Source organism: Lactuca saligna, chromosome 7 (genome assembly GCF_052625555.1).
Source record: "Lactuca saligna cultivar CGN05327 chromosome 7, ASM5262555v1, whole genome shotgun sequence".
NCBI classification, from domain to species: Eukaryota; Viridiplantae; Streptophyta; class Magnoliopsida; order Asterales; family Asteraceae; genus Lactuca; species Lactuca saligna.
Window position 1 is genome coordinate 40,085,394 of NC_136423.1, and position 72,089 is coordinate 40,157,482.

A 72,089-nucleotide genomic window follows, 5' to 3' on the forward strand; every position below is an offset into this window, starting at 1 on the left:
TATATTATTATGTAATAGCGGTAGGGGTGAAATAGTCACTGGTTACTAGTTGAAAGATACCGAAGGGGAGGTTAGCTCCTGATTGCCGGTTGAAAGATACCGAAGGGGTAGATAGTACCCATTCATCCCTAGCAGTATGATCCTGATATATTATTATGTAATAGTGGTAGGGGTGAAATAGTCCCCGATTACCGGTTGAAAGATACTGAAGGGGAGGTTAGCTCCCAGTTACCGGTTGGAAGATACCGAAGGGGAGGTTAGCTCCCGGGTACCGGTTGGAAGATACCGAAGGGGAGGTTAGCTCCCGGTTACCGGTTGAAAGATACCAAATGGGAGGTTAGCTTCTGGTTACCGGTTGAAAGATACCGAATGGGAGGTTAGTTCTCAATTACCGGTTGAAAGATATCGAGGAATAGGCATTATGTGGTATGCGGTATGATGGGAGAACTCACTAAGCTTTGTGCTTACAGTTTTCAGTTTTGGTTTCAAGTACCTCTTCGTCGAAGGGGAAGGAGTCTACACGGTAGCAGCACATCGCACACACATGATTCCGCATTTTGAAATCTATCGGATTGTACTCTGACATTATTTATTATTGATGATATGATTTTTGAGACTTGTGATTATGGTTTTATGCATTTATATGATATCGATAATGTTTTTAAGTAAAATGTTTTATGAGTAACATAATTAAAAAAACAAAATTTTTGGTCTCGAAAATCAGGATATTACAATGTTCATGTATTTTCATCTAAGGATAAAAATGTTAAATTTATAGGATAAAATTAACAATGGTTTCGATGAAAATTTGTACCTCACCACACAACTTAAGCACTTTCCCATAAACACTAGATATATGGTTAAAGGACATATTCGGAGTTGGAAGAAAAATGACATATATGTGTTTGTGTGTTCACTGGATATTCTCGATCTTAATGATGAAATGATGAATGAAAGAAAAGCTTTCTTGAAGACCCTCTTCAATGAATAAGGATGTTTTCTCTTTGTTATTTTTAAGTAAATTTTGTTTTTAATATAAAAAGTTCATGATGTTATAAAAGTATGCTTTAGAATATTTATTATATGCATGTTTCAGTTACAAATAAAAACAAAAAGATGTTAGATGTCTTAGCTTTCACGTGTTTGGAGTGGAAGAGGGAGGAAATGATGTGGGGATATGTACGGTGTTTAAATAGATAAAGTGAAGCTACGAAAAGGAATCACTCTTGTATAAAATAGAATATGGTAAACTCTTATTATTGGTACATACAAAATTATGTTTAATATACACTCTTTATATGGAGCAACCACATAACTCTTAGATATTACAACACCATTTTTATGTAACATATCAATTTGTTTTTAATAAAAACAACATAATTATATGTTTTTTTAACCACAACAACATGATACTTAACTGGAAATTTAATATAAGTTATAAAAATGAAACTAATCGTCGTCACTCCAACATGTGAGCATTTTACTTGTGTGTATGTGTGTGTGTCTATATATATGTGTGTGTGTGTGTGTATATATATATATATATATATATATATATATATATATATATATATATATATATATTAATTACCTTTTTGGTCAAATATTGAATTTTAAGTCGTACAAACATACAATACATTTGTACAATCAATTTATGCATTACAAAAAGAGTAGAGTACATATGGTCAATAGTTGAAAATGTCAAATCGCTTATCCCCTATTCTTAGGCTATTTTGATCCGGTTCATTCCTTATCTCCGTATTTTCCGAAATCTCGCAATTTTTGTTCACAAATCTTTGATATATATCGCTATCGTTTCAATTTCTAGGGTTTAATTCATCTTTCAGCATTAAACCACCATTGTCACACTCGTCGCTTGGCACGGGTAAACGGCTAGTATGTATATATATATATATATATATATATATATATATATATATATATATATATATATATATATAAACATTACAACTCTACCTAAGCTTAGGTACTGAACCTCATGAAAATACATTGTTTTATTATATAAAGATTGTGGTTCGGGGATTCACGATTAACACTTGAAGATGTAGATTCAAGATCGGCGTAATAGTTTTGATAAGGAAGCAAGAATATTGATTATCTTCGAACTTCGTGACAGTGGAAAAATAATAATTTTCAATGGGGTGAAGTAATAAACGATAATAGAATAACGAATACAAAGATTGTAAAACAATAATGGAGAAAAGAAATGTTATTGATGATGGTATATTTACCAAGTGAAAAACCAAACCGTATATATACTAAGTTAAAACGATATATTTTTGAGGTTTAGTATTAAGTTGAAAACAAATGTTAGCCATTTAAAAGTTATTGATAATTTATGTTATCTAATTTGATTAAATGCATAAGTTGAAAACAATATTATATGAACATATGATTAAAAGCATATAAATATCGTAATGATGTTGATAAACAAGTGTGGAGTTCTGGATCAAAAAGTAATTGGGCCAATAAACCAAAATAAGAAGACCCGCAGCCCATTGGAGGTACAAACGTCGGAAAGTCGTCGTCGTCGCCATCGTCACTGCTTACAGAGAACCGTCGTCGAGATTTCAATGGAAAGACCTCCACCACCACCGCAGCCCCCTCCGCCGCAACCACCGAAGGAAACTCTTGCACGAGGTTATAAATTTGTCTGGCGTATTCTTCTCATTTCTAACCTTGCTCTCGGAGGTCAGCCCACCTCTTTCTTTCTTCCTTTCTCTTTTTGATGCACTCACAGCTTGTTTCAGAATACCGTAGCATTTATATATAGCATCTATAGCTCAATTTCATTTATTTCATATGATTTACGCGATCCGTTTAGGTTTAGGTAGAATGCGATTTAGACGTAATCTTAGGGTTTGATGATCAAACGCCGCAAACTTAAAATCTAACTTTTCCCCTTCCATCATATGTTTGGATAATCGTGCACGACTCTAAATCCGACATTATTAGATGCTAAAGGAAAATGCTTATATGCTCGAGTGAGCAGAGACTAGTTATAAATATCGTAGGTTTCAAATTGGGAAGCAATTAGGGTTTCATACAATCCATTTTAGAACCCATTACACAAAGATAAATTTGTTCCCAAGAATTCCCAGTTGGTTTACAAATCAAGTTCAAGATAACTAGTTGAATCTAACTTTGGAATAATCGGATTACTTACATCATTAGTATGTAGTTTTGTTCATAGGATCACAGTTAACATTCATTAGTTCTTCATCTTCTTATGAGAAATACACTGAAATCTGAGAGATAATGGGCACATAACCTGTCTTTATTTCTCAATTTACAGCATACATATTTACGAGGCCAAGAAAGAAAGAGGCAATGAAAAAAGATAAGAAAGCTACTCTAGTTCATGAGATGAAAACCATTCCTGAATCTGAAGAACATGAATATGAACCTGAGAAGATCCCAATTCATGAAAATCAATGGTCTAAACCCTTCAAGTGGTAGTTAGTTAGTAATTACAACTTGTTACAATAATCAATATCAAATTCAAAAGCTCTTTTTGATCATCTTATAGGTGTCTTTTTATAAAGAATGTGACTTGTGGTTGATTAGATTTAGATAAAGGAACAAAGAAAGAGAAGAGAATGACTGTTGGTTTATTATATTTTGGTGGAAATCAATGGTTGTGCTTCCTGTTCCTTTTTTTCTATGTGTTGTTTATTCATTTTTTTTTTTTTTTTGTCTTTAAATCTTTTGAGCAAATAGCAATGATGTTACTTATTCCCAATTTACCCTTTTGATGTAATCATAGTTTTAAGGTGTTGGTTGTCACTTGTCACCAAACAATCATTTCTGGTTTTATTTGTTGTTTGTGGTCATGCACATGGAAGTGTTTTTTTTTTATTTTTTTTTTTTTATTTTTTTTTTTTTATGTGGGTCATTGGCAAATTTTGATTTTGTTCATACTATTTCTATTTCCAAATTCTAGGTGGTGTCCATGTGGGTTAACTTATATTAATTATTGAAATTATTGAATGAGAAAATGACAAAAACAAAAAAATATCAACTTTTTTAAAAATTAAGGTTTTCCCACAAATTCCGCATGTTGAACCCAGAAATTGGTCAAATTACATTGATATGTTTAATGTAAACCGTGAAATTGTTCTTTTTATATGAAAATTATGATTTTATGGAGAACTTTTTTGCTGTTTTTTTCTGGTAAAATTTTAAAAATATTTTTGCAATAAATGAAAGGTTTGTATTTTGCCAAAAACAAGTATTAGGTAGTGATAGATTAATACAATAAAAAATATGATGTAAGACTAAGAAAAAATGAAAAGAAAAAAAATATATTCTTCATATTTAGCTATAATTTGAAAAAATAAAATACTTGACATATTTGCTTAAACTTGTGTTTTTCTTTTGTTAAAACTTGCAACACATTTTTACTTTTATGAAGGCTAGCATCTTTAAAATTGCAAAACTTGCGAAAATGACACAAACTATAAGAATTATACAAAAAAAAATATCATTAATTTTTATTTTGTGTACACATTAGCAAATAACTATAGCTTTTATACATGAATCACCATTAGACTTTACATTTTGTTCAAAAAATATATAATGGGATTATCGTTAATAGTAGGTTAACACCCGCATAGCATGTCATATTGTTGTTGATGTGGATTTTATTATTTATTATTGACACATTATACAACTGAAATTTTCCGGTATATATTTTACCATTAATCTTATATGATTCGTTTAAAAGATACAATTTCAAAAAAAAATATACATTTATTACATACATATAAAATAATTTTACAAATAAACTCAAATATTTAATGTACAAATATATAGTTTTACATACATATGAAAAAAATATTTTAACATAAATATATATATTTTTCGTATAAATAGACATTTCAGTATATAAATACATATTTTTACATTTGAATACTATAATTTGATCATCGAGTATCATTTAAATGTATAAATATATAAATACTAAATTATCCAAGAAAGAGTGGCTTTATACTAATTGATTAGACTAGTAGTTTAATTTCTTCTAAAGTAATGGATAATTGTATATTCAATTTTGTACATTTAAATGTAATAACTTCGTCTAAAATAATAGATAATTGATATTTGTATATTGAAGTAGGATCAGGTATGAACTTAAAAATAGTAGAAACCGCGAAGACAAGTTTTGTTACTATTCTCATTATCTCATAATGTTAATTGAGTTGTATTCTATATGAATGAAAACGAGTGAAAAAAACGATAAATGAGAACAAAAACGAATAAGAATTAATGTGAATGCATGAAAACAATGGTTGAATGTATTCACATTACTAAACAACTTATTCTCTTAGAAATTCTCATAGAATAACAATATCTACACGTCTGCATAATAAAAATATGTAAAAAAAGGTTTAATAGTAAACTACATACAAAAAAATTAATAATATAATATGTAAGTAATAAACAATAAAATCTACATAAACATCCACATTATATGTCATATCATCAACAAACATCCACATGACATATCATATCATCAACAAACTACATGGCTATTGACCTATTAGTACAGGTAACAATATTTTTGAACAATATGTAAAGTCTAATAATGATTATATGAAGCTATAGTTGATTGGTAATACATCGGTACAATTCCTCTACTTTGTTAACCTTCTAAGCCATTTTGCCACAAAACTTTAGTTCCAAAATGAAATAAAACAAGCCTCACTATCAAAACTAAGCAAATCCAAAATCCCATCAATAAAGTGTTAAATTACAAGAATTATGATAGTAAGCTGCAATTTCTACCTTCCTCTTCAAACAAAACTAACTCAACTAATAAAGTAGTTTTTTAAAATACACATTTGTTATAAATGCACATATCTAAAATCTCTCAAAAGTAAAGATCCGTGTATTGTTTGGATTCTAATTATGAATTAATCGGCTTGCCATTTAGTTTAGGAAATGGATCCTGTTTGCTTAAAACTGCCACTTTACTCTTGTGAGCAAAGTACCCTTTCACCAAATTCTTGTATATCAATATCGACATTATGCATTCAACCTGTCACACATCTCAAACTATAAGGACCAAACATGTAACATTCACAAACTCTACTTTAAAAAGTAAAAACTTAACTTTACCTCATCCAAATCCATCTCCATCTCAAGCCATTTCAATGCTTTAACAATTACTTCTAATTTAATCTGGTGCGCCTTACTAGCGTCCTTCTGCTTTTGTATAAAATATCTGCCACGTCAGCATAAATCAGATCAACACCATTATATATATTTATTTTTATTTTTATTTTATATCCTACAAAAATTCTAACAATTATTTATTTTAGAATTAATAAATAACTCACATTTTCTTCACCAATCGTTGATACACCTGAAGCTCTAACTTCTCGAGAACAAGATATACACCCGATCTCAAGAATCTGTATGCATTTAATTTTCCAAAAAACAAATTTGGTTAAAATTATTTTTTATTAAAAAAAATAAATAAATAAATAAAATAAAAAATAAAAATACCGATCTTCATGCTCTTCAAGTGCATGCCTAAGAAGGCGTAAATCACCTCTCCTCATAGCTACCACAATGTCACTATACTGTAACATGATTAGAAAGTAAATACATTTTTTTAAAAAAATACGTTTTTGTAATTATATTTAATATAAAATTTATTAATGCAAAGGATTATAATTTATAAGAATACCTCAATCAGGTTATACTTCTCGAGGAGTGTTCTTTTAGGTAAGATCCCTATCGAAAGCTTCACAGGTATTAAATATTTCAAAATCATCCTGTTTCAAAAAAAAAAAATTAAATTAAATATTATTATCTTAAGATAAATAAATTACTAAATTACATGAAACGGAAAACAAACCTTATGTTTGCTTCACTTTGAGGGTCGCAATGTGATAAGGCGTACGATAATTTATGATCAGCCTAAAGAAAAAAGAAAACGAAATATAATGATTAAACAAATATTTTTCCGATTAAAAAAAAAAAAAAAAGTTATAATTAGGGAATGTGGGATTAAATTACAGCTGGAAAATTTTCGTTGAGCACTTCCAAGCGACCAGTGTAGTACATGTAGGTTACCTGTAACAAAATAACATTAAATAGTTGATAAAAATTATAAAATGTTTTATATTTATTATAATATTTAATTTCTTACCTTATCTCTAACAGGAAATTCCTCAAAATCAAATATTCGTGCAGTTTCAATGCTTCGTATCACACTTCTACAAAGATGAACAGTTCCAAGCTGCAATATGAGGTGTAAGTTGTATAATTTACATAAATATTACAAAATAAAGTAAAAACCCTAAAAAAAAAAGTTAATTAGGAGAAGTTAAAATGATTAATAAAATGTAAAGAAGTGTCACCTTGAAATAAACTTTGAACAATTGGCAAGTGACATAAAGTGCTCCAACACGTTTTGGTCCTTTTCCCTATAACCAAAATTACCACATTCAACAATTGCATGAAATAGCAATGTACTTACATTTTCTTTAAATATATATATTTTATATTAATTTCCATTTTATGTTTTATTTAAATAATTGTTGCTTAGAAATTAGAATATATTTGTAGGATGAAGTGAAAGACATACAGCAAGAACTCCAAACACTTTCATAAGGAAGGATCCAGCTGCTTTTAGTTTCTCTGGAGTCTTTCCATTTGAAGCCAATTCTCTATCAGCCTAAATGCATAATACACAACTTCAAAAAGGTCATTTTTGTCATTTTACATGAACAAGAGTAATGAAACTGTTTCTTAATCTTAATCTTACCCTCTCAGCAAGAATTCTAATTTCATATACAACTACATACAAAGCTTCTAATGCCCATGCTGATTCCCAGTTTCTGAATTCCTGAATGAAAGCACTGGAAAATGTGGCGTATTAGCATGTTATCAGTAAGATAAAAGTGACAAAAGTAAAGAAAAACAAAAGAGAATTCAAACATCAGAGTAGATATGAAAAGTACTTTGCAGATTTTTCAAATGCTTGATATGATTCAGCAAAATGGCTGACTCTATAACTCTGCATAGCTCGAAATAAAGGAGAGACTATTTCCGCATACTGAGAATACTTGTCTGCTTGTCTGATCAATCTGTTAGCATCCTGGATGCATAAAAATCGATAAGGATACTGGATAGATGAATACTAATGAACAATCGAATCTACATGGAAATCACTGGAATTATATAATTGATTCAACCTGGAAGAGATTGAGGGCATCGGCGAGGGCGAGAAAAGATGGAGATTCGGAGGACAGCGAAAGAAGTTGTTTGAGAGATGTGCCGTCTTGGTACGAAACGACGTCGGCGAATCGATTCAAATACTCTGTTATCCTTCTGTGTGCATCTCCCATGCTCATGTATGACGCCATTGCTAGCTATTCTTCAGCCCTTCTACTACAAGTCTTCCGGTTTTCGATCTTTTTGTGTATGTATGTGGTGATGTAAAGTGGTGAAGATCTGGTTAGGGTTTTTTACGAACTGATAAAATTTGGATATTGAAAGGGGAAAGACGATTAATTGCAAACAAATTGTAGAAATCGGTTCGAATTGGTAACGACTGTTGTTCATGAACACCAACCCTCGAGTAGAAACCTGCACACAGGTGAATTTATACGCATGATGATGTACGAGGGTTTTGGAATGGATGTATTCTTTCTTGACTAGTGTTTTTGTTATTTGACTTGCAAAATAATAATAATAACCAGCAACTCGATACCAAAATATTGCGGTTAAAAAAACAAAAACAAAAAACAAAAAAATAAAACAAAATAAAATCATGAGAAAATTGCAATAAAATGATGAGAAAATTGCAAGAATTGTCATGTACACAAATTTTGTGGGTATAATCGATCAAACATCATTGACTCTACCCGACTTACTCACTGATGGTGGTGGTGATAGTATTTTCTTTATATGTTCACATCATCTCAATCGAGCTTTCTTCAATTTTTTGTTAATCTTTACGACTCCTAACAAAATTCTTATCGTCGCATTTGGTTTCCTGTGTAGTAAAATTTTGCTACAAGTCCACCTGAGCATCCTCATTTTTGTTACTTTCATCTTTCTCTAGCGATCTTTTTTTGTGTTCGGCCAAAATTTATCTCCATACATTATGAGAGGTCTAATAGTTACTCTATAAAACTTCTCTTTCAACTTTAACAGATCTTCATGTCACATAAGGTTCCTAAGGGGTTGTTTGTTTGGGCTGTTAGTGATCTCATAAAGAAGTTGGTTCTGGATCGTTCAGATTCAGATTCAGAGCGTTTTGTTGAAATGTTTTTTGCCTCTTAATCGATCAGATATGGAAGAAAATGATCTGGATCGGTCAGATAAACGGAGGAGTCTAGATGAAAACTTTTCCATGTGATATCCTTGCCCTACAAACAAAACAAAACGCCTGTCACTGTTTTTCTTCCTTCTCTTCTCATATCGAGAAGTATTCCCTCTATTCCCTTTCTCAGGCATCGATTCTCAATTGTCCAACGGACCTCCGGTAGCCCCGCTCCACCTACGCCTTCATTGCCTCTGTCCTTGTCGCCTCCCCCTTCGTTGGTAAGATTTCTACCGTATTTCTTTATTGTCGATTTTTTATGCATCTTGTTGATCGATTTTTCAAGCCCTTTCTTAGGCGTCGATTCAGTTTTATCTATGTTATTGCTTGTTGTGTTTTTGTTGTTGGATTTGTATGAAATCAATTTTGTCAAGCCCTAAAATTTGTTATCTGTTTGCTTGCGTTGTGTTCTTCCTGAGTTGTTGTCATTGGACCGATGGTTTTCAAAGAAAAGGAAGAAAACGAGATCAAGATTGATAAGAAAAGTGATTGTGTTATGAGATTCTTTCTGCCTTCATTCTTGGAATCAGATTAGGAGCAAGCATTAGGATACTTTATTGGTATGTTTATGTAGACAATATTTTCAAAAAGACGACCGATTGCCCCTGAAGATTATGTTATGAAACATGTGCTTCTTAATAAATCCTCATCAAATGAGAAGCAATAAGTAAGAAAGAAACATTTCACTAGTTTTTTTAGATGTTATTCCATATTTCTTGTGAATTGTAAATGGATTTTGTTTGTGGTGATCATGTTATCGTGTTACTAAATTTCAGTTATAAATAACTTGTATGAATCTAGTGTTTGTCTTGTTTCTAAATTCTAATTAGGTCATGCACAAGATGATGATGGTTTTTTCGTAGCGTATTGTTTTTTTTTTCATTTAAAAAAATCTAATTGAGATGTTGGCCTCAAATCACACAGTCATTTTCATCATTAAGAGATGGACATTCAGATGTCTGATCAAACATAAATTTATCATTGAGATACAGATTTATACAGGCCTCTGCATCATCCAGGCATCTACATCATTCAGGTATGAATGATCCATATCCTACCAAACAGCCCCTAAGTCCTCCCTCTATTATAACTGATATGTCTTTATATGATGGGTGACATTTATATCAACACCCTTCCTTTATGGATCATGGATCCCAAATATTTGAAGCTATCATTCAAGGGAAGAGTTTGATCCTATATACTTACATCTATCCTTTATCACTCGTAGCCCCACTAAAATTGCACTAAAGATACTCTATTTTAGCGGAGTGGATTTGTAGCCCGTTTTCTTCTGACGTCAACCTCCATGTGTTCAACCTAGCATTTAACTTGGTCCTGGTTGGCACCACCAACACGATGTCATCGAAAAAAAGTATACACCAACGCACTCCCCCTCTGGATCTCATGTGACATCTCATCCAAGATCAAGGTGAAGATATACAGACTAAGAGTCGAGCCCTGATACAACTCAATATCATTTGAAAATGACTTTGTGTTGTTGAGCAATAATACATATCATGTATGGCTATAATATATCTATTGGGAACTTCTCTAGATTATAAGGTCCTCCAAAATGCCTCGAGATACACTATATCATAAGTCTTCTCCAAGTCAATGAACACCATATGTTGGTCCCTATTTCTTTCTTTGCATTTCTCTATAAGGCATGTAAGGAGATAAATCGTCTCCATCATTGACTTTTCAGGCATAAAACCAAATTGGTTTTCTGAAATAAAAGTGATCATATGCAACCTAGCCTTTAAGACTCTCTTCTACAATGGTATAACTAAGGAGCTTAATGCCTTTATTGTTACCATCACTTTGAATTATATGCAGAAAAACATAAAAGAGCATGTGGAAATAAGTTGTCGGAAATCAAGTTAATTTTTTCTTTGCAAAGTAAAAGAGTGAACTTACTTTTTGTGTTTGAAGTGCATCTTACTATCGATGAAAGGAAATGAAGTTTTTTTTTGGTCTAAAAGTTAGATGAACTAAAGTTAAGGGTGAAAAGTCAGTTGTTGAATTTCGTGTCTTTATGTTTGTATAACTATTACAGAAACTGGAGGACTGGAAGTTTACATATGGATAAAAATATAACATAAAATCTAAGATTGGCTTTATAATAATTTATTTTATATTTTCGAGAGATTAAGATGACGATAACAGAGCAACCTATAATGTATTGGATCTTTATGCTCAAGAATCATTATTGAATGATATTCATAATAACATATGATCCTATAGGGTTACACCATTAATCAAGTTGACATATATTGAATATTTATTATTAATATGACTATTAATAAATATAATCAACTCTTGTATTGTAGCGTCCCGTTTTCCATTTTCTAGTTAAATAATCATATAATGGAATAAAGGAAGTATATAATAAATAATAGTAACAATAAAGGGTAAATAAATAATAAGTAAAACAAAATGAAAATAGTTATTAAACTATAAACGAAATTTTTTTAGGTTGGCAGGGGCTAAAATTATCAAATTTGTAATGTGGTAGGAAAAGGAATTTGTATTGAGGGACCATATGCACCGGTTTGGCAAAGGAGGAGGACCAAGTATGAAACATTTGGTTTTAACATGTGAAATCAACAGGATTTGGAACTCCCATCGTTCCTGGCTGCAAGGCATCCTTAGGTCACACATGAAATCATTTAACCCTAGAGCTCTACTTTGGCAACACAATTGATTTCATCGAGCGAGAGCGAGAGCGATAGAAAGAGAGAGAGAGAGAGAGAGAGAGAGAGAGAGAGAGAGGGGAGAGGGGGAGAGAGAGAGAGAGAGAGAAGGGGGAAGAGGGAGAAAGATAGAGAGAGAGGGGGAGAAAGAGAGGAAGAGAGAGAGGGGGAGTTATAAGCACCGTCGGAGGAAAGGAAGGGATTATCGATGAGTGTATGTGTGTGTTGGAAGTTCCATCAGAGAATGAGAACATTAGGGAGTGTGAGCCAGAGGTTAGGACCAAGTCAGTAGAGTTACAAACGCATTTATTTTATTTTTCTCTCTTTCTTCCATTTATCTCCTAGGAGCACCAAAGTTATCATCGTTGGCAACCTCCAGCTACTAGTATCTACCATCTACCACCACCACCGACCAATAATGGTGGTTGTGTTTGTATTGTGATTGTTTAAGATTGTAACTGTTTGGGGGAGGGTTTGTAGCTATGCCTAAGCATTGTATCTCGTTTTTCTTTGTTCCTTTATAACATTATACTTTATGATGGTTTTGATCGTCGTGTCACTACCATGGACCACCCTAGCACCCCCATCTGACCACCATGAGGTGGTGGTTATGTTTGACCTTTGTTCCAACTTAATGGTTTTATGATAAAGCAATGGGCTAAGTTGCAAACTTAACCCTTACGAAGAGGTATTATGATTTTATGTGATGTCATCATTAGTTTAAGCCTTTGTTTAGCCAAGTTCTTAAGACTTTAAGACACGTTAGTATACTCATCTTAATAACTTGTTATAAGTCCCTTTTAATCTATCATGTTTTAAGGTTAAATCTTAACCATTAAAGAACTAATGGAAGATTAAAGCATGACTTAAAGCCTAAAATTTGATGTCTTTATCTTTAAGGCATTATACTTTGATTGGTGGTTTTGAAGCCCCTTTGAGGGACACTACGCCATTAAGAATTGTATTGGACTTCAAGCATCTAGTTTTCCATCTTTAGGATTGTTTCCATTTAGGGATTAATGGGTTAAGAAGCTAACTTAACCCAAAACAATAAGTTATGTGTTGTGAAATACACTAATATGTCCAGATCTTTGAAAGATCATATCACAGTCATGGATAATCGTTTTTGGTCGAAACCAGTCCTCGATGTTTTGTATGTGAGTCTACTTCATTTCATTAGTTTTGTTTGAAAATGGAAATGACTGGTCAGAAAAGTGTCATTTTCACTGGCTGGTCTGAATTTAGTTGCATTAACATGTTGTTTTGTAAAATCCATTGTAAATTGTAGAAAAATCGTATGGACTTGTGCAAGTAATCCCTAAAAAGGTATTGACCTGAACTTCAAGAATATGGATTCGTAATCTAGTTTAGATGGGTTTAAGGAGTGGAAAATAGGTCTTTAACAGGCTATTATTTGGGGCTAAAATCTACAAGTTTAACCTGGTAGTTTAATTACATGTTTAGGGTGAATTGTAGCTATTTTTAATCTTGATGGCTATTCGTAGGACTGTTGAAGGGTGACTTGGTGTGAGTGGGTTTCGAGTTGTAGTTGGAGGCTTACTCTGCTACCGACTCGCGTTGTCCCAATAACTCAGTTGTGTACACAACATTTTCCATGTATCAAACCTTAAGAAATGTCTCTTTGAGGACACTCTAGTTGTACCTCTCGACGAAATCCAGATTGACGCCCAACTCAACTTCGTCGAAGAACCAATCGAGATCATGGATCGTGAAGTCAAGAGTCTTAAACTGTAACACCCACGTTTATTGCTAGGGATATCCTATAAAATATGTATTTACGTCGGTCGACGATTGTAACATTTTAAGAATAAATGAAAGATAATTATTCGACTATATGTTATATGCGTGAATATTTGACAAATATTATGTGTATATAATATTTGTGTACAAAAAAATTATTTTAAAAAAACTTAATAAATATGGCTAAAACAAACGTTAAAAATAAAAAGATTATTTATGATAAACAATCTTAACGAAAGTTGTAACGAACCTAAAATTACAAATTATGTGTTATAAGATGTATTTAGTCTAAATACATTTAAGGGTGAACCCACGTAGTGAAACAATAATTTTTCCGTTACACCCGTTTTTCGATAATAATTGATTGGGTACTTTTTACGACGTTAGCTATTGATTATAAATGATTTAGATAAAATTTTATTATAAAGGGTATAATGATTTTATTAATATATAGTTAATGGACTATAATGTAACTTGAAAGATATATAGTGTTAATACAAGAATAACCGAGGGGCCATAAATGTAACTATAATTGATTTGTGAATTGCAAACCAACATTCACCTAAGAAACCTAAGAAAGGTAGTACATATTTTATTAATTAAAAATAACACGTGTTGTTTAAATATGTGATCGCACAACTTCATTTAATAAAATGGTATATATGTTTTGTTTTTCTATTGACTCTTGTAACTAGAGTTATACGTGTCAATAATTTTAAACGGGTAAGCATTTTAAACCATACGAAAGATAAGAGATAGGCGGTTTGAATTCTAGTATAAATAGCAACATCTTGAATTATTTTCATATATCAACAAAAGTCTTTCAAGAAATTATTTTTGGATATCACTTAGTTTTAGACAATATAATAAGTTGGCAAGCAGTATTGAGCTTGAAACCATAATAGTAGTTAGTTTTTACTAACTAGTCAGGTGAGTGTATAGTTGCTTTCATTTTACACATAGATATGAAGTATTTAATATAGATTATGTGTTATGTGTGCATATTATCTGTGTTCTTGATATTTATGTTGAATGAATAAAATATACATGTTTTATTTGATTTAAACTGTATATGTATTTTATACCTATAATTATGATGAGTAAAGATGAGTAGATGTTATAGATGATGAAAAAATGAAGAGCGATGAATTAAAATGATGAGAGGCCTCGATGTTTAAGCTGGCTTAGTCATCTAACAGAGTATAGATGACGACCACGACCTATTCTAAATAGTCTAGTGGAACGCTGACAGACTCGCAACCTGTAGATGTTTATGAACGATGTGTTCACTGGTGTACTCCATCCCCCCATGATTGCCTTATTTGACATGTATCGCTGAGGAATCCTTTTAGCAATGTTGTCACCCCGATGAAAAATCCTTAGGTTAGGTCCCTTAATTTAGATGCTTTAGAGACAGAAAGTGAGGATAATGGGAACGGGTAACCAGGTTGATTGATTGGTGAAATTAATAAATTTAATTATTGTGGGTTGAAAACCCAATGTGCTCACCAGACTTTACCAAGCCTGACCCACTCAGTTTCTGTCACACCCCCGGACCAAATGGCAGAAACGTCCGGAGGCGGGTAACTTCATTGTGCAGTATCATAACAATTGAATATAAATGAAACAGGGTAAGCCAAACATCATACATTGAAATATCAAACTTACATTGTTTACATATTGTATTTGTTCTTCGAGTTACACAAAAGATACATAAGTAGAAACTTTCAAACTACAAATAAATAGTCGTGCATTTGCGTCCCTTGTTACCTGCTTACTAGTACCCTGAGAATACAAGTCGTTTTGAAATGCGTCAACTAAAAAGTTGGTGAGTTCATAAGCGTCCTTTTTTTTGTATAAAATAATTTTACACTTGTTTAGAATCGTTTTCATAGTAGTTTCAGAAAATCCGATATTTTCTATAAAATCGTTTGAAGTCTTGCTTTGAAAATCATGGGTATATGCGTGCATGTCAATACTTAGGTTCATCCTTATAAGGAGTGATCTTTGAAAAGTAGTATAGTTGTAAAGACGAGTTGCTTTCGAGAATAGTTCTTTTGAATAGTAATAACCAACCGTTTCAGAAAATCCCCTATTTCCAAAAAGAATACAGTTGTAAATCTTGTTTTTCTTATCGGGTATAAGTGAGTGTGCGTTCTAGTTTATCATTATCGAAATCATATAACATCATTTTCCTCCAGAAAATCCTATATTTTCTGCTATAAAATGTTCGTAAGTTTTGTTTCCAATTGTGTATACTTGCCTGTGTGTGTGATACTTTATCGTTTTCAAAATCATTTACAAACGTTTTCTCTAGAAAAATTCTATGTTTTCTTATTGGTAAAATAGCAGTATTAAGACTCTAATACTTGTTAGGTGAAAAAAAATCAATAATGGCGATTGTGGACATTCTACGCAATGAACAAGGACAGTCAACGCAACAAATGCGGACCATCACTACCATGCGTAGGACAGTCAACACAATGTGCCAAAATTTATTTATGAGGTTTTCCTTGCATAAATTTCTAGTTAATATAACATATTCTAGTGAGTCGTTATAACCATACTAATCATGACGGAAACCTGTTTTGGCATTTCTCAGGTGCCCTCAGTTTGATAAAGATATTTGTCACCCTAGACTGGTCGGTCTAGCTGTAGCGAACAACGAAGGTGCGGGGTGTCTACCCAGTATAGATCTATACACAAATTTCCGCTCTCCCTCCAGGAGACTCTGGCTATAACTCCTTACAGGACTTTAGACGTACACTAATATTTTTATATTTAGGTACTTTTGAGATATGTCTGACTAAAATATTGACAACCTTTCGAGCAATTGTTTGGGATTCATTATTTGTTAGATAAATAATGATAGTAGTGCTCATTGAATAGAAATATCTTCTCGTTCCATATCGTTATTTGTACTTGTTAATTGGGTACTTCATGTTCGTTCCATTTCGTTTATTGAAAAATAAGTCATTTTGAACGTTTATCAAATGACTGAACATTTTGGAATTTGGCAAAAATGGTCTTTCCTTTCTATAAATAGTTGGCTCACACCCATATTAGTCAAAAGAAAAGTATCAAGTTAAACTTGTGTAATTTCATGACTGTGGGTTATGACACAGATTTTCTGTTTTATGACATAAAGATCATTACTTATGTTCCTGAAGGTTTTATGATAGTAATTTATGACATGCAAAGACTTTTTTTCATGAAAACTATGTTTCGAATATTCTTCTTGATAAATTTATTTATATTAAATATTTATAAATAATCTCAACTAGTTAGTTAATTTGGTAAAAAGTCACGAGCATGAAATAATATTCCAAGATAACCTTTATATTTGTGTTTGACCAACAGTGATTCCAAAATGCTATTATTTCCATAATTTAATCACTTCCCAAAACATTTTATCTAACAACTTGTTTAAGTGAAGCTTGAATCAATTCCTTATAGTTGTTGTTATAAAAATTTGTGACTTATACTTAGTATATACTAGTTATTGTTTCCAAACATGTTTTGGGAAATATAATCCAAACTCTTGAGACTTAACCAAAATCTCGAGTTTTTGGACTACTTATAAGGGGTTTCCTACTTAAGTCCATGTAAGAAGGCATGCATACACAATGAACAAAAAGATCATGGTTTACACAAGACTTCGACTTGTACTCTACCCCTAAAAACAATAAAAATTTAGAAAAAGTGGGGGTATGAAGCTCACCTTAGTTAACTTGCTGGGTGATTTGAAGAGCTAAGGAGGAGTTTCCAAGTTCCAACACTTGGGAGTTTCTTTGAACTTAGAAATATCCTAAGAATAAATTTTGTGTAAATATAATGAAATCTTAAAATAATGTGAAGAATTATTATTCAAAGAGGATAAAAATACTCACCAAAGAAATCTAGGAATTTCCTTTGAAGAGATGAACTTGAAGCTTGAAGGAGTTGAGAGTATTCTTAGGAGTTTAGTGAATGTGAAGAATGAGAAGTGGAATAAAGGAGGAAAGGTTCACGTATCTAAAAGGGAGGATAAGGGAGTGACTTGACACTTGCATAGAGGGCTGGTGGGTAAAGCTTAGTTTCTTTGAATAATACATGTTTTACTGAGATTTGCATTGGAAATGAGGAATTTGCATCACATCATAAAGTCAAACCCCTTTATCCTGTAAAAATTTCTTTAAAAATCTTGGGTATTATTTTGTATAAATATGTTTAAATTATTAATTTTAGCATAAAATAGGGGTTTAAGGGGTCTAGGATATGAAAAATGAGAGTTTTGGTGTGATTTTCAGCGTCAAAATGTCCTAAAATGATGAAAAGGTTCGAAAATGACCAAAATGCGAAGTGGGGGCTGGTTCCTACGAGGGTCCGAAGCAAATTCCCAAATTTCCGGAGTCATTCTCAAGGTTCCAGAGTCAACAAGCGAGTTCTGGAGTGCTTTTCTCGGATTCCGAAGTCTAAACGAAGTCCGAAGCGAAGTCAGTAGTCTGGACCACGGTGCGAAGTCGGCTAGGAGGTTTCAAAGCAAGACAGGTCTTTCGGTGCAAGGTTCCGAAGCAAAACATGGGCATTCTGAATTCCATAAGAAGCTCCGAAATAGGGAGGGGTTCCAGACCAAGAGGGTTTCGGACCAAGAGGTTCAGGACCAAGAGTGTTACGGACCAAGAGGGTCCTTTTGGGGTTTTCTCTTCCGATTTTGAGTTGTTTTCGACTAAGGAAGGTACTTAGAGAGATTTGAGAGATATTTGAGATACATGGAGAGATTTGGGAGAGATTTCATATACTTGGAGAAATTTGGGAGAGATTTCACATACTTTGAGAGATTTAGGAGGGATACGATACACTTGGAGAGATTTGCATTCTAACACTACATGGCTCCTTAGGAACTCATATTGTACACTTAGGTGTGTTAGCACAAGTCTCACAATAGTCCTTGCTTACTTGAGGATGAAATTTCCTAGCCAAAAAGGCTAGTTGTGATAGTTTCTTTGTATCACAGGTAACAACACAAGAGCACAAATGCGATGAGTTTAAATCTGGAGAAAGATTAAAAGGAAAATAGGCCATTAGAATAATAGTCTATTATAAGACCTGTAATATTACGTTTATGCTTATTTTGTTGTATTGGCCATGACATCCTAATGTTTTTAAATATAAATGAAATACATTTCCTCGTAAATGCTTTGATAAATAATATTGTCATATTTTTGGAAACAAATTCTGCATTATTACTTTTTGAAAAGAATACTCTGATTTAAATAAGTATAAACAAATCGGTCTTTTATTGTCGTGAAATTAGGGATGTCACATAAACAGAGCTACATCTCTATAGTCGAGGTACGATGGAACTCTAAGCGAGGACAAAAGTACACATGGGAACGCGAAGATCAAATGAAAAACAAGTATCCCCACTTGTTTGAAAACACCCCTAACTACCCACTAAATTTCGGGGCAATTTTATTTTAGTTGGGGGTGGGGGGGGAGGGATGTGACAACCTAGAAAATACTTCATCGATCGTCTATAATATTTAACGATAGAACACAAAAATGTAATAAGGATAACCTTGTAACCAACCCATTATATTTTAATATATTCGAATTTTTGTCTTTAATAACATAAACCTTTGGGGTCAAAATAAGTGCACAACAAGTCGCGTCACTTTAGGAGCAAATTAACATTTTTAGACTCTATAAGCTACCTCGATCCCAAAAATATAAATTTCGCAACAATCCGACTCAGTAGGTGAGATATGAATTTTATAGTAAATAAATATCTACCGTAATTAAAATTTACAATGACGAAAAATCTGAGAATATTGGTCGACTTTTAGAAAAAGTTACCACACGACAATTGTAGTACTGCTCAAAGTATGAATTATGAGACGAAGAAAGCCTAAAACGGAAACCGTGTGAGAAAGTTATGATTTTTATAAAATCATAACGGTAATAAAAACTAGTCGAAAAACGAAAGTCAAAACTAGCCAAAACGACCAAAAGGAAAGTTATAACGTACATCGATACCTACACAGATATACAAGAGTCGTTTGAAAATGGAGTTCCTTTGCGAGAGTTACGGAATTTCAAAGTTGAACTCTTACTGTCACGTGCGCCTATGTGCAGTGCGCCACGCACAAAATGACACACAATTCGCCTGGATACGGGGTGACGTGGCACACGGAGAGGATGACACGTGGCAGCCCCTCCTGTGGCTGACGCGCACAAGCATGTTGTGTACCCTAAATGATATAAATACCATACTTCAACGTACCTCTTTCCACACCTCTCAAATTCGCTCTCCTACTATCTCGATCCACGTATCATTCCCCCAAGTGCCTCTCTCGATCCAGAGTTGTTCTCTGCAGCAAACTTCGATGACAAAGTCTAGTTCAAGTGGAGGAGAGTTGTAACACCCTGTTTTTCGGGTATTTTCAAATTCATCCCTTGGTTTAAATTATAAGTCATTTTGATCCCTAAGTCCAAGAATTATGCATTGAAGCCCTAATGGCATTTTAGTAAAATGAGCTGGAGGAGTACACTAAGCATACATGTGTGTACGTTGAGCGTACTAGGGTGCGCCCTAGTACACTAGGCGTACACTCACATAGGTTGGGCGTACTCACATTAGGATGAAACCCTAAATTTTAGGGTTTGAAGGGTATTTAAGAATCATATTGGCTCATTTCCTTTCGACCTTTTAGCCTCCACTCCCTTGGGACATTTTTACAAACCCTAATCTTTGAGTGTGAATTTTAGAGCTCAAGTGTGTGTTTTTTGGTGTGTTAGAGGAAGAATAAGATTCTTGGAGAAGCCTTAGTGAAGGAGAAACTTGTGGATCTGGGATTCTTACCTTCTTTAGAAGCTCCAGAAGGTAAAGCTTCAGTCTTCTCTTGTTTTCTTCTAGATCTTGCCATGAGGAAATTTATGTGTTCTTAGTCCCTTTTCTTGGTGTTAATGAGTATGTGCTACTCTAAGACCAAAGGATCTATCCTTTCTAAGAAATGATGTGCAATAAGTCATAAAAATGCTATCTTGGCTCTTTTGGTGCATGCATGAGGTCTTTAGTGGTTAAGAGAAGCTAGAATCTTGATGTTGGGCCTTATTAAGACATGCATGACCATAAAGTTGGAAACTTTATGGTTTGAAACACCTCTTTAGATCTAGATCTAAAAGCTGGACGTTGGACTGAATGAGATAAGTTCTTAATCAGTTTTTTTCCTGGCCACCGTGTACGTTGGGCGTAGGTGGTCAATGGCGCGATTTCGGTCAATGCAGAGTACGCTGAGCATACAGTTGGGTACACCTCGCGTACTCAGCATGTTGGGTTTTCGAGTTTAGGCTTCAAGCTTTGGGCCACCTTTTGGGCTTGGATGCTTGGGCCCTTATTGGTCCATATAATTATGATTATTTTGGGCCAAGTGAAGCGTTGGACCTTGGATTAAGGCCCAAATAGGAGTTTGGCCTAATTTGGAAAATTAGGCCTATTATGGACATTGAGTGATTATTTATTGTTGGGCCTTTTGGGTTAAGATTTAGGCCTGGGTCTTAGCCCATCTAGGGAAAGGGTGAAGTGGCCATTTACCCTAAGTGTGGACTATTAGCCGAGGACTGTAATCCAATTATTAATTGGATGTTTATTTTGTTGTGTTAGTGCGTGGGTTTTAGTAAGCTAGCAGCCGAAGGCTTTCAGTGTGATTCAGCAGTGTAAGGTGATTTTTCCTCGTTGTACTCACGGGTCGAAGGCACCAATGTCAGCCCTTGGATTGATATCGTGTTATGCATGTTTTTGTATTGTTGAGATCTGTTAGATCGACATCCTGGTAGATAGGATGATGTTATAGTGATATTTTAGACCAGTATCCTGGTAGATAGGATGATGTTATGCTTAGTGATCTGTAAGATCTGTTTATTTGTTTGCTTGCTGGCTGGTTAATAGTATACTTATTTGTATTATGTGCACATGTTTGGTCGGTGGATGAGGCTTCACTTCTTTGTGCGTAAACCAGTAGGCTAGGGCATTCCAACCCGATGGTTGAGGGCCTAGGGTATTCCATCCCGAGGATTATTGAACCCATAGTATGTTGGCATTTCAACCCGATGGTTGAGGGGAATGGGGTATTCCAAGCCAAAGGTTGATTGGACCCAAAGTATGTTGGCATTCCAACCAGATGGTTAAGGGGTCTGGGGTATTGTAACTCGATGGTTGATTGAACCCATAATATGTTGTTATTGTATATGTGTTATTTGTTGTGTTGGTACTTTGGGGGAACTCACAAAGCTTTGTGCTTATAGTTTTGGGTTATGTTTCAGGTACCTTAGATGATGTGCACCTCCTCATGTCATGTATTGTGATTTTGGGAAAAACTCTGATGTTAAACTTGTGTTGAAAACTACAATGTAAACATTTATGATTTTTGGTTGGTTTGAAAAGTTTAAATTTTTATGAAATTTTATGGATGTTACAGATACGTTGATCATCTAGTTAGAGAAGCGGGTTACATCTATTTAGACTGCTGATAGGACCGTGGAGGCATCTCAAGATAAAGGGCATAGTTTAGAGTTATAGCTGGGAAGTAGTAAGCGGGCATAGATCCCGATACTATTAACAACTAGCAAGAAGTTTGATGCTTTTGTACCAAGAACTAGAGGTCAAAAGAACCATGACATCTATGGTAAGTGTGGGAGGACCCACATTTTCATGGGCCTCAAATCCAAATACAGTAGGTGCAAACAAAAGGGTCATGTTCGTCAAGACTGCCCACCGGAGGTGAAGTTATGTCACCATTGTCATCATCATGATCACATTAGGGCCTCGAGACATAACTAGTATGTTTTCTTTGTATTTTATGTTGTTATTATATCCTAGTTACATACGTTTAGGTATGTATAATCGACTCTGTATCATTTATAGTGTGACCATGTTTGGGAAGTTGCACTAGTAAGTTTACATGACCTTAGAATTAGTATTCAACTGTCTATTTAATTATTTATTATGTGTGGGTACTTAAACCAATTTCAACCCGAGGACGAGTTGCTTCTAGGATCTTTTACATGTACTAGGAAGATAATGTTGGGGTGGGAGTTTTGGAGCACCTTCGGAATTTAGAAGTAACCAATCGAATTGGCTTAGATAAAGACAAGTGACTGTGTATGATAGTGGGGATGAATCTCAAGGACACGTTGGATGTGTAGTTTATTGTAACGACCCGTTCCCGGTATGTTAATTTATTAGTAATTGTTTTAAAGATTTGCAAGAGGGACTCGGCGAGTTCATAGCCTGACTCGCCGAGTAGGGCCGCGACTTCGAGCACGTGTTAGCTGGAGACTCGGCGAGTCCATCCGTCTGGGTGAAACCCTAAATCCCCGGGTTGCCCACTATTTAAGTCACCTTATAGCCCCATTCTTGCCTCCTTCACCCTGAGAACACTGTGAGAAAAACCCTAGTTCATCCTTGAGAGTTTATAAGTGATTTTGTGTGATTTGTGAAGGCTTGAAGAAGGAGAAGAAGAAAGGAGCAAGGAGAAGAAGAGTGGTGCAAGATCCAAGGGAAAATCTGAGTTATTTGGAGGTATTTTCGGATTCCCCTCTTGTTTTATGCTTTAAACCTCCATTAGAACTCTTCTAAGAACTAGTTGATGCTTGTTCCAAGCCTTGTGCTTTCATGAACGCCCTAATAAGCCGAGATAACCTTGGATCCATTCATTGAGAAGTCCCATAGTCCAGATCTATTGCCTTTATGAGGATACTTTGCATATTAACCCTAGATCTATCCCTTTTATGCATCTTTTAGCCTTATTTTCCCTTATTCATGTGTTGTACACGTAAAGTTGGAAACTTTACGTGGTAAACCAGCTTATTGGACTCAGATCTATCATTTGTATGTGTTGGATTCAAGCAAAATCGGGTGAAAAACAGTTGCATGGCGGCAACTCGGCGAGTCGGGAAGAACGACTCGGCGAGTTGAGTCGCGAGTCCCCGATTCCTTCATTTTTAGCAGTGTTGAGTGGAACCAGTGAGTTAGAGAGTGGACTCTGCGAGTTGAAGGTAGACTCAGTAATGGAGGGACTCGGCGAGTTGTTCATACAACTCGGCGAGTCCAAGGCAATCTTCTTAAGATCAAGAACAACTCGTCGAGTATGTTCATACGGCTCGGCGAGTCGGATGAAGATTGTCTGAGTTCTTGGATCAATAGGGTACTCGTTGAGTCGATGCTATACTCGACGAGTAGCAGCGAGTAGGATTGAAAAGTGAGAGTAGGACTCGGCGAGTTGGGTGGCCCAACTCGGCGAGTCAGTCCAAATGAGAGTAACTTTGACCAAGGGTGAAAGAGTCATTTTACCCAAGTGCAGTGTTTAGTATTTGATTGAGTGTGTTTATGGACTTGTAGCCGGGGAGATACAGGAGCAGCAGCCGTTAGCTTCCAGAGCCACACACTCAGCAGCCAGTTTACGAGGTGAGTTTCCTTCCAGTAGGGACGGGTCTAAGGCCACAATGCCGGCCCGTTCAGTTAGCAGTAGTTTCCGGACTTTGGTCCGATGCAGTAGCTAGTATGTTTGATGCCTTCGTGGCTCAGACAGGATTTGTATGCTATGTTTTATGTGTTAAGTGTTATGTGTTCCGGGCTACGGCCCGATGTAGTATGCAGTATATGTGTTCATGCTAGATGATGTGTTATGCTATGCCATGTCCAGTCAGTCAGTTCCGGACTTCGGTCCGATGCAGGGGACAAGGTCCCAGTCGGTTCCGGACTTCGGTCCGATGCAGATAGTTCCGGACTTCGGTCCGATGCAGTTAGTTCTAGACTTCGGTCCGATGCAGTTAGTTCCAGACTTCGGTCTGATGCAGGGGACAAGGTCCCAGTCAGTTCCGGACTTCGGTCCGATGCAGTTTCCGGGCTTCGGCCCGATGCAGTGGGTCAGGCCCAATATGTGTTTATATGATACTGTATGGTATGTGGTAGTTTGGGGGAGCTCACTAAGCTTCGTGCTTACAGTTTCAGTTTTGGTTTCAGGTACTTCCGCAAGCAAAGGGAAGAGCTCGGGGTGATAGCATCGCACACACCACAGCTTAGCTTTTATCCTGGGGATGGTTTTAGTTGTCTTGATTTGATATAGTATGATACATTTTTTCCGCACAGTATTTTATTATGATTTGGGATACACCGCGTATGTTTTTATGTTATGATACTCAGATTATGGTTTTGATTACATTGAAAAAACAAAATTTTTGGGTCGTATTTTTGGGTCATTTCATTTATTGTCGTTGCAAACTGATATTAGTGCAAAACCAAGCGGGGGAAAACTCTTAGTACAAGGTGACGCCTTAGACGAAGCCCAAAAATATGTCCAGTCGCGAGGACTCGAAGGTACCAGTAGCTCAATGGTTTCAGATATTTAGCACTTGTGATAGATATATGTGACAATGTAGAAAAGAAGACAGTTGAGGATGTGTTGGTCGTATGGGATTTTGTAGGTGTTCGTCTTGAGAAGCTCCGAGATCTTTTCGTGAAAAGAGAGTTCTATCTAGTTTCTTATTGTGCAAATTCACATAGAATCTGAATCGTATGATCCGTTTAAGATAATTAGGGGTCCGATCAGCCAAGGGCAGCGACCAATGTTCATTAGATTCCAAGTAGGGGAGAGTCGCCTATCTAGGGAAATAGTCTAAGGACTACGTAGACCTCAGTATGATAGGGAAAAATTGGGATAGTTGCTAAAGATTTTGATTTATCATCATCGATTCACGTATTAGGTATTTGGATAGGATCTGGTTTAGGATCGACGTGAAGGTCCCCTTGTTAGTTCTTGTTTGATAAAGGCTTTGAGACCTGAGATGTGATTCGAAAACCGGATAGTATTGTTTAGGTTCCTAAAGTTTAATATTTCATTTTTTCTTAGCTACTATTATTAAGGGACGTGGGATGATGGTTGGGTTACTTCAAGTTAGTGGGATGATGATTTTATACTTATAGGCCCATTGATGTGTTACTTGTGAGTCAGGCAAGCTCGTTTGGGATGATAACAAGATTGAGGAGTTGTCATGAGCTAAAGGAATGTTAATCAAAAACTTACAAAAATGTGGGAGGATAGTCACATGTTTATCGACCTGTATTGGTAGGTTATGAGATTATAATTGGTATGTATTATATGTATGCTTAGACTAGTTAGTATGATTGTCCGGTAATTAATTGACGAGGGTACAGTTTGATGCAAAATATGAGACCTTGGGTGCAAGGTGAAAAAGTGTACAAGTCTGGATTGTACGTGTTGATGGAAGATCACTAGTCAGCGGATAGGATACACCTATTTCATGTAATTGAGAATGTTGATTGGTAAGGAGCAGGAAGTGGCATTCCTAGATGAGAACGCTAAATACAATAGAGTTTTAGGCAAGATTCTGACTATTGATTAAGACACTTAGGGTTATTTGGCATATTATGGTTGGGATTATGTTCCTACACCGGGGCATCAGTATATATGTATGTACAAGATTATTGCTCGAGTGGAGAAGGTAGCATATTATTTGAGGCTACTAGATGAGTTGAGGTTGATCCCTAACACCTCCATGTGTCTCAGATTCAGAAGTGTTGGTGGGTGAGACAATGGTGGTTCCATTGGAGAATATGCAGATCGTTGAGCAGTTTGTTGACTTAACGACGATGTCTGATTTAAGCGGGGGAGAGTTTTAACTAGACCTAACAAACAGGCTGTGTCGTGTCGGGTTGAGACATTAAACGGGTTGAGGGTGGTTGACATGGACACGATACGTTTAATAAACGGGTTGGAAAACCTGACACAGACATGACTCGGTTATAGTCGTATTAACTCAATACGAGCCGTGTAACCCGTTAACCCATGAAACCTGTCAAACCCGCCAAACCCATGATTTTGGCATAAAATGGTAAAAAAAAAAATACAAAGTTTACATTGTCATCAGATATCAAGAGCAATAGAAATGTAAAATGTAAAGTTCTAAGTAATCATCTGAATGCCATGAAATATCAAAAACAAAAGAAATTTAATGTTCAAGTAGTTCAAACCATGATTTTTTTGGATTGGTGGTCCTTTTGAGCTTGTTTTATTGTGTTTTTGGTCCTTCTAATTAGTGAAATGACTGTAATACCCTTAGGTTATTTATTTATCATTTCTTTCATTTTTCTTAAAATCTAAATACTTATTTATTTACTTAACTAATTAAAAAAATAAAAGTCTCTCTCTCTCTCTCTCTCTCTCTCTCTCTCTCTCTCTCTCTTCCATCCCACCATCTTTCCTTCCCAAAGATTCGGTAATATCTTCGGCTAACCACCATTGTTCAATAGTCTTGAAGCTTTCGATCTTCTCCTTCACTTTAGTATCGACCTGGATCTTCAATAGTAAACTCTTTGTTCTTCAGATCTTTTACTTCTTCCCCATCATGAAAGCTAGAATCAATTTGTCACCGACATCGACGTCTTTCAAATTGAGCAAAACAGAAACCAGATCGTATATACACACGATCTTCTTATTAGGGTTACAATTGGTAATGATGAAATTGAACTTTGAGGTGAGTTTATCCGACAAAAGTGAGGTTCAATTGATAGAAATTGAGAAGGGAGGTTGCCTGAGATGCAACACCAGTGAAGTGGTTGCTTGAAATTTCAAGCCTGAGATGCAACACTATCGGAGTTCACATCACCGTCGTCTCTACTTCCTTTTGAATGCCTACATTCTCTAAAATCACAGTTCCCGATGTTATCTCCCAGATTTCCATTCTCCCCAACAAACCAATTGGGTCTCCATCTTATTTTGGTTTACCGATTTTCAAACATGATTTAAATTATCAAATGGGGTTTGGTTTTTTTTGGTTTGGGTGAGAGTTTCAAACGATTTCAATTTTTCAAAAGCTTTTAGAATTGTTTTTTCTTTTCTGGAGGGGTAATCGGAAGCTGGTCATGTCCATAGTTGAAGGGTTTCACCAGAGGACGTCATAGGTGAAAGGCAAACTTCATTTATAATGATGATGACGGCTACGATGTACAGGTAACGGAGGGTGCTGAATATGGTGGGTTGGTGGCTGGTTGGAGGTGATGAACAATGGTGGTTGGCTGAAGATATCACCGAATCTTTGGAAGGAAAGACGGAGAGAGAGAGAGAGAGAGAGAGAGAGAGAGAGAGAGAGAGAGAGAGAGAGAGAGAGAGAGAGAGAGAGAGAGAGAGATTTATTTAGATTTTAAAAAAATGAAATGAAAAATAAATAACCCAAGGGTATTATAGTCATTTCATTATTTATAAAGACCAAAAACACAATGAAACTAGCTTAAAAGGATCACCAATCCATAAAAATCATGTTTTGATTAAAACCCTAAAAAATTATATACCACAGGACCATTTTCGCAAATTTGTCTTATTTTCTTAATTAACCTCATTGTGCAATTGTAATGCCGCCAAGGTTGGAGCATGCTAAGCTACTTGGCGAGTGGGCTTGAGACAGCCACTCGGTGCAGTCTAATAACTCGTGTCCTTCAGGAAGGCCTAACATCGACCTGTCCAGACCCATGGACTTAAAGAAAAGCCGGCCAATAAGTTGACTAAAAATGTCCACTGTCAAGCTGAATCGCAATAGACAAAGTCATGTACAAATCCATAAACGTAACACACAAGCATATCATGCTCTTCAATCCATCCATCCCCAATCGACCAACTACAAACAAGATCCCATAATCGCGTAATTCCATGATTTTTCAGAAGATTTCATCCGAAGTCATCAACAATTAACATAACACAGATCACAAAATCCCACAATTTCAAAACCCCATCAAGAATATCCCTAAATTGTTCTTGTATGTTTGGAATTTTCTCTCTGAAATGGGATTAGATGCTATCAAACCCTCACCGGTGCCGACCGGAGAAGAAAACACATCAAATCAATCCACTTCGCTTCTCTCTTTCGACACAGACATCACCACCACCCCATCAAAACCCTCTACCACCACCGTCCTCCTCTTCTCCCTCCTCTTCACCACCTGCGTCGCTCTCTCCGCCGCCTTCGCTTTCGCCTTCCTCTTCTTCTCCTCCGTTACATCCACCAATCACCACCACAGCACCACCGCTATCCAAATCGCCCGTCCACTCAGTAAACTCACTCACCCAGTCGTCATCCTCATTTCCTCAGATGGGTTCCGATTTGGGTACCAATTTAAAACCCCAACACCCAACATCCAACGACTAATCAAAAACGGAACCGAAGCTGAAACTGGATTGATTCCAGTTTACCCAACGTTAACCTTCCCAAATCACTACTCAATCGCCACCGGATTATACCCTGCTTATCACGGAATCATAAACAACAAATTCATTGATCCTATCGCAGGTGATACTTTCACAATGGCCAGCCATGAACCCAAATGGTGGCTTGGCGAACCCATTTGGGAGACAATCGCGAACCAAGGGCTCAAAGCGGCTACATATTTCTGGCCTGGATCCGAGGTAAAAAAGGGTTCTTGGGATTGTCCTGTAAATTACTGTGCACCCTATAACGAATCAGTCCCATTCGAAGATCGCGTTGATACTATCCTCCATTATTTCGATTTATCAAATGAAGAAATCCCTGTTTTCATGACATTGTATTTCGAGGACCCTGATCATCAAGGTCATCAAGTTGGCCCTGATGATCCTCAAATTACAGAAGCTGTTAGTAACATCGATGGGTTGATTGGTAGATTGATTAACGGATTGGAAAAACGTGGTGTTTTCGAAGATGTTACCATAATCATGGTAGGCGATCATGGAATGGTTGGTACTTGTGATCAAAAGTTGATATTTTTAGACGATTTAGCTTCTTGGATCAAGATTCCGACAGATTGGGTACAATATTATACTCCTGTGTTATCTATTCGTCCACCTTCTGATCAATCCCCTTCTGAAATCGTCGCCAAAATGAACCAAGGATTGAGTTCAGGGAAGGTCAAAAATGGCGACAAATTGAAAGTTTATCTCAAAGAAGACCTTCCTGCGAGGCTGCACTATTGGGAAAGTGATAGGATCCCTCCGATTATTGGGTTAGTCGATGAAGGGTTTAAGGTTGAGCAAAAGGACTCGAAGAGTAAGGAATGTGGAGGTGCACATGGATACGATAATGCATTTTTTTCGATGAGAACGATTTTTATTGGTCATGGTCCTCAATTTGCTAGAGGTAGAAAGGTACCATCTTTTGAGAATGTTCAAATATATAATTTAATTACTTCGATTCTCAACATACATGGAGCTTCCAACAATGGGTCTTTATCTTTTGCAAAGAGTGTGCTTTTGCCTCATCATTGACTGACGTTTGAGTGTTGAAATCTGTGCATGTTTTAAGGCAATGCTGTTTAATTGTTGTAGATGTAAAGTTAATAATGGTGCTTATAGCTTAAGATGCATTGGTTCATTGGTTGAATGTAACTTCTGAGTGTTTGAATCTTGTTTGCATCTAGAAAGGGTGGCAATCTTATAGTGTTAGGTTGGCGAGTTGACACTCAAAAAACTCAACCAGGACACCAACCATATAATTATTCGTGTCATGTTTTTCAACACTAACTCGCATACGACTTGCCTAATCCGTTTAATTATATGAGTTTACATGTTTGTGTATCGTAATTGGGTTCGTATGTCATACTTGATTTACCGATTTATTGATTTACTTTTACCGATTTGATTTATTTGATAAATGTGTTGTTTATTGTGTTTAATCTAAGATAATAAACGGCTTGGTGTGTTAACCTGCAAGTCTTTTCCCCACCCAAACAAGATCCTTATAATAAACGGGTTATATGGGCCAACTCATTATGACCCGGACCTGTTTAAAGTCAACTCAAAAGTGTTGTCTGTGAGAATTGCTACCTTACATATAGACCAGCGGCGGACCTTAGTGGAGCCCGGGCCACTGCTCAATTTCCGACACGTAGTGTAATTTTTTTTTTACTATTAGGTGCACGGCTTGAAGTACGAGTGACACCCTTTTTAAAACATTCTGCGTCCGCTAGTGATATAGAGAAAGATTAAAGTTCCCAAAACCAATACTAAAAATGATACGCAAACTAAATTGCTAGTGATATAGAGAAAGATTAAAGTTCCCAAAACCAATACTAAAAATGATACGCAAACTAAATTTAAAGCAGACAAAACCAATAAAAAAAATGACACACAACCAATGAGACTTGAACTTATAATATCTAATTTGAAAGTAATTTCTTATCGTTATACCAAAGACTTTTAGTACCAATTATAGTTGCATGGGAAAGATGTAAAATATGATAATTAATGAAAATAACATTATTTAAAAACGACTTTTATGACCAATTTATGATCTATCAATTTATTTAAATTGTTGTTAAGATATCAAATCGTCAAAGAACAGTGTAAGACTAGGTTTGGGGGTGGGGTGGGGGGTAACACAAAGACTAAAGAGTTATAACTTTTTTTTATTATATAATTATTTCTATTAAATATTTAATTAACATTTCATTTATAAAATATAAATTTATAACAATAATATAATATTTTCAGTATTTTTATCTTATTTCAATATTTTTTATTATATATAGTTCTTTTTTCATACTCAATTTTTTCCCAAGGGTTCTTGACAAATGAGTTCCAAGGTTTTTTTTTTCGGTTTTTGATGAATAACCTGAATTCAATTCTATATTTCTTGACAAAACAAATGTGTCACGAAATCTGATAGCCTCCGGTCCTTTTGCTTAAAAAATACAATTATAATTAAAAAAAAATCTAAAAAAGTGTTGAAACTCCAAAAATACCTCATTAGTTGTTTAATAACATCATTTTTTAATTCAAAAAGTCCTGCTTTCATGTATTAACCGTTGATAAATGCATGGATTGCGTTATGATGAAAATCACTTTAAACTTTTATCAATCTCTGTCATCAACTTCACACAAGATATTGTTTATAATTTAGGCTATTTTTCGCACCAAACACATGATGAGGGGCTCTCATTGGGAAGATATAAATACCAAGCAGTCAAAATATTGTCAAAATGATGCGATATAAGTAATTTATTATGTTGTTTCCTAAAAGAATTTTTCCTGATGTATGTCCATTCATACATTTGCTATATTTTTAGCATATGCACGATCCCTTTACTAAACCACCGGAAAAGAAGCAATGTTGGATAATATAGATGTAATCTTGCAAGTTGGCAAGTTTCCTCTGTACCACATTGGCAGGGGAAGAAACATTGTGTATATTTATAAGTCTTTTCCCTTGATAGACCTTTAAGGGCTTTAGTGGATCAAAGGAATAAGCCAACCCATACATGCACGCCTAGCCTAGCACTAGCTGATGTCATGAGTGTGAGAAATGACACGATTTAGGCGCACGACGAATCGGTCGCTTGGAGTTGAGGGACTTTTATTTTTGGCGAAGTTCGAGTCAAGTCAGTTTGACCGATCTAGTCAAACGGTTGACTTCGTATACATGGCAACATAATACTCTGAAAGGGTTAGAAAATGACTAGCTTGGAGGGGCCGACTCATGTGGGCCCCTTTTATGCCTTCTAGGGTTTCGATGCCTATAAATACAGCTAGGAGTCGTATTTGAGACTCACGAATTTTGAAGCTCTCTCTCTCTCTCTCAGCGATTTCTTATACTTTCTCAATATTCACTTTGCGTTTATCGTTTTCCATTACTCTGTTCCTTACAACCAATAGAAGTGAAGTAAAAACCTTTAAGGACAAGAGTCTGATTCGTGCAGTTATTCAACGTTCAAGATCAGTTGTTAACAGGTTGGTTTTACATTATTGTCTTGTTTTTAATTTCGTCCAATAACAGGACACTCTCCTTCTACCTTTCTTACAATCAAATCTAATCGAGAAGGATTAATCTGGTTTCTGGATGAAACTTGGTAATCATATTAATAATAATTGGATCTATTATTCGTAACTAATCAACATATAATTCTCAATATTATTTGTCGGTTTCCTTGCGTGTCTATTGGTTATGATTTACAACAATCTTAAAGATTTTTTTAATTTGTGTTCATAAATCAATAGACTAATGAACATCTAAATCCCAACTGCTAGTCTCCACTACATGAACCAAGAGTTTGCCAAGCTTGAACGATTCAATGGTCAGCACTACACCCGTTTGGCTGACAATGTCAAGTTCATGCTTCATGTGCTGAAGCTCGCCTATGTTTTGGACCCAAAATTGGCCCCAATTCCTGATGATCCATTTCCCGAGGCAGGGAAAAATGTGGATCCAACGATCATATCTGATCTGGAAAAGTAAAGGCTCTACGTAGAGAGTCTCAAGAATTGTGTGTGGGTCGCATCAAGAACTCACTATCTGATCGACTCTATGATATTTACATGCTCAAGTACAACTCATATGAGGAAGGTACCAACAAGTACCTAGTGTCAAAGTACCTCGAGTTTCAAATGGATGATGATAAACCTATCATGGAACAAGTACATGAACTCTAGGTCATGGTCAATAAGTTGAACGTGCTCTCCATCTCGATACCAGAACTCTTTCAGGTTGGTGCAATCATCGCAAAACTTCCACCATCGCGGAAAGACTTCTCTAATAGAATGATACACAAATCTGAGGACTACTCCTTGGATGATTTGAAGAAATACCGTCGTATTAAGGAGGAAACTCTCATCAGGGACAAGCGTGTTAAAGTCAGATCGAGTGTGAACCATGTATCAGTTGGGGGTTCTTGTCATAAGACCAAGTTTGGGGGACAAAACAAAAGAAACTTGGTACCCAAGAAACAAAGCTTTAAAAAAACTAAGTCATTAGAATCCTAACTCAAATCTGTAGAGGGTAGAATCCTAACTTAATATTGGTTACTAATGTCAAGGAAATGAACTTTTCTTGTTATTTTGTTTGTTCTATTTCTTTATTGCATAAACGTTCAACACACACTAATATTAAGAATATTGAAAAAAAAAATTCAAACTAAAGGAATGTTAAAATACGACTAAAAAGATTTTGAAAAATGTGAAACTTGTGTGAAATCAAGGTTTACAAAGACACCATTTCCACCAGTTAAGAGAAATACATCATTACTTGAGCTGATTCATTATGATATATTTGTATTAAATGGAATACTTGCTCGAGGAGAAAAAAGGTATTTCATAACATTTTGTGATGACTCCAATTGATATCTACATGTTTATTTTCTGAGATCAAAAGATGAAGCTTTTTATGCATTTAAACTGTATAAGGCTTAAGTCGAAAATCTACTTGAAAGACACATCAAAATTCTTTGCTCGAACAGAGGCGGAGAATACTTCAACCAAGAGTTTTGACACATTCAGTGAAGAGAATGGAATCAAACATGAGAGAACTTGATCATATACTCCCCAACATAATGTTTTGGCTGAAAGAAAGAACCGAACCCTTTATGATATGGTTAGCTATATGTTGAACCAGTGGTAGAGCCAACAATTTTTATATGGGGGTACAAACATTATCAGTAAATATTCTATGTAGTTATCATATTTAGGGCATTAAAAAACATCATATTATCCCTTTAGTTGGGGGTACAACAACATAAAAGATGTTTAAAAATAATTATTTTATATACATAAAACAAATTTTTTGGGGATGCTATAGTACCCCCAACATCCCACGTAGTTCCGCCACTGTGTTGAACCAATCGGGTCAACCAAACAATCTGTGGGGGAAGCACTATTGACTGCTTGTTATGTTCATAATAGGATCACTAGTCGTGTGATTCTTACAAGCCCATATGAGTTTTGGAAAGCTAGAAAGCCTAACATAAACTATTTGAAAGTGTGGGGGTGTGTTGCTTATTATTGAACTCCCGATCCAAAGCGAACCAAATTAGGAGCACAAGCTAATAAGAGTATATTTATTGGATATGTTGACAATAGCAAGGCTTACCGATTATTAGATATTGAATAAGGTGTTGTCGTGGATCCAAAGATGTGGAATTCTTTGAGGACAAGTTTTCTAGGGATGATGAAAACTCTAGTTATACAACACCTACAAGTACTTCTTAAGAAATACTCCCACCTCCTCCTATTGTGGAGGAACCAAGGACAAGATATGTCATCTTTTTCCATTAACTTGGATGATGATCCTAAGACCTTTACTGAATCCATGACATCTAGGGATGATCCTTTGTGGATGGAAGCCATCAATGATGAAATGGACTCAATTATGGGTAATGGAACTTGGGAGTTAGCTGACCTACCCAAGGGGAGGAGACCCATAGGATCCAAATGGATATTCAAGAGAAAATATCATCCAGATGGATCCATATCTGCCTATAAAGCAATATTAGTTGCTAAAGGCTACAAACAACGAGAAGGGATCGATTATTTTGATACCTATTCCCCAGTTGCTAGGATTAGTTCTATTAGAACTCTCATAGCAATATCAACATTGAATGGACTATATATTCATAAAATGGATGTGAAGACAACCTTTCTGAATGGTTATCTCAAGGAAGAGGTTTACTTTGAGCAACCCGAAGATTTTATGATACCCGGATAGGAAAACAAAGCTTGTAGACTTGTTAAATCCTTGTACAGGTTGAAGTAAGCTCCCAAATACTGGCATGAGAGATTTGACACCACTGTGACTACTTTCGGATTTCAGAATAATAGTGATGAAAGATGTATTTATTCCAAATACACATCCAATTACATAGTAGTACTATGTCTTTATGTTGATGATATGTTGATCATTGGAACTCACCTAGAAGGTATTCTTGAGATGAAGAAATACCTATCCTTGAACGTTAAGATGAAAGATCTTGGTGAAGTTGATACAATTCTTGGTATCAAGGTGAAAAGGATAGGCGATCAGATTTCTCTAAGTCAATCTCATTACATAGAGAAAATTCTGACAAAGTTTCAACATTTGAATATTAAGCAATTCAACACTCCTTTTGATTTAAGTGTGAAACTTAATGTGAATTCTGGACGAGTAGTGGCTCAACTAGAATATGCAACTGTAATTGGGAGCATGATGTATGCTACTCATTGCACTCGACCTGACATCGTATTTGCTGTAAGCAAACTGAGTTAATATACTATCAATCCAGGGATGAAGCCCTGGAAGGCAGTGGGTAGAGTACTAGGATACTTGAAAAGGACAAGTACTTTTGAGTTGATGTATTCATCATCAAATGGAATATTATAAGGGTATTTTGATACTAGTTGGATAGATCACACTGGTGACTCGAAATCCACAAGTGGTTGGATTTATACTCTAGCTGGCGGTGCTATTTCTTGGGCGAGCAAGAAATAGACATGCATAACTTATTCAATGATGGACGTAGAGCTAATTGCCTTAGCAACAACAGGAAAAGAGGCAGAAGATCTACTTATGGATATCCGTCTGTAAGATATTCCAATGCCTTCAATACCCATGTACTGTGATGGTGAGGCCACACCATCTAAAGTATATAATATGGTATATAATAGGAAGTCGAGACACATAGGTCACCGATAAAATTTTGTGAGATAACTAATTGAAAGTGGTAGCATCAAAGTTGTCTATGTCAAGACACGTAGGAACTTGGCAGATCCGTTTACCAATCTTCTGTCGAGAGATTTGGTTACATCTACCACGAGAGTCATGAGTCTAAAACCACAATAGAATCGCTTAGTAATGGAAACCCGACTTGGTATTAATGCTCTTAATTCTCAAGTTTAAAGGGTAAGAATGAAGTCACTAACGATAGAAGGTACTATCATCAATGATAGATACATGTGAGGTAGGATAATACGTTGTTGCTGAGAATGAGGTTGAGTTACAACTCTTAACAAGGTTTTGGAGACATCTAAGAAACGAAGATGTTATAAAACTTCGCCTATATGATCTAAAGGTGGTGCCGCCTCAAGTGAAGATTAGTGGTTTATCTTCTAAAGGGTCATGAAAAGGATTTATAGCGCACGACCATATTAGCGCTCAGGGAGAACGCCAAAACGAAATGTGATGTGTGGGGGTAAACTGGAGAGGTTACAAGGTTCATGCTTTAAACCTATAAGGATACCATTGAATTGGTCTCTTCTTGTTTGTTCTCATTAAACTAAGGTTTAATCTTCATGACACCCAAGTGACATCCTGTGTCTGAGTGAAAGGAAACTTTCCAACTTGGTGGGGGATTGTTGGAAATTATGGAGGTAATCTTGCAAGTTGGCAAGTTTTCTCTATCCCACATTGGCGGGGGAAGAAACCTTCTGTAAGTTTATAAGTCTTTTCCCTTGATAGGCCTTCAAGGGCTTTAGTGGATCAAAGAAATGAGACGAACCCACACACGCACACCTAGCCTAGCCTAGCACTAGCCAATGTCGCGAGTGCGCGAAATGGTGTGATTCAGACGCACTTGGCATGACACATCGGTCGCTGGGATCTGAAGAACTTTTATTTTTGGCGAAGTTCGAGTGAAGTTGGTTTTACCGATCTGGTCAAATGGTTGACTTCGTACATATGGCAACATAATATTCTGGAAGGGTTAGAAAACGGCTAGCTTGGAGAGCAAGTCGTCTCCTTAGGGTTTCCAGGGGCCAGCCCATGTGGGCCCTTTTCTGCCTTCTAGGATTTCGATGCCTATAAATATAGCTCCCTAGGAGCCGTATTTGAGATTCACGAATTTCAAATCTCTCTCTCTCTCTCTCTCTCTGCGATTTCTTTCGGTTTCTCAGTATTTACTTTGCGTTTATCATTTTCCATTGTTGTTCGAAACTTGGTACATCTGCATTAAATCCTGAGGTTTTACTCTATTGGTTACAACCAATAGAAGCGAAGTAAAAACCTTTAAGGACATGAGTCCGATCCGTGCACTTATTCCACGTTCAAGATCAGCTGTTATCAGGTCAGTTTTATATTATTGTCTTGTTTTTAATTTCATCCAATAACAGGACACTCTCCTACCACCTTTCTTATAATCAGAGCTAATCCAGAAAGAGTAATCTGGTTTCTGGACGAAACTTGGTAATCATATTAATAATAATTGGATCAATTATTTGCAACTAATTGACATATAATTCTCAATATTATTTGTCGATTTCCTTGTGTGCCTATAGGTTTTGATTTACAACAAGCAAGGCAAGTAGAAGAAGATGTTGAAAAGTGAATTCACATCCTTTAAAATGATGATATCTCAAAAAAGGTTTGGATTTACATGTTACTTCTCTCTTCGTCTTTCTCAAACTTATTCTAAAAGGTAATACTTTTCTACTTTTAATCATAGTATATATGATACTTAATTCAGTTATACAGGATCTACTGTGACATCCCCAAAATCTCGGCCAGAAAAGACCGATTTTCATTTATGCTTTTAAAATAAATTCAGAGTAAATCCTTTTGATTTGAAAGAGTTGCAGAATTTGTTCCCAAAAACAAAACATGATAAAACAATGTTTACCAAAGCATTTCATAAAAGAAATGTATTTTCATTATAATCAAAACTCGGGGTGTCATGTTCCGATACAGACCAATAAGCATAAACGAATACATTACAAGTCATATAACAAATATAAACATATGTAGACTTGTAAACAAAACAACTTGATGGTTCATCCATCTTACGCCCTTGCGCCACTTCCTGTAATACAAATAAAACTGAGTGGGTCAGGCTTGGGAGCCTGGTGAGCATATAGGGTTTTCAACCCACAATAATTAATTAAATTAATTATTATCAACCAACAATAACCCAGTTACCCATTCCCGTTATTCTCACTTTATGTCCCTAAAATAACTAACACAAGGGACCTAATCTAAGAATATTTTCATCGGGGTGACAACACATGCTGCGGGGTTTCCTCAGCAATATAAGTCAAATAAGGCAACCATGAGGGGGATGGAATACAGCGAATGAACACCCAAGTTCATTAACACCTACAGGTTATGAGCCTGCTAGCGTTCCACATGACTATCTAGAAAAGTCCGTGGTCGTCATCTAAATTCCGCTAGATGACTGGATCAAACAACAACGAGGCCTCTCATCTGTTTATTACACACCAACTATCTACCCATGTTCTACCCAACATATTAGTAGATAAAAACATACATTTTATACATATTTTCAAAACCTGTATAGCATGCTTGATCAAAACATTTTCCATATAACAGATGAGACACACGCACATAACACGTATTTCATATAGAAATAATCATATCTGTAAGATAGAAGAAAGTGAATATACATTCACACACATAACAACAAAATATATACATAACACGTATCTCATATAAAATACTTCATAGTTATACGTTATGAGAAAGTAACAACGCATTCACACGTATAAACGACAATAAACTTAATACCCTCATACTTGTATTATTATTGCGTTTATGAAAGGTAGTATACACTCACTTGATCAGAAGATGATCGGACAGCACTACGACTTGCATAAGTAGTAATCCACAGCAGATCTGGAAGATCTCTACGAAAATCGAACTTCTCGCGGGCAGAGCTTCGGCTCGGAAACCGCACTTCTCGGGATCTTCGGGATCTCGGGACTCGCTTCGGGACTCGGGAATATTACCGGGGCTTCGGGGGTAAAAACGCAGAGCTTCGGCACAAAAACGAGAGGAAATTAGCAATTTGGCCGGCTGCCCTCGCATCCTTTTTATAGAGGCTGGAAGCCTCTCGTACGCGGGGCGTACGCCAGTACGTGGGGCGTACTGGTGCGAGAAACGTCATCGCTTACGTCATCCGAAGCCACTTGCTGCGATGTCGACACTTTCGGAGTACGCGGGGCGTACTCACTTACACGGCGCGTAAGTCGGATCGGATCGATGACTCGCCTTCGGATAAGGCTTCCGAATTTTGATTTAAAAATAAATACAAATTATTTATCAAACTTCGGAAATTCATATCTTCTTCATACGAACTCCGTTTTCGACGTTCTTTATATCCACGGAAAGGTGAGACTACACTCTACAACTTTCGTTTAGACTCCGTCGGCTAATTTTGACTTTATTTTTATTATTTATTTTTAATAGGCCCGGACAGAAATTTTCGTTATAAATTCATAACTTCTTCGTTTGACGTCCGTTCTCGCCTAACTTTTTATCGCTTTGATACTAACAACGAGATCTTCGATTCTCGTTTAGATCACTAAGGCTAAATATCGCTTTAACGTAAATTTCACTTTTTACGTTATTCAGCGTTGCCGGTTCTGTCGCGAAATTTCGACAAGTCATAACTTCCTCGTTATAACTCGGATTTCGGCATTCTTTATATCTTCGGAAACCTTGTTTCAACTACTACAACATTATCTAAAGATATCAAGTTTATTTTACACTTAAGTTTTGACGCTTATTTTAATTCTTAATTAATCAAACCACATAATTAAGCAATTAAACACAAAACACATAATACTCAAATAATACAATTTTATTATTTCAAAACGGGTTACAAAGGTTAACCTAGACCATTACATTGCTAAAAATGGCAAGCCCGGAAACACAGGTGTTACATCTACCAATTGAGTTTCTTATGAAAACAACCCACTAAACAATTTGGAAGGTTTATTTTGAAATTGCAAGAACGAGACACACCTATGTTCTTTCGTTTCATCTTTGCTTCTTACTTGTCTTTTACTCTTTTGAAATATTTACCTTATTTTCACCATTAAAACCATATTAATATCATTATTCACAGGTTAAACGATGCATTTTCTCTTACCTAAAGCTTGAATTTGGACAACTTCGGTTTGTTGTATCAGAAACAGATGTATGATTTTTTCCTTTCTTTTTAGTGATTTTGCTGTTGCTTTTGCAGATTCTGAATCTGATAAAAAACGACCTTCTGAATTTACATTTAAAGTGGTAAAACGTATAATAATATTACCTTATGCATTTCTAAAAGAGTAACAAAATGATAACAAGGTTAAGTTGATAAGGTTAATATCAATCTCTTAAATTTTATGGCATTTTCACCACTTTGGTTGGACGAGAATGATTTGGTTTTCTATTTTGGTAATTTTCAATCAACTTGCTTGGTGGGGAAATGGTGTCATACATTTTGTTGACTCTTTAGGTAGTCTCAAGAAAATCATTTATTTTATATATCACAAGCACTTGTGAAATCCCTATTTCTAGCAAAGTATCTGAGAGATAAAGGGAATCAAAACCACGAAAATCCCAATTTTTTAAACCAATATCTCCGAAGAAAGTACATTCACCTGTAGATACATAAGAGGTTGACATCCCAATAAAAAAATCATAAAAATTGTATGTGGATATGGTTAATCCAAAAAGAAAGAAATGATAAATGAAACTACTAAAACTTGATAAATAAGATTTGGTTCATTAAGTCCTATTAACTTTTAACAATAAATCATCTTATTTAAAATTTTCATTTTATTTCCCTGCATTTGTAACAAGTAATTTTGAACTTTAGGCTTTGCTTGAATGTTGCTTTTTAGTTGATCATAGTCTTCGCTTTACTTATGAAAAATGTTGGAATTTCTCATCATTTTGATTCATATTTTTGTTGTTTTATTGGTAACGTGTTTATGTTTTGACCAAGTTCTTCTTAAATCGTTAACTGTTGACATAATTTTGTGGAGTATGCACTTGAACATCTATATTCTTACCAAATACCTTCATCTGGAGCACCTTCAACTTATCAAGTTTGACAAAGTATTGTCACTTAAAGCGTATTGATATATTACTTATTTTTATTTATATGTTAGTTTTCTTATATTTATTTATTATCTATTGTTTAAGAAAAAAAACATTTTACTAAAGCATTTGAATTTAAAAAATCACTGCATTTATCTTAATTTATCTAGGAATTTTACTTTTGAATATCTATCACTTATAACATTGTACATTCATTTTGTGTAAACATTTTTTCTTTTAAAAGTCAACCCATTTATAACATTGCAACTTTATGTTTTGTTGCAATTACAACTTGGTTTTATTTTTTTTTTATTTTTATAAAAACATAAGTCAACCGATTTATCTCATTTTGGTTGGTTAATTTCTATGCGACATTACTCTTGGTATGGTCTCATCCACCTTTATTATGCTATAAAACTTCTACTTTCTAATTCAATAGTTGTATTTTGGTAACAAATGATGCTTCCATTTGAAAAAAAATCATATATAAGATTAGTGCTTCTCATCAACCTATCTTTGTTTGACACTTTCATATTATAAATGTTTTATTATTGCATTTTAGATGCTTAATCTTTCTATTATGCTAGGACGTTCAACAATTAAATCTAAAGGTGAGAAACTTTTTTGAATTAATCATCTAAATAATGTTGTTCTCTTGATTCGGCTAAATATTGATCCTTATGTTTTTTTGTTCCTAGATTGTCTCTCGGAGCTCTATGGACTTCTTTGATGGTATTTCGCATCAAGTTATTCATTTTCCTAATTATGGTCTTATTCATCAGTAGGTTGTCTTATAGTTCCTTACTCTTTTACAAATTAACCTTGTATTACATAGAAATTATTTTGGTTATGCAAGAACTATATTAGAGCAGAATATTATAATTGATTTTTTACATGGTTTACTGTATTGTTGTACTCATTATTATGATTCCAAAATTTTCAAATTTCAATCAATTCTTTATTGGTCAAAACTCATTCAAACCCGCACCAACAGCACGTGTGGTTTCTACTAGTTTATATTTAAGATAAAACAACAAATATGATCCCGGTGGTATGCATTTTTACCGAGGTTTAGTCCAAACCTTGATTTTCTTAGTTTCATGGTCATTTTGAGGTAATTTGTTTTTGGAATTAGTCCCTATTAAACTTTAAAAGACTAATCTACCATTTTAATTTGTTTTTTTTATTTTCTTAAATATTTTTTCTTTTTATTTAAATTTTTAGAAGTAAAAACAAATAAAGAACCCCCCTCTCTCTCACACACACAATCCACAAAAAATTACCACCCACCACCATCATCTTCCTCCCTACCCTTCACCTATAGTTCATACTCCAAACCCTTCACCTATTATCACCATCACAACCATTTTTGAGGATTAAAGCATACACACACAAAATTAAAAGCACATAATCAACTTCAACGAGATCTATTTAGAAAATTTGAGACTTTGATCCTGATTACGAAGAACAGAATTGGCAGAAGCAACTTCAAAAACACTCACCTTTTTGAGCTCTGACCGACAGACGACAATCTTGAGGAAGCACACGACGACATTCCGCTATTGAGCAACATCGGGGTTGTTAATCTTGTATAAATCAATAAATATTCAAGGTTGTTAATTTTGAAGGATTGAGCCTCCAACTAGCAATTAACCATTGTTGTTCCTTGTAACAAATGATATGGGTTCATGTGGTTGACTGGAAAACCATAAAGAAGCAGAGGATGAGTTTAGTCGATGAACACACACACATTTATTTCGAGTATGAACCCTAATATGTGCGATTTCCGATGAGAGATGGTGATCTACTAGCAACAACAATGAGCAGATAATAAATCTATGCATTTTCGATTCAAAATGTACTACCTTCTCTCTATAATTCTACTTGTATTTTGTGTATCCTTTTGATATCTATGCATTGGGTTCTTATGATTGTTATGATAAAGACAAAATTTGCAGGGGAAGATCGGAGGTAAAGTCACCAGGGGTGATGATCGAAGTAGAGTTACAAGATTTGTCTGTGTGTGTTCTATGTCCGAATTCACAATCAAATTTATAGAGACAAAATTGATCTGAAATTTTCTTTGGTTGATAAAATTGTTTTGTAGGTAGGTTTTAAAGTGAATTCAATGTATGAGTTTTGAATATAAATGTCAACCTTGCAAAATTATGAGACCAATTTTGTTAAATCCATAGATTTACTGTTCCTAAGCATTACATGCTTTAATATATATATATATATATATATATATATATATATATATATATATATATATATATATATATATATATATATATATATAGAGAGAGAGAGAGAGAGAGAGAGAAATATTTAAAAATATAGATTAGGTTTTTCAAGTTTTACAACAACTAATTTCACAAACAAATTATCTTAAAAAAACCAACAAATCTTACAAATAAATTACTTTAAAAAGACCAACAAATCTCACAAATGAATTACCTTAAAAAGACCATAAAGTCAAATAAATCCAAATTTAAACTAAACTTAAAAAAAATACATACACGTGACATTTTTATAGTTTTGTCTCCATTTAAACAAAAATAAAAGATTTACATAGTATTTTTTTTAACATCAAAAATCAAAAAGATATGAAAAGAAAAATTTTGAATTCGGCGCGTGGGTTAACAACAACAAGAAGGCAAGTACACAAACAACAACGTCGACCGGTCAACACCATCTGGACTTAAAAAAAGCCGCCAATAAGTTGACAATGTCAAGCTCAATCGCAATAGACAAAGTTATGTACAAATCCATAAACGTAACACACAACCAAATAATGCTCTTCAATCTAGACCACAAAATCCAACAAATTTTAAAACCTCATCAAGAATTTCCCTAAATTGTTCTTGTATCTGTGTAATTTTCTCACCGAAATGGGATTTGATGCTATCAAACCATTACCGGTGCCGACCGGAGAAGAAAACACACAAAATCAATCCACCACCACCACCCCAGCAAAACCCTCTACCACCATCGTCCTCATCTTCTCCGTCCTCCTCTTCTTCTCCTCTGTTACTTCCACCAACCACCACCACAGTACCACCGCTCTCCAAATAGCCCGGCCACTCAGTAAACTTACTCACCCAGTCGTCATCCTCATTTCCTCAGATGGGTTCCGATTCGGGTACCAATTTAAAACCCCAACACCCAACATCCATCGACTAATCAAAAACGGAACCGAAGCTGAAACCGGATTGATTCCAGTTTACCCAACGTTAACCTTCCCAAATCACTACTCAATCGCCACCGGATTATACCCTGCTTATCACGGAATCATAAACAACAAATTCATTGATCCAATCGCAGGTGATACTTTCACATTTACCAGCCATGAACCCAAATGGTGGCTAGGCGAACCCATTTGGGAGACAATCGCGAACCAAGGGCTCAAATCGGCTACATATTTCTGGCCTGGATCCGAGGTAAAAAAGGGTTCTTGGGATTGTCCTGTGAATTTCTGTGCACACTATAACGAATCAGTCCCATTCGAAGAACGCGTTGATACTATCCTCCATTATTTCGATTTACCAAATGAAGAAATTCCTGTTTTCATGACATTGTATTTCGAGGACCCTGATCATCAAGGTCATCAATTTGGCCCTGATGATCCTCAAATTACAGAAGCTGTTAGTAACATCGATGGGTTGATTGGTAGATTGATTAACGGATTGGAAAAACGTGGGGTTTTCGAAGATGTTACCATAATCATGGTAGGTGATCATGGAATGGTTGCTACTTGTGATAAAAAACTAATCTTTTTAGATGATTTAGCTTCTTGGATCAAGATTCCGAAAGAATGGGTACAAGATTATGCTCCTGTGTTATCTATTCGTCCACCTTTTGATCAATCTCCTTCTGAAATTGTCGCCAAAATGAACCAAGGATTGAGTTCATTAAAAAATGACGACAAATTGAAAGTTTATCTCAAAGAAGACCTTCCTTCGAGGTTGCATTATTGGGAAAGTGATAGGATCCCTCCAATTATTGGGTTAGTGGATGAAGGGTATAATGTTGAGCAAAAGGACTCGAAGAGTAAGGAATGTAATAAATGTGGAGGTTTACATGGATATGATAATGCATTTTTTTCGATGAGATCGATTTTTATTGGACATGGTCCTCGATTTGCTAGAGGTAGAAAGGTGCCATCTTTTGAGAATGTTCAGATATATAATTTAATTACTTCGATTCTCAACATACATGGAGCTTCCAACAATGGGTCTTTATCTTTTGCAAAGAGTGTGCTTTTGCCTCATCATTGACTCAAGTTTGAGTGTTGAAATATGTGCATGTTTTGAGGCGATGCTGTTTAATTGTTGTATAGTTAAGTTAATATTGGTGTTTATGGCTTAGGATGCATTGGTTCATTGGTTGAATGTAAGTTCTGACTGTTTGAATCTTGTTCGCATCTAGTTACAAAAGATGTTACATGGTATTCTTTATAAAGACTGTGTCATTTTATCATGTTGTTATTATTGGTATTCTAAAGAGGTGTATTTTATCATGTAAGCGATGTAGTGAGGGCTGATTTTTGTCGAGTGTAGAAGTGCTCAATTCATCTAAATGAACAAGTGAGGCAATTCTATGCCATCCAAGGAACCTTTAAACAAATGCAAACTTCCAATATTATATTGGCCCTAATCGAAGAAGCGAATTTGAAACCATCTTAGAAACTTGGACTTGAATCATGGGTCATGACGACTGTTACTAGATGTTATGGTTGTTTTTTCCACTGAGCCAAAATATCTAGATTCTTAAATTCATCAATAGATATATATGTGCTAAAAAGTTAGAAGTCACATAATTTTGTATTTTTGAAATTCGCTACTTTGGGGCGTAGTTTCGTTGTTGTTTACTAACTTTCTTTAATAAAGGGTTATAAAGTTGGATATTAGCATTTAGCATCGAGACCACCTTTAGATGATGACTCTCATAGGAATATTTTATTTACTTATTTTTATAGTATATTTTGATTATTTATTTTTAATTAATTATTATCCATATTATCATTTTATTTATTTTATACCTATATCGGGTGCTCGGGTTTTTATATATAACTGTAAATTTTTATAAGATTCCAAGTGGTGCGAAGTTGATTGAGAGATATGGAGGACATTAATGGACAATATAACAATTTAAATGGGCTTTGAGAGGAAGAATGAAGGCGTGCGCCAATTATGTGGGCTAATAAGCATAAAAAGAGTATTGCGAGATTTAGGCTAGTTGTGGTGAACATTTGGGCCAAAATTTAGGTCTAAAATGGGCCCATAAACAAAGAGAATGAAACAAGAAAGATCATGTTGAAAATGACATTTCCATGCAAGTCAAAGCTTTTACACGATTTACATGGATTTTTTACACTTCAGTTTATGCGGGTGTAATTTTCCGGGACAAATTCGTCTTTTTCACATTTAGAGTTGGTATATGGGGTATGGTTGGTGCCACTTTCTATAGATCTTGACAAGAAGACTTGAGAGCTATTCTTGGAACTTCTTGTAGGCCAGTTCTAGAGTTTTCTTCATTTCTCATCCTTATAACTTGATACATTTGAAGTTTGATACAATTCCATGAACAATTAGTTAATTTTGAAGCTATTATGAACTTATGCTTTTAGATCTATGAATGTTGTTTCTTATTTAATTTCTAAGTTCTTGTGTTTTTATTTCACGATTTTAAATACTTGAATGATATTAGTTAGTTGTTTTCTTAATTAAGTAATGGATATTCAAAACAATCAATAAGAAATGATTTTTATGGATGTTTTCATCTCATTTTAAATTTATGAAATTGTATTCTCCAAAGTGGTAATGTAAGCTTTTAAGTCCTTTTAGATTTGGTGATTCTTATATCTTAAGGCTAATAATGTTAATGAACTAAATGCTTATTTAATCTATGACCTTGATTAATAACGTGTGTTAAGAGCTTATTTAACCACCATACTAATTAAGAAGCATCTATGTGACTCAAGCTTTTGAGTTGCAATAGCCAAATTAGATTAATTCATAAGTATTGCACCATAATTTCTAATGATAAATTAGCTAGTTGTTTATGAGAAGAAACGCCATTACTTACTTTTTTGATAAATTAGCTAGATTAATTCATAAGTATTGCACCATCTCAATTGATTCATATCACTTGATGGTTACTCTTTTGCATTACTTACTTACTTTTGTTATTTTAGAAGTATAATCAAACAAACTAAAACCCCCCGTTTTATTTTAATTGTCGTTTTACAAATATTAATATACTAACAAATTGAACCAATCTTCGTGGATTTGATATCTTTACAACTATACACTATAAAGTGTGTTAGAGTACACAACTATTCATTTGTTAGCCTTGACAACCACCGGCCTCTATCGATATCTTCCTTATACGTTCATGTATTACATTTGGTTGTAAACAAAATATGTTCGTATAAATATCATATAATGTTTCAAAAATATTGTTCAAAGTATCAAATTTGAATTTAGAAAAAAAAAAAACAAAAACTAGTGTCTTAAAATCAAAGCATCAACTATTTTTTCTAATAAAGTATTTACGTCACCAACATTTATGATAGGGTTCAATATATATATATATATATATATATATATATATATATATATATATATATATATATATATATATATATATATATATATATATATATATAAAAGGATGTTATTCGGGTCGGAAGCGAACCGAACCGACCCGTACCCAAATAAACCGAAAACCGAACCAAATAAGTAATACGGGATCGATTCGGTTCGGGTATTATTCGATTTGGTTTGGTTCCGGCCCGAATAACCCAAATAACATGTACAAGATGATTAAGGAGCCGAATAACCCGAATAACCTGAATAACCCAAATAACATTTACACTGTGATTATAAATATTGTATTTTTTATGACTTTTGTAGCTTATGATAAAACACAAATAACATGGATTAACTATTTTTGATATATAAAATGTAAAATCCAACCATTACATTCTTAAAATATAGTTATTAAGGAACATATTAAACACTAAACATTAAACATCTAAAACACCCAAAAATCTATCTATAAGTATATAAGTTAAACATTAAACATTACGTGAGTATTTTGGGTAATGATCGATAGAACACAAGACCGAACAAGCAATCGTGCAAGTGGACAAAAAAATGTGACTTTCCATATTCGGTTCAGTCCTTTTGGACTGAATAAGCCCTTATTCGGGTAACCCGAACCGAATAACCCGAAAACTGAATAAGCCTTATATAGATACCCGAAAAGCGAATCGAATTGTTCATTCGGATCTAATTCAATTCAGTTCGGTTCGGTTCGGTTCGGTTTTGCGGGCCAAATTCTCATTCGTGTATATATATATATATATATATATATATATATATATATATATATATATATATATATATATATATATATATATATATAAACACGGGAGATAACTCCATTTTCTCATTTTATTGGTCCGATCATTTGCAAAAAGAAGTTGATTCGTATACAATAATTTTTCTTTATATTCAAAAATTTATGCTTTAAAATATTGTATTGCAAAACACATATAAAGCATAAATTATTTTATACAAAATATTTTCCTTTGCAAAAGAATCAAGGTACTTTGCAAATCATATTCGTTTAATTTTCTTTTAATTTTTTTATTACGAATAAAAGACAAACAAGGTAATAAATGGCCGATAAATAAGTGGTTACTTCTTTAAAACCAATTAACATATTGCGTAACTTTTCAAGAAATACTTTTAAAGAATTTTTTTGTCATGAAATACTTTTAAAGAATTTTTTTGTCATGAAATGCTTTTAAACATTAAACATGTTGAATTATATCTAGTTGTTACGTCATAATTAGGCCCTCAAGGTTGTTCCACGACTTGGAAACAAAATCGTAAATAGCCATAATTATGATAACATAAAGCGTTGGGAACAATGTGAAAACAATACATTCGACACCCATTTATACCAAGTTTACGAGTAATATGGTAATTTTGGGGTAAAACCGGCTATAATTGCTGTTTATTTATTTATTGAATAGTCACATTATAAAAAAGATTAGCAAACAACTACAAGGAAAAATAATTACAAAGTCATAAAGATGAAAGTTTTGCAACCACTAGATCCAAGATACATCTATTCAAAAACCAATTGAAATAATGAATGACGATACTTTAAAAAATATGACTTTTCCTCACGCTATGCGTCTAAAACACCACACTATTCCAATAAGATCAAATAACCCAAATCGTGGTGATAATAATTACTTCAACTCCTCTTCGTACCGTATGGCTCAATGACTCAATGTAGTGCTATCAATCCAATTCAAAATCTCAAAAGCATTTAGGAAGAGGAAATAGAAGATCAAGCCAATTTACCACTTCATTCCAAATTTCTTTAGCCACACCACAAATAAGAAAAACATGACTACAATCTTCAATCTGAGAAGAACATGTAGGTCATATCACAGAAGTCAAATCAATGCTCCTGTTAACCAAATTAACTTTGGTACGGAGTCTATGAAGAATGATTCTCCAAAGATGAATATTAAGTTTAATAGGACCAGCGTCTAAGTCACATCTTCCTACAAAGTGATGTTATCAATATGGTTTCTAATGTTATTTACAGTAAATCCATCATCGGAACTAATTGTCCACTCCCAAGTATCTGACCGATCAATACACGAGACATGAGAGATAAGCTCAATCAAACACGAGAGTTGGGAAGCCGTGACACCACTGTCCCGAATTTGACGATTCTAACTCCAAACCCAACCACTATCCCTCCATTTATCAGCAACACAACAATCCTTCACCATTCCAAGGCATACAATCTTGGAAACCGTAAAGAAAGACTATCTTCGCCAATCCAAATGGGGAGTTTAAGGAAGCGGTCTATAAAATGACCGTCATTGGAAATCCACTCTAACCCACCGCTTCCTTGATTGGTGGAGGGTCATTAGCCGAACGGGTTCGATAGGACAACATAATCCTCCTTAATAAGTATAATGAATGTTAAAGTAACTAAACATATATATATATATATATATATATATATATATATATATATATATATATATATATATATATATATATATATATATATATATAATTCCTAATCTTAGTTACTTTAGGAAAAATGTGAAGTTGTATGCTAACCCATGAAATTACACATTGCACTTTATGAGTCATTAGTGGAGCGTGTGTGGTTAACCGACACACTAATAAGGATGAATAAAGAGTGGCATTTGGTGTCTCGTAAATTATCATTGATTAATGGTGTGTGTGTGGTTAACTGACACATTAAAATGAGATGATAAATGACATCAAGAGTACCAAGTTAACTTGCATGGTTATTCACATCTTGTTTGTGATCTTCGGTATCCCAGTCACAAATGGAAGAGCATAATCGAGGTTGAACATGCCATTGAAAAGTTCAATGATTCTCAAAAGATCTAGGAATTTCATTTAAACTAAATTCGTTAAAATTTTAGTTTTTGCTGGTGAAATTGGTAAACCGTCATTTACCTATCTTTATATATTTTACAATTAGGATCCAACTAAAACTGTCTTTCTTCTGTTTATTGATGTCTACTCCAAAGGATGCTTCTGGTTCCCACTCCAACAACAACAACAACAATAATAACTTCTCTCTCTTGAACATTTGGTCGAAGGTGCAATTGGATGGCACTAACTACAACGACTGGATGCGTAACATCAAAATGACACTTATTTTTAAGGATAAGGAGTATGTCCTCGAGAAACCACTCGATGAGATCGATGAAATGAAGGCCACTCCTAAAGAGATGACTGCCTACAAAAAATACTACAAGGATGCAATAAAAGTTGCTTGCATCATGGTGGCCACGATGAATCCAAAATTGTAGAGAAACTATGAGGATTACTGGCTATACGAGATGAACAAGGACCTTATGGAAAACTACCATAAGCAAGCTCGTCAAGAAAAGTATGAGGTGGTGAAGTCCCTCACTGCAAGCAAGATGAAGGATGGTGAGTCTGTAAGCAACAATGTTTCTAGAATGCAAGCTGAATGTGAATTTTGATGAAGAGTTGGCAATCGACATAGTGTTGAACTCTCTGCCAAGTTGTTATGATAATTTCATATTGACATATCATTTGAACAACAATGAAACTACTTTGTCACAATTGCACAACCTCCTACGAACAACTGAAGGAAGAATGAAAGGAAAGTGTGTTGCCTCCACTCCTGCTGCTGCTATTGTTTTGGCCATTGGTCAATGGAAAGGGAAAAAGAGGAAAGGTCCTCCCACGCAGAACTAGAAGGGAAAGTCCCAAGCTTGGTCAATAGTGGACCCAAAGGAAAGTCCAGTTTCGATGCTCCCCTGTTTCCGACCCAAAGGAGACCACCTACTTTTACTGAAACAACAAGGGGAATTGGAAACGGAGCTGCCCGAAATACTTTCAAGATATCAAGGATAGTAAGGTGAAGATAACATCAACATGTATTTACACTAACTTATCTAATAACTCATCATATTCTCATTCTTGGGTCCTTGATACATGATGTATATTTCACATTTGTTCTAATTTGCTGGGGGTTAAAAAGAAGTGAGGATGTGGAGCATGGAAGGATGAACTTTATCATGGGGAATAGGCGATCTTCACTTGTCACCAAGATTGGAGTTTATAGCTTAGTGCTTAGTAGTGGGTTAGGTTTAGATTTAATAAACTGTTGCTACTCGTCAGAGATGACACGAAACATCATTTCATCTCATGCTTTATTTAAACAAGGTTTTAGATATTCTTTTGATGATAAGAATGGTTCTATTTCTGCTTATAAAAATGGTGTGTTTTATTTTGAAGCTTTACCTTGTGATGGTGTGTATGAAATTGTGATGATTGTAGACAATTTAGGAAATAGTGTCTTTCATATTGATCCGTTTAATGGTGTAGACAAAGCATGCTTGTGGCATTGTCATCTTGGACATGTCAACAAGAAACGCATGACCCAACTCCAAAAGGATAGAGTGTTGGAATCATTTGACTTAAGGTCAGATGATACATGTGAGTCTTGTTTATTGGGAAAGATGACAAAATCACATTTCCGTTGTAACATCCCATAATTCATAATAAAAAATTTCATTTTTAATGAGTTAAGTATAAAACCAGTAGTCTGAAACCCATAGTGTTAACTCATTGCATAATAAAAAACCAATATTTCAAATAACTAAAGCATGTTATAGAAACGTATTATCAGAGTACAATTCCCAAGATCACATAATGCGGAATAACATGTGTGAATGCACTGTGATCGTCTCGAGCTCCTTTTCTTGAAAACTAGAGGTACCTGAAACCAAAACTATAAATCGTAAGCACGAAGCTTAGTGAGTTCCCCCAAATACCACATATCATACGTATCTACTAAGGCATACATATCAAACATGTTCATAATCAAATAAGATGCTATGTGTCGAACATAGTATTGACGTTATGCCACAGGCCACCACGTGGTCTTTCTTTCCAAGCCGGGGGCCACCCCCTGGGTCTTATAGATAAGTGCTAGGAGCCACCTCTGAGTCTTCCATGCAAGAAATCACAAAGACAACTAGCATACATTATACTCTACTTAGCTACTTAGCATATAGTGTGCTAAGAGACGCCTCCTGGTCTTTCATACCTATTGCCTAGGGCTAACCCCCAGGTCTTCCTATCATACAAATAGCATACTGTATGCTAGAAGCCGCCCCCTGGCCTTTCATGCATAATGCCTAAGGCTAACCCCCCGAGTCTTCCTACCATACATAAAATAAATAGGCCGACATTGTTGCCTTAGAACCATACACACAATGAGGAGACTCACCTCGTACTACTGAAGTCCTGTAGATAATTTTTTGATCGCTAGCTGACACTCCCGAACTACTGATCCTTCAGCTCCCCGAGCTACTAGTCATTATATAAACTAATTAAGTTCGGGATTCTCATAATAAGTCCTCACTGGGGTAAAAGACTATTCTACCCCTCACATATACCTATCCAGATATGGACTCTACTCAACCCTTTCGAACCCATTCCTTACTTCATAACCCTCCAGGGTTAACCTTGGTCAAAGTCAAAGTCAAAGTCAACATTATGGTCAAAGTCAACTCGCCGAGTTGGTCCATCAACTTGTCGAGTTCCATGATCCATAAAACCCTGGAAATCTCGATCCAACTCGTCGATTTCTTTCATGAACTCATTGAGTTCCTCCTCATACAGAATCGGGACTTTTTGCTCACTACTCACTGAGTTCACCCTTGAACTCGTTGAGTTCTTCAAGCTTCAAACTCCAAGAACCATGTCCAACTAGTTGAGTCATCTCCTAGGATCGACGAGTTTGTACGTAACAGAAAAGGTTGGGGGAACCACGACCCATCTCGCCAAGTTGTACGAACAACTCGTTGAGTCCCCTATAGTCCAAATCCATTCAACCGTTTTCAGTTGGGTTCAATGCTTCCAAACCATAGATCTGGTCCCCCAAGGTCAATATATCATGTAAAGTTACTAACTTTACATCTATGCATGTGTTATTTAGCTCAAAAGGCCCTCAATAGTGGTTTTCAAGTTGCATGGGACTCCCATGGCCATAAAGTTGGCACCTTTATGCCATGGAGTCCCTCAACGACTATATATATGAAGGTTCCTTCCACAGTGGACATCCAAATTCCAATGGCCACCATTACAGAACCAAATCATGAAGAAAAATCCCTAAAAATAGATCTAAACACTCAATAAGCAAGGTAAGAGCTTTATACCTCATGTGAACCAAAAATGAAGCTCTACTTCCGAATCTACTATTCTCTTTCACTTCCTTGATCTTTCCTCAAGTCCCCTCTTTTTCAAAACTTCAAGAAGCACCAAGAATGGCTCAAAACACTCAAAAACGTATTAGGATTTTGTGGGTAGGGTTTGGCGTGATGAGGGCTGCAAATGAGGGTGATAGATGGAGGTTAAGATGCTTAAATAGGGTACAAAACCCCAAAAATAGGATTTCATTCTAGCAACCCTACTCGTCGAGTTGAGGCCTCCCAACATGTTGAGTAGGTTTCCTAACCCACGTCCTTTTTTCTTTCCTAATCGTTGAGTTCTCTACCTTGAACTCGACGAGTTGACGTCTTAAATGAAGGTTTTCTTTTTCTTACTTAGTATTCTGGATTCTAGGTGTTACATCCCTGGTTCTTGTGAAAAAGGTGAAGGATTGTTGGATCTCATACACACATATGTGTGTGGGCCCTTCAGATCCACCACAAGGGATGCAAATCAATTCTATGTGACTTTTACTGATGATTATAGCAGATATGGTTATATCTACTTAATCAAGCATAATTCAAAAACCTTTGAAAAGTTCAAAGAGTTCAAACAAGAAGTCAATAATCAATTGGGTAGGAAGATCAAGATGCTCATATCTGATAGAGGAGGTGAGTATCTTATTATTGAATTCCACGACTACCTCAAGGAATGTGGAATAGTTTCACAATTGACACCTCCTAGGACACCATAACTTAATTGTGTGGCTGAGAGGGGTAATCAAACCTTGTTAGACATGGTTCATTCCATGATGAGTCGAGGTTCACTTCCAATCTCTTTCTGGGGGTATTCCTTAGAGACTGCCGCCCACATTCTTAACTAGTACCAACAAAGAAGGTTGCCAAAACACTCCACAAGATGTGGACAGAGAATGTTCCCTCGTTGGCACATATCAATGTTTGGGGTTCTGAAGCTTTCGTTAGACTAGAGACTCAAGAAAGCTTGAACCTCGAAGTGAGAGATTTATTTTCTTCGACTACCCACAAAAATCCTTTGGATATCTGTTCTACAGACCTAGTGAGAACGTGTTCTTTGTAGCACGAAGATGAATCTTGAGAGAGAGAGAGAGAGAGAGAGAGAAAGAAAGAGAGAGAGAGAGAGAGAGAGATTATATGCAAAGAAGCTAGTGGGAACACTATTGATCTTGAAGACATTCAAGAGCCAAACGATGAAGGAACTTTTGAAAATACTAGTGCTCAACCTAAGGAAGAAATTCCAGTTGAACCAATTGGCTAGTCATTACCTCTTAAACGTTCCAGTAAAGTTAGGATGCCTCCTGAGTTCTAAGGATTACATATTACTATAGATAATGATATGTTTATCAATGATAGTACACTGGTAAATTTGGATGAACCAACTAACTAGAAGGAAGTCGTGGCAGTCCCTTAGGTAGCTAAGTGGAAAGAGGAAATGGACAGCGAGATCAAGTCGATGTATGATAATCAAGTTTGGAATTTGGTTGACAATGTACCAGGTCGTAAAATGGTTGGGTGAAAATGGATCTTAAAGAAAAAGACCAAAATGGATGGAAATGTACACACCTTCAAGGCTTGGCTGGTTGCGAAAGACTTTACTCAAATCCCAAGGGTTGACTATGACAAGACTTTCTCACCAGTGGCCAAGATTAAATATATTAGGATAATGCTCGCCATAGCTGCATTTCATGATTATGAAATTTATCAAATGGATGTTAAAACCACTTTTCTAAATGGAAAGTTGGCTGAGGATGTTTACATGAGTTAGCCAGAGGGTTTTGTAGATGCAAAGTATCCGAATAGAGTGTGTAAGATTGAGAAGTCAATCTATGGATTGAAGCAAGCTTCTCGCAGATGGAATCTTTGCTTTGACAAGAAGGTCAAAGAGTTTGGCTTCTCTATAAGTGAAGTTGAATCTTGTGTATATATCAAAGCTAGTGGGAATATAGTAACCTTCATGGTTTTGTATGTTAATGACATACTTCTTATAGGAAATGATATTCCAAAGTTGCAAGAGGTTAAGTATTGGTTTGGAAAGTGTTTTTCTTTTAAGGATCTAGGGGAGGCTACTTATATTCTAGGGATAAGGATTTTGAGAGACATGGAGAATTCCAAGAAGGGAGAACTGCCAAAACAGATTAATACCAACTGAGTAAGACTCAAAGTCCGAGTACCAATGTAGAGACAGTTGAAATGTGTAGAGTTCCACATGCTTCCAACATTGGATCTATAATGTATGCTATGACATGTACTCATCCCAATGTGGTTTTTTCTTTGACCATGGTTAGTCGTTATCAAGGAAATTTAGGTAGAGCTCATTAGGTAGAGCTCTTAAGTATATGCTAAGAACTAAGTATCAGGTCCTTATGCTTGGTGGTAGCAACAACTTAAGAGTAACCGGGTATAGTGATGCCAACTTTCAGACAGATAGAGACCACTTCCGTTCTCAGTCTGGATGGGTGTTTACCCTTAATGGAAGAGCGGTAACTTGAAAAAGTTCCAACAAGAGATAGTGGCTGATTCCACCTGTGAACCAGAGTACATAGCGGTAAGCGAAGCATCAAAGGAGGCTATTTGGTTGAAGAAATTCATCGGAGACTTTGGAGTTATTTCAACAATCAAAGAGCCAATGGATATTTTCTATAATAATGAAAGGGCGGTTGCCTTAACAAAGGAACCAAGAGATCATGGTAGATCCAAGCATATCGATAGAAAATACCATTTCATTAGACATAAAGTAGAAGTAGGTCACCTTGTTGTGAAGAGAATCCAACTGATCCCATCACAAAGGGTCTGAGTAGGATTAAGCATGTTTAGCAGGTTAGGAGAATTGGTATGAAGGATGATCTTAGTTTAGTAGTTAGATAGTTGTTTAGAAACTTGTAACAAAATAAATATAATTGACTCTTGATGACTAAGTAATGGAAAATTGTTTATGAGTATTGTTTACTATTTTTTGTCAATTGTTTATTATTGTGTTTCATTTTGCATGTTTTACTTCCCGAATAATTAGATTATTCAAATATCCACAGTCGATCATAATTTTGGGAGTAAGTAGTGAATCAAGACTGTCATGAATGATTGTAGACTGTCTAAAGAGTTTTAGATATAACAATGGTATTGCTGCAATATTCACGAGTACTTTGAAATGGAGAATTTAAGTATTGTATTAACCCATCCTCAAAGAATTACTTCATGAAATTTATCACGAGTAGTTCTGAGATGATAATATCTTATAATCTTTAAACGGATATATATGAGTTGTTGTTTACAAGTTGGTGGTGCATTGATAATACGTAAACGCATCAGTAACTTGATGTTATAAAATGTATTGTTGTGTGTGATTTGACGAGTAAATGGTGCAAGCATATAAGTCAAAATTTATCTGTTCCTTTTTTCCATTAGAGGGAAAAGTGATATCTTTAGGCCCCTCGATGATTTGGTGTTGACTTATAGTGTCGGGCCCGGACATGACTAAATTGATGTGTTCGATTAGTAGTTCTTTGTCATTGTAAATCAGGGAAATTTTTTTTGGACAATGAGATTGATTAATTTCCATGTCTCATGTCTACATGATATCTTGTAGAAAGGAGGATTATATGATCATTTATCATAAGATACATAACTGACTAGGTCAGGGTTCGATAGCGGCTTTTGAGAGCTACAATTTGCTAATCAGTTTTTAAAGTTATACTAGCAACTATAGTTATTAGAATTATTCAAGCGAGATACTGTTAGGTTAGGTGTCTAAGCCTATAACTGTAATTGGTATATACTTAAATTGATAGTTACACGGTCCTTTTGGGTTGCCCTCAAGACTAGCAACTAGACAAGTTGATTTTGGAGAAAGAGGTTGAATTATTATTTGATTAATAAATTGAAATAAATGATTTATTAATATATTATGAAAATAATATATTAATTAGAAATAGTAATATTTAATTAATATTTAATCCATAGGCTATGGACGGTTCTTAAGGGTTAAGGGATTCTAGAATAATGCCTAATGAATAATCAGGAAAGTAGATAATTATCCGGTTTAAGATAATCTTGAATTTGGGCTTATCTAGGGTTTCCTATATGCACTATAAATTGGGTCATAACCTTACAATTTTCAGCCACTTGTTTTCCAAGAGACCCAGCCGGACATTTGAAGCCTCCCTCCTCTTTTTCAATCATTCTCAATTGCTAGTGTTGGGTGTAAACCACTAGAGGCGTGACAATTGTGACGCTTGCTCTCAGAGCTTCAACAACACTAAGGATTTGCATTGTTATTGCTATATAACAATCAATGTGTGTTTCAATAGCCCTAATTGTTTATTTTGATAATATACTAGTGTTCTAGGGTTCCTACACTGTTGTTCATATTGTATGTTCAATTAGAGAAAACGTAGATTAAATTTATTTAGGGTTGCATGCACATATAAGATTATTATGTTTTGCATAATTCCCATCAATATCCAAACCAATTTTTCCTAAGCCTATTTGTCCTTAATCTGGATCTAGGATCCAAATTGAATTTTGATTTTCTTTTTTAGAATAATGATTAGATGTTCATCTCTCGTTCTATATATTACTAGATCCCCCTTTTTTGGCCTTTTAGGTTTGAGTTTACATTGATTATTTGGGCTTGTGATTGTGTAATTTGAGTTTAAGAGTTTCTTTTTTGGTTTACTCAGAGTATCCATCATAGGAGTTCGCTTTTACAACTAACTAAAGATTTAAATGTAAAAGGTGAAGATATTGTTTAAACTATGAAAAGTAACAAGAGTTTGACTATTTGAATAACTTATTTAACAATATAGGATTCCAAATGTTAAAGAATTTATGGGGAGGGATTTAATGTGAAAATAGATGCTGGTAGAAGGAGTTATTAGTGAAAAGATAACCTATAGTAAATATTGTACAAGGAGGGACTTTATGGTACAAGGAGGGACTTTAGTTGCTAAGATAACCATAGTATGAATTATTTGAGCTCTCTTCCTCCATTTTTTCCTTCAAAAACATGAACATCAATCCTATGGCTCTATTTTTGGCGATTTTTCTCTTAATCCATGGTATTTTGATGATCCCTACTTCAAATGATGAATCCTTGATTAAGTCGTTTCAAGTCCTAGCACCAAGAGGTAATGATTTGTCAATATTGCTAACAAATACTTAAGTCTCTCTCTCTCTCTCTCTCTCTCTCTCTTTCTCGGAACGATTGACTATAAACTGAAACATGTCTTTCTATATTCTAATAAAAAACACATAAACTCCATAAAAATCATTACTTGAGTAGAATCTAAAGCTTGAACTCCATCTCGTTATGTTTTTGCTAGAGCTGATGGCGATTTTGAAGAAAACATTCAGAAATTCATAATATATAGTGAAATCCCCCCAAAAATTAACTCATCGCTCATATTTCTAGTAGAATTAGGTGTCGTACTTCCATATTCTTGTTGTGATTACCATCCTCGATGCCGTAACTTTGCTCCGGGAGGATTCTGGAGTACAATAAGGCCTCTATCTGGGAACGGAGAGGAGGTGCCGGAGTTAGAGACACCGGAACCGGGTAATATGATTCATTATGTTAGGTCTTCTTTTTGATTCATTATGTTGTGTACAAGACATTCGGTCTCGGAGGTTGATTGGGATAGGTTGTATACTTGGGGAACTCTATGTTTTGGAGAAACTACATGTTGATGATGTTGCTACATCTAGTGTCAATTTGTCGTCTTTTTCGTTTAAATCCTTCGTCGTCTGTTTCTTATCTTTGGCATTCTCGTTTGGGACATGTGTTAGCATATCGTTATAGTTTTTGGTTTCCACTGGTGTGTTAGGTTCTTTGAAAATTGATGATATTTTTGATTGTTGTGGTTTTAAATTGGGAAAATTTTATGCTTTACTGTTTAATAAAAGTGTCACCCGTTGTGTTGCTCCCTTTGATATCATGCATTCTGATGTATGGGGTGCATTTCCGATCACCTCCAAATCAGGAGCTAACTATTATGTTTCATGCATTGATGATTACACTTGTTATATGTGGGTTTATTTTATGAAGTCCAGGTATGACTTTTTCACCATATATAGTGAATTCAGAGCTCCTGTCAAGACTCAACACTCTACTATCATAAAATGTTTTCGGTGTGATTTGGAAGGAGAATTTACCTCTGATGATTTTATATAATTATTGGCATCTGATGACACTGTACATCAATCATCTTGTACAGACACTCCTCAAGTTCCCAATATGTTTTGGGGAGAAGTTGTTCATACTGCCACTTATGTTATTAATCATATTCCTACTGCATACACTTTGGGGAAGTCTCCTTATGAAATGTTGTTCGGACAACTTCTATGTTATTCTTCATTACGAGTGTTTGGGTGTACATGTTTTGTCTTGAAGCCTCGTGTAGAGAGATATAAGTTGTCTTTAAAATCAGTTCTTTATGTTTTTCTAGGATATGGTATTGGTCAGAAAGGTTATCGGTGCTATGATCCATCAAATTAGAAACTGTATGTGTCTCACAATGTCACTTTCTTGGAGTATATTCCATTCTATAACATTCATATTCAGTAGTCACATGATGCAACCCGAGAGGAGTTTTGTAGTATTGATCCGTTTAAAATTGGCATTAATGATCCACCACATGTCGTTGATCCACCACATGATGCTAATCCACCACCTGTCACTGATCATATGCTTGCAGATCATCAAGCCCCATCCATCGAGGCCTTATCCTAATAAGAAGTCCAAAAGCTTCCTGACTTTGTCTATTCCTCTTAATCACCTGTGTTTGCCTCCTTTATTGCTAATGTACATTGTCTCTCTGAGCCAACATCTTACAAAGAGGCCGTTTCTGAGCCCCTTTGGCAGACCGCTATGGTTGAGGAACTTGCAACTATTCATCAGAATCATACATGACATCTAGTTCCGGTTCCTCCTAAAAAACACATAATTTTTTGTTGTGGGGTATATAAAATCAAAACAAAGTCTGATGGATCCATTGAGCATTATAAATTCGGACTTGTTGTGAAAGGGTATGCGCAAAAGTATGGTATGGATTATGAGGAGACGTTTGCTCTTGTTGTAAAAATGACAACTGTTCGCACCTTGATTACAGTATATTCCATTCGACAATGGAAGATTTATCAGATGGATGTCAAGAATGCATTCTTGAATGGTGATCTTCATGAGGAAGTATACATGTCTCCTCCCCCTAGTATTACCAACCAAATGAAGTTTTTCGACTTCGGAAGGTACTATATGGCCTCAAACAAGCCCCTTGTGCTTGGTTTGAGAAATTTTCTACAGTGATTACTTCGCTTGGTTTTCAACCAAGTAACCATGACTCGACTTTATTTGTTCGATTTACGAATACATATCAGATTATTCTTTCCTTATATGTCGATGACATGATTATTACAGTTGATGATCATGATGGTATAGAGTATTTAAAGCATGATTTAGCTCACCGTTTTGATATGAAAGACTTGGATTTGTATGTTATTTCTTGGGGATTAAAGTTACTCAGTCTCTAAAGGGTTATCTTTTACCGCAAACAAAATATATTTCAAATTTGTTTGAATGCACATGACTCACGGATAATCGGACAGTTGATATGCCTATAAAGAGTAATGCAAAGTACTCTCCAACTGATGGTGTCCCATTATCAGATCCAAGCCTTTATCGTACCATTGTAAGGAGTTTGGTTTACCTGATAGGAGTTGTTCTTTGTATTTTGAGATATCTACTTGGTACTCAGTTCCGTACTCTTGTGATTCCATCAACATCCTCTCTTGAGTTGCGTGCCTATAGTGATGAAAATTGGGATAGTGATGTTTATGTTAGTAAGTCCACTATTGAGTATTGTGTTTTTCTTGTAGATTAAGTGATATCATGGAAAAGCAAGAAACAAGATGTTATCTCTCGATCTTCTACAAAATCTAAGTATCAAGCCATGGCTATCACCACTTGTGAGATTGTTTGGTTGAGATGGCTTCTTGCAGATATGGGTATTCACATCTCTCAACCTACCCCTTTTTATTGTGACAACGAAAGTGCGATAATGATTCCCAAGAATTCAGTATTTCATGAGCGCACAAAGCACATTGAAATTGATTGTTATTTCACACAACATCATCTCCAGAAGGGCACTATCTCTCTTCCTTATGTTCCTTCCTCTTTGCAAATTGTTGATATTCTTACGACATTGTTGACTGCTCCTCGATTCTATTATCTGTCTGACAAACTCTTAATGTATATTGCTGTTGTATTGTGAGTATGAGGAGGGATGTTAGCCTAATAAGAATTTTCGGCTTTATCTTATATTGGGTTTTATGATTGGGCCTTTTAGCTAGGAAACCCTAATTAGCTAGTCATCATATTATGTTTCATTGTATTTGTACTTCTCTTTGATAATAATACAAAACCTTAGCCGTTATATGTCTTTCACTTGTTAGTTTTCAGGCCTCTACCGGACTTCTTGGGTATAACTGAAGCAATTGCGATTCTTGATGGAATGATGTAAATTTCCTATCAACTTTGTTATTTTGGTTACCGGAGCCTAGGAACCAAGCAAATGGTACCTCAGGGGATGGAGGTGTTGTTAGATGAACAATTTCTGGAGGATGAGTGAAGAGAGCTATTAGCTATATTGGTTCTGCTACGAAGGTTTTTGAATTTCTCAACACTTATGTTCCATATTTTGATAGCTATATGTTGTTTATGGTTTTTGTGATGATGGAATGCTATTTCCAAGTTGTAGGTTGATAAATTTATAATGAGGGGAGATATCGATGGAAAATCAAATCGTTTGGTGGAGGTTTGAAACTACGAACCAAGATAATCATGTTTTTGCCAAAAGGTTTAGAATAGTATAATGAATATGTTAATTAGATATGGTCTGAGAGCATTTACCTACAAAAAAATGCAAGATGAAGGAGTTTTGATTTCTATTTTTATTGTTGTTATAATTTACTACCGTGTTCTTGAAGCTGATTTGATTTACAGTGCACATAAGCTGACCATGTGGGTTTAATTATGGATTTTAGGGTTTTTGGGAGGATGATTGGAGAAGATGAACCCTTTTACTCTTTGCATCCATGGGGCGGGAGAGAGAGAGAGAGAGAGAGAGAGAGAGAGAGAGAGAGAGAGAGAGAGAAGTATTATATTAACATGGCTTCCACAAGAAGAGCTAGTTTTGGTAAAAGCTTGAGTTGACATTTTTGAGGATTCAAAGAAGGGAAATACACAACCGGGTGAGCATTTTTGGTTTCGCATTTTAGAATGGTTCCAGGAGGAGCTAGAAAAAGAAGACGACTACCGTACGAAACACTAACTAAATTCGAAGTTTCGAGAAATAGCAAAGGGGGTTTAAAAAATAAACGGGTTGTACAACAACCTAAAAACCCAACGAAAAAGCGGCCAAGGCGACGAAAAAAATACTTCAAGAAGCTTTGCAATTTTACCTTGAGGAAGTCAGAAAATCATTCAAGTGACACGATTATTGGAAAATATTGGTTAGACGTCCTAGGTGGAAAAAATACGAACAATATTTTATTTTTGGAGTATAACAATCAAAGCGAATGAAAACGGACTCTAGTGGTTACACAACTTTCTCCGATGTTCGGGTCGGTCTAGATTTAAATCAGGATGACGAACTCGAGCTAAAAGAAATTGTCCAACCGATGGGTAGGGAAAAAGCAAAGAGGAAGGGAAAAGAGACTTCTTCGGGTGCATTGGATTTCAGCATGAACCTTAATGAAATGTGGAAAATAACAACGCCGTTTGATTGATATAATCTTAATTTCTTCGAACGTTTGGCGTTCGACAAAGAAAAAGAAGAAGGAGCAGACGGAGAGACAAGAATGGAGGATATGAAGTTCTTGATGGAAAACACCGACCATCTCTCGGGACCGACTCTCGAGCTCGTGATGAAGAAGAGGAAAAAAATTATGAAAAAAATATTTTCCATAGGTTGTTGTTGATTTGTTTGTTTGTTTGTTTTTTTTAATTTTTTATTTTAAATTTTCTACTTTTTTTATTTTTAGGTTTATTGTAATTTTTATTTTAATTAATGAAATGCATTTTCTTTTTAATTAAAATTTTTGGTTGTTTTTAATTTAAAAATTATAAATCATAAAAATTAATTAATTTTATTAAAAAAAAAACAAGAGGAAGCTTCTACCAATTCTTTGGATTTAGGTGCGGGAAAGGAAAGTGAGTGAAAAGATGGTGTGGTCTATAAAAAGTAAAGGAAACTCCTTATGCATACCTTCCGATATAAATAATATCTTAATAGCCACACCCTTTCTATTATACTTCATAAAATTACTTTCTTTCCCAATAAGTTAACATTTATGAGATATTTTTTATGATAAAAATCGTTATGAGGTTTTCGAAGATTATTTTTACTGATACCTGTCCATTATAAATTTATAGTTTGATTATATTAACAATTGAACACCATGTGAATCAATAACCCGATTTAATACTCGGTCCTGACAAAATGTGCATAAGAAACCGGTCCAAATCGGATCCTTCGGTTGCCCATCTTTATCAGTACCCAGTAGACGCTCTATGTTGACTAAAAACTGGTCAATGTCAAACTCAATCCCTGTATGCAAAGCAATGTACAAATCTATAAGCATAACAAACATGCAAGTAATGAATAATCTTTATCTTCACTTCACTCGATGTTCTTCAATCCATGCAATGCATTCCAAATCTACCAACTACAAACAAGATCTCAAAATCACAAAATCTCATAAGTTTTTTTAATGTTATAATCCAAACTCAACTACAATTAAAATAACCCAGATCACAATATTATAAAACCTCCTCAAGCATTTCCCTAACTTTTCACTTTTCATGCATCTGTGCATTATTCTCTCTATAATGGGACTAGATACTATAAAACCCTACTCCACCACCGTCCTCCGCTTCTCATTCCTCATCACCACCTTCCTCTTCTTCTCCTCCGCCACATCCACCACCGCTCTCAAAATCGCCCGTCCACTCAGTAAACTAACTCGCCCAGTCGTCATCCTCATTTCCGTAGATGGGTTCCGATTTGGGTACCAATTTAAAACCCCAACACCCAACATCCATCGACTAATCAAAAAAGGAACCGAAGCTGAAACCGGATTGATTCCAGTTTACCCAACCTTAACTTTCCCAAATCACTACTCAATCGCCACCGGATTATACCCAGCTTATCATGGAATCATATTAAACAGATTCACTGATCCAACTACAGGCGATAACTTCACAACGAGAAGTCGTGAACCCAAATGGTGGTTAGGCGAACCCATATGGGAGACAATCGCGAACCAAGGGCTGAAAGCAGCGACATATTTCTGGCCTGGGTCCGATGTAAAAAAGGGTTCTTGGGATTGTCCTGTGAATTTCTGTCCACCGTATAACGCTTCAGTTCCGTTTGAAGAACGCGTCGATACTTTTCTCCATTATTTCGATTTGCCAAATGAAGAAATTCCTGTTTTCATGGCGTTATATTTGGAGGATCCTGATTCTCAAGGTCATCTAGTTGGCCCTGATGATCCTGAAATTACAGAAGCTGTTAGTCGCATCGATGGGTTGATTGGTAGACTGATTAACGGATTGGAAAAACGTGGAGTTTTCGAAGATGTTACTATAATCATGGTTGGCGACCATGGAATGGTAGGTACTTGTGATCAAAAGTTGATATTTTTAGACGATTTAGCTTCTTGGGTCAAGATTCCGGAAGAATGGGTAAAATTTTATTCTCCTGTGTTATCTATTCGTCCACCTTCTAATCAATCGCCTTCTGAAATTGTCGCCAAAATGAACCAAGGATTGAGTTCAGGGAAGGTTAAAAATGGCGATAAATTGAAAGTTTATCTCAAAGAAGACCTTCCTGCAAGGCTGCAATATTGGGAAAGTGATAGGATCCCTCCGATTATTGGGTTAGTGGATGAAGGGTTTAAGGTTGAGCAAAAGGACACGAAGAGTAAGGAATGTGGAGGTGAACATGGATATGATAACGCATTTTTTTCGATGAGATCGATTTTTATTGGTCATGGTCCTCGATTTGCTAGAGGTAGAAAGGTACCATCTTTTGAGAATGTTCAAATCTACAACTTAATCACTTCGATCCTTAACATAAATGGAGCTTCCAACAATGGGTCGTCGTCTTTTGCAAAGAGTGTGCTTTTGCCTCATCATTGAGAGTTTTGGGAATTACGTTTATGTGCTGATATATGTGCATGTTTTTAGGCAATGTTGTTTAACTGTGGTAGATTTTGGTTGATAACGGTTTTTATGGCTTAAGATGTATTAGGAAATGTAAGTTGTGAGTGTTTGATTCTTGTTTACACCTAATTGAAAAAATGGTACACGATAAGTTTTATGAACAATTGTATCATTTCATCTTGTTTTTAGTGGTGTATTGATCAGATATTTGTTTGTGTTAAACAAGCAATCGAATAAAAACAACATAATGACACATAATTAATATGGTATGGTTGATGTGACTTATGTTCACCAACATAAAAAGAGATCACTTATAATATTCAATTGTTTTAAGTGATACATTGAAACCATAGTTATGAATATTTGTATTTATATCTAAAAACTCTAACAAATGTTGATGCATATTTATATGTGAAAACCCAAACAAATGTACGTTAGGCAAAATTTATGTACAAGTAAATCTGAAATAACTAAACAAGGGCACACCGTTTAGCAATTGTTGGGCCTAACAACTATCGTGTATGAATTCAGGCCTAATGACACCCAACTTAGTCTAAACACTCACCCTTTCGAGTTTTTCATTCAAGTTTCTTCACTTCAATCCGGATTGGATCATATATCCATTCAGACTGCCAAATTCCAAGTAACGATATAACAATGGTGTGTGGTTCGTTTCCATCGTGTAATCAACGTAGGTAATGAGGTCGCTTTGTGCTGCGAGTCTAGTATTTTCTCATTCATCTAAATGAACGAGTGTAGCAAGTCTACATAATGTCTCGATATACTAGAAATATTAGATTCCTATTTTTTTTATAGTTTTACTTTGGTTATTTAGGTGCACGTTAGATTTAATTAATGTTTGTGTTTAGGTTTTTGGAGTTTGGTTGTCAGAGGGTTAAATTTATAACCCATTCTGCACTTGATTGTTTGTTTGTTAAGGGGTTGAATAAGCCGACAATAGGAGTAAGTACCTACAAATAGAGTCGGTGTTAAGTATGCATGTAGATTGTTACATGATTAGAGCTTTACGTATTCCTCAATCCCCGTGGGGAGTCCTAGGTTCCCCCCTTAAAGCTCATGACTAACCTTTATAGATTTATGTGCCAATTGGGTTTCACCATTTTATGGCTTATCAAAGAAGCAATACTTGATTTCGACTATGGTCCCATTAGTAGTTAAGCTTCCGACTAATGTCAAGCTTCCATTACAAGCCCCGACTCAGCCATCGACTACAACAACAGAGGCACACTAATGCATTAAAGCTAATATCTTACCCTTTAACCCGCTAGAGTGATCTAACCATTATGCACATCTTGATTTACCGATCAACATGATCACAACATTTTTGGGTTGTTCACACCTTCTGCCACTTAGTTTTTTCAGCATGTTATCATGCTGGGAGAGTAAACTTCTTGTCCCGTCTATGTTCATCTTGCTACTTGGTATTAACCTTATCTCTTTCCATATTGTATCTTCATTTAGGCTTAATTTTATACACCAAAAAACTTTGAGATCACACTTTTATATTGAACCCTACCATCACACATCATTTTGGACACTTGTAGATAGACTCCTATAATCACACCACTTCTTTTAAAATGTTTATATCTTCGAAATTGGTGGTGATATCTGATGTGCAATTTATATACTATCAGTTTTAAATTTATAAACCTAACCTACTTAACTAACTAATTGCACTTAGGTAGTGTACCTAATGTAATTATATGATAGTTTAGGTAAGTCGGGTGTCAATCACAGGAAATGAAATTTTAATTTAGAAAATGACTACTAATAATTAAACTAAGAGTAACTTTAAATGGAGGATTTTTACTGATTTTGCAAGTTCAGCAACTTAATTTAAACAATTATCCATTAAACTGATGGGTTTTGAGCATAACAACAATCATATGGTGCACATGTAAACCCTAAAACTTTGGATCTAGGTTTCTCTATTGTACATGCAAATTATCCAAAGCTTACAAACCCTAGATCTAGCATACAAAATCCGAAAATAACAAATAAAAACAAGTTTATATGATTGCCTTTAGATTATTGCAAGAATCTTCAAGCTTTGAGAGCCTAGTATCACAAATGTAATACCTCTAATCGATCACAAACACCAAGGCAACAAGAATGATCTTGGAGAGAGAGAATGGTGGCTCAAAATCGGCTCTAAGGAATCTAGGGTTCTTCTGGTAGCTGATTTTGGATGCCCGTTGGGGTCATTATATAGCTGAGCTGCTAGGGTTTCAGTTAAAACCCTAATTGGATAGCTTAGACCTTAAGCAACTCAAAAACCTTATGGAATAAGGCCTTGGATGATTTCAAGGTGGGCTTCCACCCTAATTTCGTCCACCCCCTATAATCTATAGGATCCACAACCCAAAATTCAATTATCTTATAATTGCAATTCCAGTCCCCTAAGTTTAATTAATATCTTTGATCACAAAATTAATTTCCTAACTGTTTCTTGACCAATATTAATTAACTAATATGATTTCTCTTTTAATATATTATTCTTATAATATATTAAAAAACCATAATAACCTCTTTCTCCACTAATCATCCAATCAAGTTGCTCCGGTGAAGGCAACCCAAAAGGACGATGCTACAACCGGGTCAAGTACATACCAAATATAGTTATGGACTAGACACTAATCCAACAGTCTCCCACTTGGATTAGTCTAATAACTATAGATGCAAGTATGCCTTCAAAATCCGATTAGCAATCGTAGCTCTTAAAATCCGCTGTCGAACTCTGACTCGTCCTTTAGATAAGAGATCGTACAGTCCTCCATTCTCAAGATATCATGTGGACAATTACATCGAACATAGTCATACTTATTGTTATTGTCCAATAGTTTGTTTCTCAATCTCTGATTTGTCTAACATAGAACTCAATTGAACACATCAACTCAGTCCTGACCGGTCCTGACACATAAGTCAAACCAAATCACGAGGGGTCCTGATATCGTTTTTAGCCTCTTAAGATAAAAGGAATAGATAAACTTCAAATTATATGCATTTACTATTCAGTAATCAAATCATACACAACAATGCGTTTTATAACATCAAGTTACTGATGCGTTGACGCATTATCAATGCATAACCAACTTGCAAACAATAAACAATATATCTAGGTTTAAAGACTATATGATATTATTGTCTAACGATCACTCGTGATAAATTCCATGAACTGATACCAATAAGCATGGATTTAATCCAATACTCAAACCTTATTCCATAAGCACTCATGAAAGTTGCAACAAACTTTTGCTATGTCTAATACACTTTAGACAATCTACAAGCTAATTCATGACAGTCTTCTTTCATACCTATTTCTAAAGTACGAGCGACTGTGGACTGTTCGAATAATCTTATTATTTAGGAAGTCAAAACATGCAAAGTGAAACAATAGGTAAATAATTAACACAAGATAATAACTTTAATTATAAATAATACTCCTTTATTTAATCATCAAATGTTAACTACAATTTATCTATTACATGTTTCAAAGCTATCTAATCTATACTAATATCATCCTTCAGCCCAATGCTCCTAGTGTGCTGCAAGTGCTTAACCCTACTCAGTCCCTTTGTAAGGGGATCTGTTGGGTTATCCTCTGACGATACCATCTTTACTACGAGGAGTTCCTCTTCTACCCGATGTCTAATAAAGTGATATTTCCTGTCGATATGCCAGGATCTGCCATGATCCCTCGGTTCCTTGGTCAAGGCAACCGCTCCTTCATTATCGTAGAAAATCTCCATCCTTTATGGATGGCACAACTCCAAGGTCTCTGATGAAGTTCTTCAACCATATCACCTCCTTTGACGCTTCGCTCGCTGCTATGTACTCTGATTCGCACGTTGAATCAGCTAAAGTATCCTGCTTGGAACTTTTCCAACTCACTGCTCCTCCATTTAAGGTAAAGACCCAGCCCGACTAAGAGCGGTAGTTGTCCCTGTCGGTCTGAAAGCTGGCATCACTATACCCTCGCACCCTTACGTTATCACTCCCACCTTTGAAAAGAAACCATTCCTTGGTCCTCCGAAGGTACTTAAGAATATTCTTGACTGCGGTCCAATGTGCTCTGCCAGGGTTCCCTTGATATCTGCTGACCGTGCTCAAAGCGAAGGCCACATCAGGGTGAGTACAAGTCATAGAATACATGATCGAGCTAACTGCGGAAGCATAAGGTACTCGACTCATCTCTGCTATCTCAGCTTCAGTACTCGGGCTTTGAGTCTTACTCAACTTGGCATTGCTTTGGATCGGTAACTCCTCTTTCTTGGAATTCTCCATACTAAAACGTTTTAGTACCTTTTTCAAGTAAGTATTCTGACTAAGTCCTGTTAGCCTTTTACTGCTGTTTCTCACTATCCTTATTCCCAGAATATAGGCAGCCTATCCAAGGTCCTTCATAGCGAATCACTTCCCAAGCTAGGACTTAACCTCCTGCTGGGTTGGGATGTCATTTCCTATGAGCAGTATGTCATCGAAATATAATACGAGGAAGCTAACTATACTCCTACTGGCTTTGAAATATATGTAGGACTCATCCTAGATTCGCAGGAAGCCAAACTCTTTGACTTTCTCATCGAAACAAAGATTCCATCTGCGACATGCTTGTTTCAATCCATAAATGGATTTCTCAAGCTTACACACTCTGTTAGGGTGTTTCGCATCGACAAAATCCTCTGGCCAACTCATGTAAACATCCTCAGACAACTTCCCATTAAGGAAAGCGATTTTGATGTCCATCTGCCATATTTTATAATCATGAAACGCAACTATAGCTAGCGTAACCCGTATAGACTTTATCTTCGCAATTGGTGCGAAGGTCTCATCATAGTCAACTCCGGGAGTTTGAGTAAACCCCTTCGCAACCAATCGTGCCTTATAAGTGTGCATTTTACCATCCATGTCGGTCTTCTTATTGAAGATCTATTTGCACCCGACCGTCTTACGACCCGACACATTTTCAACCAAATTCCAAACTTGGTTGTCATACATGGACTGAATCTCGCTGTCCATAGCTTCTTTCCACTTTGCAGAATCCGGGCCTGTCATGGCTTCCTTGTAGCTGTTAGGTTTATCCAAATTTACTAGTGTACTATCACTAATAAACATATCACCTTCGGTAGTAATATGAAAACCATAAAACTCTGGTGGAACACTAAATCTACTGGAACGTATAAGAGGTAGGAACTCGTCAACCGGTTCAACACGAGTTTCCTCCTCAGGTTGAGTCCCAGTGTTAGAGGTTCCTTCATCACTTTATTTTTGAAGCTCTTCAAGATCAATTTGCATCCCACTGTCCCCTTGGCTTATGAGTTCTCGCTCTTGGAAAACTCCTCTCCTCGCAACGAAGGTAACATTGTCACTTGGTCTATAGAAGAGATATCCAAAGGACTTCTGCGGGTAGCTGATGAAAATACACCGCTCACTGCGAGGTTCGAGCTTGTCGTGAGTCTCTCCTCTTACGAAAGCCTCGCAACACCAAATCTTTATATGTGCCAACGAGGGAGCTTTCCCTGTCCATATCTCGTAGTGTGTTTTGGCAACCTTCTTTGTAGGGACTAAGTTTGTAACGACCCGTTCCCGGTATGTTGATTTATTGGTAATTATAGTGAGTTTTCCTAGAGGGACTCGGCGAGT

General features: G+C 35.5%; 2 protein-coding genes, 1 long non-coding RNA gene and 2 pseudogenes across 3 annotated transcripts; 4 read left to right on the plus strand and 1 right to left on the minus strand.

The window, feature by feature from the left end:
• The first annotated feature begins 2,438 nt into the window (after nt 1-2,438).
• Nucleotides 2,439-3,674, plus strand: LOC145004192 (uncharacterized). Its single transcript, XR_013662313.1, has 2 exons — nt 2,439-2,712; nt 3,317-3,674. It is a non-coding gene; the product is annotated as an uncharacterized LOC145004192 (long non-coding RNA).
• A 1,922-nt stretch (nt 3,675-5,596) lies between these two features.
• On the minus strand, nt 5,597-8,701 carry EER5 (proteasome family protein). Its single transcript, XM_078965525.1, has 13 exons — nt 8,229-8,701; nt 7,995-8,131; nt 7,799-7,892; nt 7,619-7,708; nt 7,392-7,457; nt 7,181-7,270; nt 7,048-7,104; nt 6,887-6,948; nt 6,716-6,803; nt 6,532-6,608; nt 6,363-6,437; nt 6,142-6,247; nt 5,597-6,061 (listed from the first exon to the last, which is right to left on the minus strand). Exons 1-13 carry the CDS (start codon nt 8,397-8,399, stop codon nt 5,930-5,932), a joined length of 1,245 nt encoding a protein of 414 aa, XP_078821651.1. The 5' UTR covers nt 8,400-8,701; the 3' UTR covers nt 5,597-5,929.
• A 19,676-nt stretch (nt 8,702-28,377) lies between these two features.
• On the plus strand, nt 28,378-30,418 carry LOC145005140 (nucleotide pyrophosphatase/phosphodiesterase 1 pseudogene; annotated as a pseudogene).
• A 13,795-nt stretch (nt 30,419-44,213) lies between these two features.
• On the plus strand, nt 44,214-45,885 carry LOC145005869 (nucleotide pyrophosphatase/phosphodiesterase 1 pseudogene; annotated as a pseudogene).
• A 19,186-nt stretch (nt 45,886-65,071) lies between these two features.
• Nucleotides 65,072-66,562, plus strand: LOC145005373 (nucleotide pyrophosphatase/phosphodiesterase 1-like). The gene has a single exon (XM_078964452.1). It carries the CDS (start codon nt 65,094-65,096, stop codon nt 66,402-66,404), a length of 1,311 nt encoding a protein of 436 aa, XP_078820578.1. The 5' UTR covers nt 65,072-65,093; the 3' UTR covers nt 66,405-66,562.
• The last annotated feature ends 5,527 nt before the right edge of the window (nt 66,563-72,089 follow it).

Excerpts from the sequence above, each read along its gene's own strand:
- EER5 (XM_078965525.1), bottom strand. The coding sequence starts at position 8,399 with ATGGCGTCATACATGAGCATGGGAGATGCACACAGAAGGATAACAGAG. Across the intron at positions 7,709-7,798 it reads TTAGAATTCTTGCTGAGAGG|GCTGATAGAGAATTGGCTTC; the intron begins GTAAGATTAAGA and ends TTATGCATTTAG. Across the intron at positions 7,458-7,618 it reads AAGTGTTTGGAGTTCTTGCT|GGAAAAGGACCAAAACGTGT; the intron begins GTATGTCTTTCA and ends TTTTGGTTATAG.
- LOC145005373 (XM_078964452.1), top strand. The coding sequence starts at position 65,094 with ATGGGACTAGATACTATAAAACCCTACTCCACCACCGTCCTCCGCTTC.